Source organism: Abramis brama (assembly GCF_963993115.1).
Source record: "Abramis brama genome assembly, chromosome: 4".
NCBI classification, from domain to species: domain Eukaryota; kingdom Metazoa; phylum Chordata; class Actinopteri; order Cypriniformes; family Leuciscidae; genus Abramis; species Abramis brama.
Window position 1 is genome coordinate 10,700,032 of NC_139966.1, and position 62,709 is coordinate 10,762,740.

The following is a 62,709-nucleotide window of genomic DNA, read 5'->3' on the forward strand; positions in this document are numbered from 1 at the left end:
GAGAGAATCCCACAATTAAGAGGTCCCATGATGCAAACAGATTTCAGCAGGAAATACTCATGACCTCAGGGCTATTTCCAAGCCCATACAATTTACACACCAAGAGAATTGATTCTTACCAATAACTATACATAAAATCATTCAAGAACAATTTTCAATGGACTTATGATCAGACATCACGCCATTACAGAATTCTATGTCATTTTTACGTGTGCTGTTTCACCTGTGTGTGTTTTAATATGCTTTGATCCCATATAATTCATGTAATGGTTATAACTATTAGAGGTGTGAATGAAAGTGTGTACTGTTTCATATCAATGCTATCTTACGAACACAACTAGCAAGATGGTTGGAATTAAATCTATGTAAAATGTTTCATATTCTGATAATTAGAAATCATGCCTAAACTGTTGGATCTGGTCTTTTAGTTTCATTAGAGAAACCCCCCAGGGAAGACATGATTTATGACTTTGCAAACAAAGCAACAGTCAGGACTTCATTGGTAGGGTAACAAACCTTTTTTGTTTTAAAAACCCTTTAAAAACCAGCGCAGAGCGTTGGGGGGGTGAGAAAGTTGGTTCGTTCAAAATGTTCTGATAGAGAAGAGCTTTCCACGAGTGCAGAACAAAGACGGAGACGGCAGACGGAGACGGCAGACGATGGTTTAGTAACCATGTAACGTTAACAGACGAGCAGATCAACCCAAATGAAGATCAGATGGGTTAGATTCAATTCCAGTCATCTAGCTGCTTTCCGTATCTTATTTTCTTTCTTTCTTTTGTGTTATTCTTCTTTTCCGATTGAAAGTCTCGGTTTTAAGTTAAGTTTTGCTGCAAAGTTTCGTTCCACGATTCACGGCTGCAACGCACGCTTTCAACTTCAAAGACGCATCAACCATCAGCAACCGCCAGCCACCACGTGACTGGTTCTCGCCCCATCTATCCAGGCACGAGGAGACCATAACCAACGAACGAACCCCTTTGACGCTGACCAAAGGAATTCCCAAAAGGAACGCAAAAGCAAAGACGCAAGTACCTCCAGACTAAAACTGAACTGGTGTTTTGATAGATGTAATAACCTGTCTAAGAAACGATAGAAGGGTTAAATTAATGATTGATGGTTCGTTCAGGTCATGTCTTACAAGTGCATATAGGAATTCGGAATTTCCTTCCTCTTACCCTTAAACTCATTCTTCCCAAACTCATTCTTCTTTTTTGTATTTCTTTATTTCTTTCTTTCTTTCTTTCTGTAACTTCTTTATGAATGTGTGTGTATGCGTGTGCGTGGGTTTGTGTTAGATATTTTAGATAATTAGCTTTGTGTGTTAGTATATAATCAATAAAGTATTGTTCGCATTTTGAAAAGAGATTGCTTGTGTATGTGCTTATCAAATTTATTGTCTTGAACTTCGATCAAAAGTTACCTATGCTTTTACCCTATTTCTTAATTTACTGTTAGGGGGTTATTCTTTCTTGGCCAGGAAGATATTATATTTCCTAGAGTTAATAATTGTTTATGCTTTCTGTTCATTGGATGAACTGATAAATGATCATATTATTGATTCTGTTACAGTAAATTCTGAAAATAATTAAATTATTAATTATTGATCATAATTCGTTATGAATAATAATTAATGATATTTATACGGGCGTATAAACGCTACATTATATTGGTGGAGAATGCGGGCAGTTTAACCTAAATTGTAAGCATATACGAAGTAATTATCTTTTCATATTATGCGTATGAGAGATCCGAACCTGAGAGTCTGTGTGTGACGTATGGAGAGCGCGCCCTGTTTGAATGAATGTCTGCTGAGTGAATCCACAGAGAGAGCTGTTACTCTAGTCTGGTCTGCCTCCCTAGTTTATTTTAATTTTATTTTCAACTGCAGTAAAATAACCCAAGATATAAGATCTCACACAACAATAAGGTAAGAAATTGGGCGTGTTCCCCGATTTCTGGAATAATTATAGCTTAAGACGTCTGCGTGTTCCAGAGTCTTTCAAATAGAGCTAACGTTATAACATTATGTGTGTTTGTATCAGTCAGAGAGCTGAATAAAATTAAAACTGCAGTAATTAAAATAACCATGTAAAGGACGGACAAGCGTGTCCCTCGTCTAACGTGAACGTTAGTCCTTATTTATCTGATCGTCACTCAGTGCGTGTTCCACTGGGACGAATATTCTCCTCACAGATTAGTCTTTATTTCTCAGGTTGTCTGTGCGTGTCCCACGGCAATCCCCGTGATAAACTATAATCTTATCTGTGACTGTGTCTGTTCAATTAATTATCGTGTAAACACTGCGTATGTCCGAGTGTAGTTGAATAGGAATTATTTAAAGTTGTGTTCAAGTAAAGCTTGACGTTGAAACTTAACCAACAGTGAAGAACCCTGTTGTTTTTGTGTGCTCAGATAACACAGAGACGATCCGCCGAGATCGCTATTGTTCCATCTATTACAGCACAAAGCTGTCCTTTAAAGTTAATCACTCTTAAACAACTGAAGCCCCACGTCGTAAAGCAGCTACCAGTGGTGTCCTTTATTTGTATTTTTGAAATGCGCCGACATTTCACGTAATATGATCGACGTGCATATTCTTTGAACATTGTTGAAATGTGCCGACTGTGGGGGGGGGGCCACAGTGTAAACAAACCCTTTGGTGGCTAGGCTAGCTAAACCCTTAGCTAAGCTAAAGCTAAGCTAGGTAGTTGTTTACAATGAGGCCTAACCCACATGCTAAAGTATTATTTACGGTTGTCATTAGTATTAACGTCAGTGGTTAAATACAGTGTCTGTTTGAACAACGTTAAAGTGATTTAACCATTTAAACACCTTGATTTTTACACCTGTTGGTCTTTTCTTTTTTCCTATTTTATCTGTCTCATCCTTTACCCATATTTTTCTGTGAAAAGGAAATTTCGGTTCACAATTATTAATTTCATTTACCTGCATTTTACTTGAAGAGAAAATACTGGTTTATGATTATTAATTGTCAAATTCTAATTCGATTTAAAAAAAAAAGGAAATACTAAATTAAGATTGAAGTTTTATTTTCCTAAACAGGTAATTTCTAATGATTTCTCGATTTATTTTTAATAAATCTAATTTCATAATTTTTCCCAATTTCTAAATCTCTCTCTTAGATTTAATCACTTCAGGTGAATACATTTTGAACTTTGAAAGCTTGGGAGTAACACACCTGAGCCTCAATAGGAGACATTGGTACCTCACTACAAGTTTCAAATAAATCAGAGATAACCCTCTCTTACAAAGTTTTATTTTTGAATGTTTAGTTGTTGGCAACTATCAATTCTATACTCGTAGTTTGACAAAGGCTCCAGAGCCATTTGTGGATCCAATCTCCTTCCCTCCTTTCCTCCTTACATCCTTCCTGTTCTGTCCTGCTTTCCCATTCTTCACATTTGTAGGTAACGAACCTGGAAGAACCATCAATCGAGTCTAAAGAAAGAGAAAGATAATCTTTCCAAAGAAAACAATCATTAGGCATTTGATTTTGATCAAACCCTCTCTGTTCTCCATACTCTCCCTGCATCTGTAAACGCAATTTACAATTTGACATCTTATCCAAGATCTATTAACAGAGACAAGTGTTGAGCAACCGTCGCCTTCAAAGCATCCCAGCAGTAAGCGGTCCAAACTGAAGGTGTGTCAATCCTGTCAAACTTAGAAAAGAGGTATCAGCATTAGTATTGTATTATTTTTCCTTGTAAACATAAACAATAATATTGTTTACCTTTCTGAAAATAGATTCTCTGTGATAGGAAGCATTTACGAGAAAAATAATATTTCTCCTAGTTAAGAACTTTCTTTCTTGTTTTTTTTATTGAAATTGTTTTTAACCTCTCTCTTTTTCCCTTACTCAGTGAGTGACATAGTCATCACATCACAAGTTGAAACCAGCTTTTCATTGATAGAAAATATTTATAAAAAAAATATTTCTCCCATTGAAAAAAAAATCCTTTCAATTGAGATTTGTTTTAACCTTTTTCTCTCTTTCCCTCACTTAGTTGAGTGACAAAGTTTCCACATCACTAACCTGCCTGTCTACACTGAGACCAACACTTAGACATTACAACACTTCACTATTGTACAGTCACTGAAACGACACTTAGCTGTTCAACCACATATAGGCTTACACCCCACACAGATCTGTGTCAGTCTCTTCACCCCAGCGTGCCAACATGCCGTGGACGACAAACCCCACTGCCCAAAGGGACGACGTGGACGCCATGCTCAGAGGCATCACAGACTGCCTCACACCAAAGACAATTGAACTGTTATTATTTTTAATAATAATCATAATTCTGAGAAGATTCCTGACACATGATTCAAGCCAGAATCAGAACCACAACCAAGTGGAACTAACCAAGATTATCTGTTCCCTAAGCAATGCCTTCACAGCCCAGCTGAAACTAAGCGACAAGCACATCACCCACCTTCAGGAGGAGCTGACACGTGCCCAGAGCCGCATGGACAAGCTGGAAGTGAAAGTCCAGGACGACTTCAAGCGTCAGACCACTGAGTTCCTGACAGAGCTGATGCACACTCAACACTGCACAGACCAGCTCAAAGCGAAAGCTCAAGTGCCTGACAAAGTGGAGCAAGAAACAAAGAACCAAGTTGACAAGCTCCCAGAAGCCCTTGCAGTCACTGAACGTGACAAACGAGAATTAAAGACTGTCCAGAAACACCTGGTAAACCCACTCCAGTCTGCTGAACATCAGCTAGAGAAAGCTAAAGCTGACATTAAAGATAAGAACTCTGAAATTAATGCTCTGAAAGACCACCTGGAAAGGTGCAATGCTGAAATCGACCATCTGACCCAACAGCGAGATGACGTCAACGACGAGCTCTACGCGGTCAGAGATGAACTCCAGCACATTTTCCAACAGAAACCAGAGCCAAGAAGGGAGAGACCTCCCTCAGCATCACCACTGCCGAGCAGGACAGAGTCCTCCATCCAAGAACTGCCATACAGTGAAAGAAGTGAATGGCCGCAACCCAAAACATCACCAGCCTTCACCACAGAACTGTTCACGGCCAACAAACAAAGAGAGCTCATCCAGGCAGACTCCAGAGCTGCACAGGCGATGACCTTTAAAGATCTCAACAAGCTGGTTAAGAATATCACTCAGTTCAACCCGAACTCCACGGAGGGCCAAGACATTGAAGCCTACATCCGAGATATCAACTTCCACCTAGAGGTGAGACCACATGTGACTGACAGAGACAGGTTTTACCTCCTCAGATCGACATCCGGTTCAGAGGTACGAAGCTTCCTGGACCGACAACCTGCTCATGTCAAGTCAAACTACCAGCTGCTATGTGAGACACTGATAAACGAATTCACAGGCCCAGAGTCAGAACATGGTGTGTTAATCGCCTTGGAAACCAAACAAGGTCGACACGAGACTCCCCAAGCATACTACCACCGTTTTCGACAAGCCTTCTTTGGTGCACATAACTCACCTGAACAAGAAGAGGATGTGAACTTCAAAAACCTCTTTCTGAGAAACCTGCACCCCGGATTAAGTCATCATCTTGGTCTCGAGGCCTGCGCAGACACAATGACAATTCAACAGTTACGTGACCTGACCCACAAGGCCCACATCAAACAGAAGATGTCCTCAAAGAAAGGTCTGAAAACATCCACAGTTTCAAACTCCTTCAGCCAAGACACAAGCCTTGCACTGGAAGACAACCAGTGGCACGGCAACACCACAGTTCTTCGTAAGAAGCACAGAGAACGTGACTCCCATGCTGATGACAGATACCACACCAACCACATGGAAAAGTCATGGGACCAGCCACGCTTCTCAAGTAACCCGCCTCGGCACCACTCAGTTAAGCACAGCACTGAGTGTGCCCAAGAACAAAACAGTTTACCCTCAAAAGACATGGAGCAACTAATGAGGCGACTGGAAGTGTTCCTAGAAAACAGGCTGAACACGGAAGACCACCGATTCAACTGATACACCTTCATAATGAAGATGACAACCACTTGTTCTACAACAACACAGAACAAAGTGGTCTCTCACAGTCAACCACTGACAAACACCCAGAGGTACCAGAAAACACCATCCTGGCTACCCATCACTCATAAAGAAACCACCCAACGAGCTCCAAACTCAAGAACCATGTGTGTGCTACAGCAACAACAGAAGGTCAGAAAGTCTGTCACAACCAGAAGGCATCATCTGAGGAATGCAACAACGGAGACCAAGTTTTGCACCACAGCTTCACGCATCCATGCCAAACTACCTCCCCATGTCTGCCAGAGAACTTCCTGCCTTACTGGTTTGACCCCAGCAGATCACAGAAGATCCCTTTTCCAAGGCAAAGAGGCAACAAGCTCATCAAAGCTAAGCCATCAAGCAAAGGGGGGAGCGAAACAGACTGAAACAGATCTGACCATACATACATACATACCTGCATACATGCACTACACAACACCCCTAACATACTCACTAACATACAGAAGTTAACCGCCTCTACTGTGCAAAACATTCAACAAACATGTTTTCCCCCACAGGTAGAAACTAACTTCAGAAACTAGCTTAACAACTTAGCTACACTTACCATAGGAAACATGGCAACTAACTACTCATCCAACAAGTACACCTGAGAACACCTCTCATTACATCATGATCCCTGACACCTTAGCTGTGCAACAGTAGTTACAAGTCATATCAGGAGGAACACTCATCTGCTTTGTTTTGTTTTACCTCTTCCTTCCTTTCCTTCTTTTATTAGGTAAAAGGCCTGTCCACCCCATAAGGGTCAAGGTCACAATAATAGGATTGACACACCACGCCTAATATTTGTAAGTCACCTCAAAACGAATGTGAGCCAGAGAACTCCCGGCATCATTCGTATCACAAATTGAAAGGTAAATTGGTCCAAACCTAGAACAATTTAGAAGAGAATAAAACAAACAAATCAAATTTAGTCACAAAATTAATTAATCACCGTCCCAAAACAAATTAGGATAACGGTCCTAAAATTGAACTAAACTTTATTCAACGTGATTAACTATATTGAGAGAGTGAACCTGTTTATGCCTAGGTAATCTAATGCCCTGCACCAGTAAAGTGACCAGTCATGGAGGTGTTGTCTTGTTGTTTGCCGTGTGTGTTTGCTTCCTCTACCCATTTCTCCAGCGTTCACCGATGTCTTCTACTCAACACATCATTGAACGAGGGGGGATATGTAGCGACAATGAGTAGAAACCAACCACAGACTAATTTTCTTCCAGAAAATTAATTCAAACTCTCTACTCCCTGCCGAACAAAAGAGAAGATTTGTTCAGAACGTCTCATGATCGTCATCATTCTGGCTATTTAAAAGAGCCTCCCCCAACACCAACTAAATAATGAATGGACAATGCGAGATTTGTTGCCGAAACGCCGACTGGTTGAGAGAATCCCACAATTAAGAGGTCCCATGATGCAAACAGATTTCAGCAGGAAATACTCATGACCTCAGGGCTATTTCCAAGCCCATACACTTTACACACCAAGAGAATTGATTCTTACCAATAACTATACATAAAATCATTCAAGAACAATTTTCAATGGACTTATGATCAGACATCACGCCATTACAGAATTCTATGTCATTTTTACGTGTGCTGTTTCACCTGTGTGTGTTTTAATATGCTTTGATCCCATATAATTCATGTAATGGTTATAACTATTAGAGGTGTGAATGAAAGTGTGTACTGTTTCATATCAATGCTATCTTACGAACACAACTAGCAAGATGGTTGGAATTAAATCTATGTAAAATGTTTCATATTCTGATAATTAGAAATCATGCCTAAACTGTTGGATCTGGTCTTTTAGTTTCATTAGAGAAACCCCCCAGGGAAGACATGATTTATGACTTTGCAAACAAAGCAACAGTCAGGACTTCATTGGTAGGGTAACAAACCTTTTTTGTTTTAAAAACCCTTTAAAAACCAGCGCAGAGCGTTGGGGGGGTGAGAAAGTTGGTTCGTTCAAAATGTTCTGATAGAGAAGAGCTCTCCACGAGTGCAGAACAAAGACGGAGACTGCAGACGATGGTTTAGTAACCATGTAACGTTAACAGACGAGCAGATCAACCCAAATTAAGATCAGATGGGTTAGATTCAATTCCAGTCATCTAGCTGCTTTCCGTATCTTATTTTCTTTCTTTCTTTTGTGTTATTCTTCTTTTCCGATTGAAAGTCTCGGTTTTAAGTTAAGTTTTGCTGCAAAGTTTCGTTCCACGATTCACGGCTGCAACGCACGCTTTCAACTTCAAAGACGCATCAACCATCAGCAACCGCCAGCCACCACGTGACTGGTTCTCGCCCCATCTATCCAGGCACGAGGAGACCATAACCAATGAACGAACCCCTTTGACGCTGACCAAAGGAATTCCCAAAAGGAACGCAAAAGCAAAGACGCAAGTACCTCCAGACTAAAACTGAACTGGTGTTTTGATAGATGTAATAACCTGTCTAAGAAACGATAGAAGGGTTAAATTAATGATTGATGGTTCGTTCAGGTCATGTCTTACAAGTGCATATAGGAATTCGGACCCTTAAACTCATTCTTCCCAAACTCATTCTTCTTTTTTGTATTTCTTTAATTCTTTCTTTCTTTCTTTCTGTAACTTCTTTATGAATGTGTGTGTATGCGTGTGCGTGGGTTTGTGTTAGATATTTTAGATAATTAGCTTTGTGTGTTAGTATATAATCAATAAAGTATTGTTCGCATTTTGAAAAGAGATTGCTTGTGTATGTGCTAATCAAATTTATTGTCTTGAACTTCGATCAAAAGTTACCTATGCTTTTACCCTATTTCTTAATTTACTGTTAGGGGGTTATTCTTTCTTGGCCAGGAAGATATTATATTTCCTAGAGTTAATAATTGTTTATGCTTTCTGTTCATTGGATGAACTGATAAATGATCATATTATTGATTCTGTTACAGTAAATTCTGAAAATAATTAAATTATTAATTATTGATCATAATTCGTTATGAATAATAATTAATGATATTTATACGGGCGTATAAACGCTACAACATATCAAACATTTTAGGGGTACTTTTCTCTGAAAAGCTCCATGAATGGTGTGTGTGTGTGTCATGAGGTTGTAAAGTCACAGGGAGTCCATGCTGAAATGGGGGTCTTAGAGGGGATTGTCCAGAACAGGGTTCCTTTTGTGACTCAAATGTCCCTCTGGGGAGCAACAGATTGCAATTTTGACTGTTCATGGTAGACTTAGCGGCACCATGCACAGACTGTTGTTTAAGGAGACAACGAAGGATGTGTTTGGAGACAGGATGATTCACTTAATGTGAAAAGCAGATGTCATTGTTGCTACAATATATATATATATATATATACTGTATGTGTATGTGTGTGTGTGTGTGTGTGTGTGTGTATGCATGCATAAAGAGTACGTATTTTTCTTGTACCTGTCTCTTCTTCACCTGTCACCTGTTCTGGCCTCATGTTACAAACAGAACTGTCTCCACCTTGGTGTAAAACATCCACCTTATTGTAATTTGTTTGCCCAGAATCTACATTTATTTTAGTAAAAAATCAAAGTATTATATTTATGACAGAATGTTGTTGGTTTCATCTTAAAATTACTTAAATATCCAACATTTAGCAACACTAGGCTATATTTCATACAATATGTTAAAAAATAATAATAATCTTATTTTGCTTCTACATGTCATCTCACTCCCTGGCTGATGTGTGATCATTGCACCACAGCTAGTGCTAGGTTGACTGTCTCCACCTTCATTTGATTAAAAAAAAGGAAAAAAGTTTTAAACCTCACAAATGGGCAGACATAATTTTCTAAATTGTCTAATAAAATGTTATTGCATTATTTTTTGTTGATGTCTGCACTATCACTCCTGTCTCCCTGCTCCCAGTACCACATAAATGTTAATATTTGTCTGCTAAATTACTAATGTAACTTTACACTAAATAATATTAATCTCCTTTAGCATACAGTATTTTGAGTGACGATAGTAATAGGGGCGCTATACAGCTTACATTTGCTAGCATTTCAATACTAAGTTAAGGAAGAAAAAAGTACAGTATTACAGATTAAACTGACCTGCACTTGAAGCCCTGAACAGGTCATTCGTTTAGCAACATTATTTTGATGCTTGTTCGGGTGCTTTCTTTTTCGTTGTTCTTTCCCTCTCTGCTCCACCTGGCCGTTTTCTACGGGGGAATCTAAAGATAAATCAATATGGTCAAGTCAAGTCAAGTATATTTGTATAGCGCTTTTCACAATACAAATGGTATCAAAGCAGCTTCACAGTATTAAATTAAAATAATACAACAAGGTTTGTTTCTAGTGGAATTTATTGATTGATAAAAATAAATTAATATTCCCAAAATATCCCCAACTGAGCAAGCCAAAGGCAACAGTGGCAAGGAACCGAAAAACTCCATCAAGTGACCTGACGGTGACCTAAAACTCCATCAGGTGACCTAATGGAGGAAAAAAAACCTTGGGAGAACCCAGGCTCAGTCGGGGGCCAGTTCTCCTCTGGCGTTTATGAACTAGAGACCGGATTTAACTGTAAGCTTAAAAATATTATATGAATGCCTTACTGAAGAGATGCGTCTTTAATCTAGTTTTAAACTGGGAGAGCGAGTCTGAGCAACGAACAGTATCAGGAAGGCTATTCCAGAGTTGTGGAGCTAAATATGAAAACGCCCTCCCTCCTTTGGTGGATCTGGATATCCTAGGTATGACCAGAAGCCTCGAATTTAGTGATCTTAAAGAGCGCGATGGATTGTAGGGCGATAGAAGATCCGTTAAATAGACTGGAGCTAAGCCATTTAGGGCTTTATAAGTCAGTAGCAATACCTTGTAATTAATACGGGACTTTATAGGTAACCAATGTAGTGATGTTAAAATCTGTGTTATATGATCATATTTTCTTGATCTAGTAAGAACTCTAGCGGCTGCATTCTGGACTAACTGTAACTTGTTTATAGAGGATGCAGGACAACCAGCTAATAAAGCATTACAGTAATCTAGTCTCGAGGTCATGAACGCATGAACTAACTTTTCTGCATTAGAAACTGATAGCATATTACGTAGCTTAGCAATGTTTCTAAGGTGAAAAAAGGCTGTTCTTGTAACATATGAAATATGATTTTCAAAAGACAGGTTGCAGTCTAGTATAACACCCAGGTCTTTTACTGTAGAGGATAAAGTAACAGGACATCCTACTATATTAAAGTTGTAGTGAGCGAGGTTTTGTAGGCGTTTTTTTGAACCGATAAGTATTACCTCTGTCTTGTCTGGATTTAATAAAAGAAAATTGCGCGTCATCCAATCTTTTATATCTTTAACGCACTCTGTCAATTTGGATAATTTAGCGTTTTCATCTGGCCGTGATGAAATATATATTTGAGTGCCATCAGCATAACAATGGAAACTAATTCCATGTTTCCTTATAATATTTCCAAGTGGCAGCATATATATTGAGAATACAGAGGGCCTAACACAGATCCCTGCGGCACTCCATAGTTTACTGGAGTTATGATCGATTTTTCTCCATTTAAATAGACAAAATGGTAGCGGTCAGACAGGTGTAACGATCACCAGCTGGAGTGCCTCTGAGAGTCACCAGAGGGCACTCCACTCCAGAATATTAACCATCACAAACTCAACATCCCATCATGCCGCTTACCTGGGACTGATTGCACATACACTGCAGGTCATCAGCACTCATCTCATACACCTGCAGCTCATTCACATACACCCATATAAACCTCTGTCACTCTTCAGTTCACTGCGAAGTATTGCATTGCCCCGGCGTACAATCTCTGAGCGTTTTCCCTGTGTTTGCTGAACTGTTACTGACCTTGGATTGTTTATACTGACTTCTGATTCTTCTGCTGCCTGTCTCGACCCGGATTGTTCATTGGACTGTGATTCCTGCCGCCTGCCTCGACCCTTGCCTGTTATCTGTTTCTGCTTTGAGATTATCTTCATTGTTCTGACTGCCCCTGATTTACCCTGCCTGTTGATTATTCTAATAAAGCTGCAAATGGATCTTACTGCGTCCTCCACTTCGTAACAGAATACTTCGCCACACCCAGATCCAGCAGCTATGACCTCCAGCAATCCAGCAGTACGGATCTCGCCTGATCTTCCCAGCATGAGCCGGGAGTTCGCTGGACAGATCGCGGCCTTGGCCCTGGATAGCCTCGATCTGTTCGAGTACACCTGGGGGTTTGTTCCTCTTGCTGCCTCTTGCTCTCTGGGGGACGAGGCAATTAAGTTGTGTTACCGGCTGGGGGCTAAGGAGGTCGACCCGAGGGAGCTCCCCGATCTCTCCGGTCTGGATTGGAGAGAGGCACTCTCCAGATGTCTGGAGAGCTTCCTTCCGTGGCACGCCATGTCACCGTCTGCACTTCACGCCAGTCCAGCCGAGCCTGCACTTCACGCCAGTCCATCCGAGCCTGCACTTCACGCCAGTCCAGCCGAGCCCGCACTTCACGCCAAATCTGCCGAAGCCAAGGCAGTATGCGTCATGCCCGCCGCCCCTGAGACTGAGAGCGTCATGCCCGCCGCGCCTGAGACAGCAAGCGACATGCCTGCCAAGCTAGAGCTTTCACCGCTGGTCCCGTCCAGCACAGAGCCTTCACTGCTGGTCCCGTCCAGCACAGAGCCCTCTTCATCGCTGGTTCCGTCCAGCTCAGAGCCCTCTTCGCCGCTGGTTCCGTCCAATTCAGAGCCCTCTTCATCGCTGGTCCTGTCCAGCTCAAAGCCCTCTTCATCGCTGGTCCTAACCAGCTCAGAGTCCTCTTCGCCGCTGGTCCTACCCAGCTCAAAGCCCTCGCCGCCGCTGGTTCCGTCAAGCTCAGAGCGCGCTGATCCTGATCCAGAGACTGAGCTTCACGTCACTTCTGCCGATCCAGAGACTGAGCTTCACGTCACTTCTGCCGATCCAGAGACTGAGCTTCACGTCACTTCTGCCGACCCAGAGACTGAGCTTCACGTCACTTCTGCCGATCCAGAGACTGAGCTTCACGTCACTTCTGCCGATCCAGAGACTGAGCTTCACGTCACGTCAGCCAATCCAGAGACTGAGCTTCATGTCACGTCCGCTCGCCAAGAGTCTCGTCCCGCCGAGACTGAATCTGTTCCTGATACTGAGCCTGAATCTGTTCCTCTTCCTCTTTCTGCGCCTGTGTCTTCGGACAAGATGGCCGACTCCACGCCTGTGTCTTCGGACAAGATGGCCGACTCCACGCCTGTGTCTTCGGACAAGATGGCCGACTCCATGCCTGTGTCTCAGGACAAGATGGTCACCGCCGAGCCAGTGTCTCAGGACAAGATGGTCACCACCGAGCCAGTGTCTCAGGACAAGATGGTCTCCGCCGAGCCAGTGTCTTCAGACAAGATGGCCGCCGCTGAGCCGGTGTCTGTTCCTGAGCCGGTGTCTGTTCCTGTGCCATGGTCGCCTCCCTGGCCGCCTGAAGGGTCGTCTCCTCCCTGGTCGCCTGCACAGCCTGCTCTGCCCTGGTCGCCTGCACAGCCTGCTCCGCCCTGGTCGCCTGCACAGCCTGCTCCGCCCTGGTCACCTGCACAGCCTGCTCTGCCCTGGTCGCCTGAACAACCTGATCCTCCCTGGTCGCCTGCACAGCCTGCTCCACTCTGGCCTTCCGCCCTACTGCAGTCTCAAGGTCCTCTTCCGCTCCACGGACCTGGCCCTCCATCCTGCCCCCGGATCCGCCTCCGGGCCACCTCCCACCTGGACAGTTTTGGAGCGTCTGGAAGCCGCTCTTTGGGGAGGGGCTATGTAACGATCACCAGCTGGAGTGCCTCTGAGAGTCACCAGAGGGCACTCCACTCCAGAATATTAACCATCACAAACTCAACATCCCATCATGCCGCTTACCTGGGACTGATTGCACATACACCTGCAGCTCATCAGCACTCATCTCATACACCTGCAGCTCATTCACATACACTGTGATGTCAAGTCACGAGGATCCACCTGAGAGCGGCATTTCATTCACTTCACCCATACCTCAAACTCGCCGACAACGCAGAAAGGGCCATAATAAGAAGCCTGTACCCAATACTGCTGCAGATGCAATTCTTGGTCTTTTAGAACACATGACTGTTCAATGATAATTGTATTGTATGAAAAGTTTTTCTGTCCATCGCTGCTACTCTCAAAGTCACATGAGAGAGCAGTGACAAGGGTCTTTGTCCACACATACAGAGAAGCTATTGTATCTTCTGGGGGATTTCCGTTGACTGGACAGTCACGCGGCCACTGATAGGAGTATCAAGACATTTGCTGGGATCAGCATCTGTACATGTGATTTGCCTTACAGTAAATATGACGAAAGGTATTCGAATCTGGACTATAAAAAGGACCTGGACGAAAAATCAATTGCTCTTCCTTGCAATCTCCAGCCCAGGACGCCAGCAGTTCCTGGGTGCAAGAAGCTGTAAAGCGTAGCTAATATTACTCTGTTAGTCTAAGTACTCTATTATATTCTGTAACAAGTATTCTTTTCATTTTTGATTCTTTTAATAAATATTGTTAAACATTTATTCTAAATCATCTGACTGGAACTTGGAATTTTTGAGTACGTTTTCACCTTCCTTTCCTGGACCAGGACGGTCCCAACCGGGGGAAAACTGCAGAGGGTGAGCATGATTTTCTGATATAAGTAAATCAGTGTGAACTTTGAATTGATTGATAGGCCTGGCTAAAGAAACAACTTATAACAAGGTTATTGTTGTATAGCAAACACGGTTGAAGAGTACCTAAAAAGGTAGATTTATACTACGAAGGGGAGATTTATTATATTTATAATTCCTATTATCTTTATAATAAAATACGAATTTGTAGAGACTATTCACCTAACTCTTAAAAGTACGACTAAAGGATAGGCTCTTTAGTTACCGCGGGATTATTTATATGTCCTGATAGGATGTAAAATAATTTGGAACGGTATTTAATCGTATAAACTTTTACAACACCCATATAAACCTCTGTCACTCTTCAGTTCACTGCGAAGTATTGCATTGCCCCGGCGTACAATCTCTGAGCGTTTTCCCTGTGTTTGCTGAACTGTTACTGACCTTGGATTGTTTATACTGACTTCTGATTCTTCTGCTGCCTGTCTCGACCCGGATTGTTCATTGGACTGTGATTCCTGCCGCCTGCCTCAACCCTTGCCTGTTATCTGTTTCTGCTTTGAGATTATCTTCATTGTTCTAACTGCCCCTGATTTACCCTGCCTGTTGATTATTCTAATAAAGCTGCAAATGGATCTTACTGCGTCCTCCACTTCGTAACAATAGGTATGATCTGAACCAGCTTAATGCTTGTCCTTGAACACCAGTATAATTTTGTAGTCGATCTAAGAGTATTGTGTGATCTATAGTATCGAACGCAGCACTAAGATCAAGTAAAACTAGTATTGAGATACAGCCTTGGTCAGAAGCTAAGAGTAAATCATTTGTGATTTTAACGAGCGCAGTTTCAGTGCTATGATGCGGCCTGAATCCAGACTGAAACTTTTCATAGATATCATTTTCTTGCAGGAAAGAGCCCAGTTGAGCGGACACAAGTTTTTCTAGTATTTTAGACATAAAAGGAAGATTTGAAATGGGTCTATAATTTGCTAGATTATGTGGGTCTAATTGTGGTTTCTTAATGAGAGGTTTTATAACTGCCAGTTTAAATGTTCTTGGAACATGACCTAAAGATAAAGATGAGTTAATAATATTGAGAAGAGGCTCTTCCACTATCGGTAGCACTTCTTTCAATAGTTTAGTGGGTATAGGATCTAATGAACATGTTGTTGTTTTAGATGAAGTGATAAGTTTATTTAACTCTATTTGTTCTATAGTTGTAAAGCATTGTAATTGTTCTTGCGGGGTGATAATTGAGGCTGAATTATAAGGCGCGATCGAAGATTGAACGTTTACAATTGTGGTTCTGATGTTTTCTATTTTCTCAGTGAAAAACTTCATGAAATCATTACTACTAAACTGTGTTAATGGAGATGATGATTTTGCAATTATACTGCCTTGATTAATGCTTGATTTGCTTTGAAGTGATGTAACCTAAATAGTAATAATGCTTTTGCTTAAATAGATGTATGTAACCCTATTATTGATGCTGAACAAAATATGTAATGTGTGATTTCACTGTTATTAAGAAAACTGCTTACTTGCATGAAATATATGCATAGACTGATTTAGAGTAGAAAGCACTAATGTATTAGAAATAGTTTTTATGATAAATGGAGAATGTACTAGTTAAGGGGTATGTGTTAGGAGGAGAAAGCAGAGAAAGAGAAGGCGGAGGCGCCGTGAAGAGATACGCCGTAAACAACTGAGGGCCGTGTCGAAGGAGTTGGCAGAACTCCATGTGATGACATCAGAGGAGAGTCTGGAACCTGCATTTCGAAGCCTGCGTATAAAAGACTGAGAGAGAGACTGAATTGTTGGAGACTGAATAGCGCAGTGTCCCTCGACGCCTGTAACCAGCTAATTGTTGAAACTTATTATTGTAACCTAACTGTAACTTTGATATAACTTTTGTTAACTTTAATAAAACTTATATTATATTATTGGCAAGAGATTGTCTACCTGAGTTATAATTTAAGAGCCTTAAGCAAGAACTGACCACAGGGAAGTCTGCTGAACTAATTGTAAGTATTTTTGAATGCTTATAGTTTTGTCCAGATTCGACTTTCCTTACCTACCTGAGAATAATAAATAAATAGGTAAAAGGTGTAAAGGTTAAAGGACACACCATAAAACATGGCGCCCAACGTGCTTTAATTGTCTAATTACTGGCCAGAATTAGACAATTGAGCGCTTGCCAAATAGAGTAAGCGTGAATATGCTTAAGGTTAAATAGTTGATGTAATATAGAAATTACTACACATAAGTCGACTAAGCAGAGAAAAAGCCCTGACAGGGCAGAAATAGAGTATTTTAAGAAAATCCCAGAAAGGGTCAAAATACTGTAGTTAGAGAGGAAAAGTATTTGCAAATACAACCTAGAGAGAGAAAAATTCCGAGAGAGTGGAAAAATTAATGCTATAGGCATACCCAGAATGGGTAAAGATTTATATAAAAATAAAATTCCGAGAGAGTGGAAAAATTTATAATAATAAAACCCAGAGAGGGTTGAATGTGCACATAAGAAAAAAAATTAAAGAGTGAAGACAAGAATAATAGGCTTATATAAAAAGTGAAGAAATCACTAAATAGCTCTATTATACAGAGGCTAAGCTATGGCAGCAAAAGCTAAAGAAAAATCCAGCAATATTTTTATTCAGGCATATACATGGGGCGATTCTCGTGTATTAGGATGGCAAAAAATAGCTTTACAGGCAGAGACATCAATCCAGGAGACGGACCCAGGAGAAATACTCCTTTGGCTTCCCTCCAAGGAGGGACTGCGATCAGGAAACTTCACAGAAAGTGAAGTGGGTCTGGCAGTATTGCGATGGATGCAAGAAATAGTAAAAAATGAAAACTGTACAATACAATTACAGTGCAAAACTCCAGAGGCGGAAAATATAATCAAAACTATTAGCAAAAAAGATGAAGGTAAAATAGAGATTTACGACATGTTAAAATATGTATGTAAAAAATTTAACATAAAGCGTTAAAAAGAGAAAAAGGACAAATACCAGACATGGAAAGAGTTAAAAAATACCAGATGGGTATCAACGACTTTGAACAAGCGGAAGAAATCCGTTTGACAATACCGATAATTGAAGATGAGGACAGGGCCAGTGTTATTACAATGGCCCATCAACACACCCCTACACCAGAATCATACGAGCTGCAAATAGGCAGAATAAGACTGCTTATTAGAGACAGTTTAATCGAAAGAACAGAAGGAGGTGTTGTAATACTAAATGGAAATAAACAAATGATAACTGGCTCTGGAACAGCTGGGGCAATAAACTAGGTAAACAGGCATTACAGGAGATAGAAAATATGAGAGCCCAGCTCGGACCGCAACATGCAGCGACAGTGAGAATAACCTCTGGCCTTCCACAGTGGAATTATGTGGCACATACAGTAATGACTGATTGCAGAGATGAATTTTGTGATGCAGACCGCTCCTGGTTAGAGGCCAGGACAATAACAACAGCAGTGATAAAAGAAACACTAAGCAGACAGGAAAATCAAATACATATGACTTTAATGGGAACAGGTCAATTTACACACCTAGTAAATTCTGTAATAGAAGGCATATTATCGGGAATTACAGATATGTCCCAGGAAGGTCATTTGACCATAAATCTATTAATGTCTAACATAAATCAGGATGAACTTGAAAAAATTCTTGACAAAAGGGAGGAAAGAGACCAGCCGGGACCCTCTCAGCCATCTGCTCCTCTGTGGAATGTTCCTGCAGGGGAGAGAAACATGAAACGGGGTGAGACAGAGTTTGAGGACGAATCTGAGCTGTCAGAGTTTGGATATGACTCGGACAGTTCAGATTCTTCAATATTTTCTATAGACAGTGACAGCAGTGAAACACAAAATATTTACAAAGAGTCTAGACTGCGGAATAAAAGAGGAGGCCAGATGGACAGACCAAATAGAAAACGATTGGCCGGAAAAAGGAATTTTCGGGTAAAAGGAATTTCATTCAAAAATCCTACCAGTGAGAAAAGAGGTAGAACATTAACAAGCCATTGGAACAAGAAGATTGTTAATGATAGAAGTTTGACGTACGGACAAATGAGATCGGCAAGCAGATCACCATCTGCCCAGAGAGTCGCTCGCACAGAAAGATGGTCGAAAACTGGAAAAAATGCGTTGTATCAGGAAGGATACGCGTATAATAGACAAATAGTTAAAGAGCTGGAAAAAGTAGTTTGCTCATTAAAATCAGAAATTAAAAGTCTGAAAAAAGAAATAGAAACATTAAAATGTACGGAAACAATAGGACTGAAGGACAGAATTAAGGAGGACCAGGATAGACAGGTCACAAATCAAAGAAAAACAGTCAGGATTCGGCCGGCGACTCCTGGATTTACAACTTCTCATAGACAATAAGAGGTTGCGACTCCACAAGAAACTGAAGAAAACCAAGATAGCGTACATGCAAAACTGCTGGAATTACAATGAACAGAAGCGGTTAGGAAGCAGGTAGGAAAGAAGAAACAGCATGAAGACCAGAGTGCATATGCAGAACGGATAATGAAAGCGGCTGAAAATGCACAGCTGGGTTGTGATGCTGCTACCAGATTAGTTCAAACATGTACGGGCCACCCAATATCGTCTGAGGCATTGGGAAAGATGAGGAATTTGACAGGCATAGAAGATAAAATTAAAGAATGGACCAAAACCCTTGTTAATGCCCAAAAAGAGCAGATTCCCTTATTAGGAATTTGGCTATCTATTGTACAGGAAATCCCTGAGGCTGACAAAGTTCCGTTGTTGAGGCATGTGGGAAGGAGAATCCCAGGATGGACGTAATTTAATTACATTACTTATTAATGCGACCAGACAAAAAATTGAAGAAAAACTAGCTGAGTATGATCTTGCTACAAGACATATGAAAACAAAGAGAAACATTACACTGCAAAATAAACAACCTCAAGGGCCAAAGTTCAAAGAGAGATTTAACAATAATAAATTCCAGAAGCCAGGAGGATTTAAAAAATATGGAGCAAGTTTTCAGAGCGACAATAGAAAAACTAACAAGTTCGCTGGGAACAGACAGACAACTCAGACAACAGTGAAAAAAGGCATGCAGTATGTACAGGGAGGGAGAAATCTCCCACAGAAGTCAGGCTTCATTCCAGCAGAAAAATGGGAAGGTATGACCCCTGCAGAACGAACTAAAATAATTGAAGACCGTAAGAACAGAAATCAAAACATAAAAAAGATTGGGAGGACTAAGGTAATTAAAAAGGCAGAAAATCAACCTCAGAAAAACAACGAGGAAACATGCAAAACCAAGAAGAAAGAGCGAGTCAACTCTGATACGGAATGAAGGTTAGCTGGCCAGTTGAAACAGAGACTTTGTGACCCAAGGGTTAAAGAAGAAAATGAAAATCTATACATTGACATTCAGGGAACGACGTATGTCGTTGATACCGGTGCTGACGTTTCAGTTTCAACTGAGCCTTTACATACAAATGGTACGATAAATGTACAGACATACGACGGACAGATTAAAACAGAAAAAACAGGTGAACGATATGGAATTACTATGATTGAAGGTTCTGAAAATGTATTAGCAGCAAAAGATTTGAAAAAGGTTTTAAGATTAAAGCCGGTTAATTATGAGCAGGAATTACAAAGAATTGAGAATGACATAAAAGGCTCACAGTGGGCTAAGGAGCAGTTAATGACAGAGCTGCGTAAAACTCCGTACGGACGGAGCAAGAATGACTGCGGCAAAGTAAGTGATAAATTTGCACGTTATTGAGGGTGGAATTCATAAACCCCAACGGCAATACCCAATTAATAAAAAAGGACTGGCAGAATTAAACATAACCATACAAGAGCTCGAAGAGTTATAAAGCGAGTCAAAGGTGCTATAACTAACTCACCGATCCAGTTGGCTGCCAAACCGGACGGAACTTTTCGATTTATTACCAACTTCAAAGCTTTAAATCGTTTAACACGACCGGATAAACGTTATACGATTAACGCGCGAGATACAGTTGAGAAAATACGTGATGGACGATTTTATTCGAAAATTGATTTAGCCAATGGATTCTATGCGATTCCACTGGCTGAAGAAAGCCAGGAAAAAAACGCTTTTACGGCGAAACCAAAACCACTACGTTTACCGACGTCTCCCACAAGGTTATTTAAACAGTCCGGTAATATTTCAATCAACTTTGGCCGAAATTTTGACAGGCTTAGACGTTGAACTTTATATTGATGATATTTTACTCGTTTCAAATGGAGAACGAGAACACGTACAACTTGTAACAGACGTGTTGAAACGACTTGCGGAGGCAGGTTTGAAAATAAATATAAAAAAGACACAATTAATGACTGACATGGTCGAATTTTTAGGATTTTGGATTTCAGCGGGAAACAGAGGTGTTACTCAGTCCATGAAAGACAGAGTAAACCAGATTGAAACCCCAAAAACAGTTCGACAAGTCCAGCAAACAATGGGGCTATTGGGTTATGTTAGAGACTTAATCCCTCGCTTTAGCCAGATGTCTAAACCTATATATGCGACTATAAAAGGTGGACGGTTGAAATGGACCGAAAAAGCTGAAGAAGCGTTGACAGAATTAAAAACAGCTATATTAAACTCAGGACAGCTGGAAGGAAGAAACGATGAGAAAAATTTAGAAGCTGACTTGGAAACAGATGAAATAGGGTACCAACTGATAGTACGAAATGAAAAAAGAAACATACCTGTTAGAATTCTGAGTGGAAACTGGGAAAATCCAGAACTGAAGTTCACTTGTGAAGAAAAGCAGCTTGCAGCACTGAGCAAATGTTATTCCGAGCTGAAAGGCCTGGCGCGGGGCCAGAAAATATTTGTTAACACAAAAACAGCAGTATTGGCTCATCTCTCCAAAAACAAAGTTAAAGATGCCCGTGCGCTCAACAGCCGATGGCAAAGATGGGAAAATATGTTACTGGATCCAGATTTATTAATTAGACAAAAGGAACTTAAAAAATGCCAGAAAAAGACATTAGATCTCTATAAAAATACAGTTGCCTTTACAGATGGTTCAAAAACGGCTGCAGATGAGGAAGCTCACTGGGCTTTCATTCTAAAACAAAGCAACAAGGTCATAGATACAGGAAAAGGAGTGGTGCAAGGCACAGCCCAGTACGCGGAGCTCATGGCAGTGTTCCAGGCGCTGAAAGCACTTCATAAACTGGGAATTTTACAGGCCATAATAGTTTCAGATAGCTCTTATGTTGCGACAGGAATTAATGACAATTTGCATATCTGGAAAGAGAATGGTTATAGCAAGTCAAACGGTAAGCAAATTGAACACGCAACTTTATGGCAAGATATTCAAAAGATAATAGGTGATTTTGACCTTACAGTGATACATCAACCAGGACATTCCAAGGCAGACAGTGCATTAGCTATTGGAAATAACGAGGTTGACAAGCTAGCGCGCATGCGGCGCATAGTGATAATTAAAGATACAGAGCAAAATGTAATACAGAAAATACATGACCAACTTAAACACCCAAGTGTAAATTTAGTTGGCAAGGTTCTGACAGATAATAAAATACATATTTCTAACTGGAGACAGAAATATAGAAATATAAGGTTAAATTGTGAACAATGCATGCGTAAAGGCTATAATAGAACAATACGAAGTGACTTTGGATCCATTACACCAGACAGTGTCAACCAGGAATGGTCTTTGGACATCGCAGGACCGTTAATTCCGAGGTCAAAGGGCGGCAATAAATACATATTAGTGGCAGTAGATGGTTTCACGGGCCGAATTTGGGGAAAGCCGTTAAAAGAGACAAAAGCAAATGCAATTATTACAGCTGTCAATGACTTACTGATTGCGTGGGGCCGTCCACAAAGAATTCGGGTTGACAATGGCACATTTTGTAGGAAAGCAGTTTGAAGATTTTGTAACTGAAAAACATATCAGTTTAATAAAATCAGTAAGGTACTGCCCACAGTCAAATGGAATAGCGGAGCGAGCTGTGGGGATTTTAAAGAGCTGGATCCGTGCCAATTGCAACCACGAAAGATGGGACGAAAATATGGAAGAACTAATGTTTTATGTTAATCTTACAGAGATCAAACGACCGACTACGTCAAAAGACCAGCCAGAAGATTCTTGCCACGTGGGGGATCACGTCTGGATAAGGTTAGACAATAAAAATAAAAATAAAAATAGACCATTTAAAGATTTAATTACGAAGAAGGATAAAATAATTAAAATAATTGATAAACATACAGTGGAAGTAGCTGAGAATGGTGTGATGCCAATTGTTGGTTCTTCACAATTGATGAATATAATATTATCGCTGTATGTGAAAATACATTGAGTGGATGGTGGTTCTGCCAGACCAGTGGAGGGCGCTATGTGAGTGCAGTGTGTTGCGACGGGTCTGCTGCGTTGCTCGTCATAATCCAGCAAGACCGGAGCTGATCACACGCACATTGTTGTCCTGTGTTTCTTCCACCATTCCACAGGTTAGTCGATTGTTTTATATGTCAATTTCCATGGATGTTAAAAGAATACACGTTAGTGCATATTAAGGGTTGCAAATTGATTAGTTTTGATAAAGTTTAACATGGTTAATCTCAAAATGAAATCGCGATGTTCTCCCGCGATTGTATGGGATGTATGCTGCATTACAGAGTTGATTGAAGGTGAACATGTTTAAATGTGTTAATATATTAGTTAATAATGTGTATTTTACTTAAATGCCTATATAAGTGGTCCAAAATGGGTAGAACACACAGGAATGTCTCGTTTGAATATGTGTTTTCATTGAACACTGAACAGCATTTTGAATATGCAGATGAGAAACACTGTGATTGGCTGATGGACATATCTTCATGAAAACATTGTGTAATTGTAAGAAAAAGACTGAAACAGTGAAGTTTTACATAAAAGACAAATTATTGTGACATAATGTATTTTTTTGACACTTGTGTTTGTTCTAATGTGAACCTTTTGGAATAAATAGTGATAATACAGCAAGACCGGAGCTGATCACACGCACATTGTTGTCCTGTGTTTCTTCCACCATTCCACAGATTGCTGGGAACGCTTAACTGTCAGCTGATACGGAGATCCTGTACCCGCTACAATGGCATCTGGAGTAAAAGGAATTTGGTCCTGGTTCAAAACCAAGGACGCGAAAATTGAGTTTAAACAGGAAGATTATCAACGAGATAAGGACGAGCTCATTAAGTTGGTTGAAATTAATACCCAGAGGGGTGTGATTAGAATTGAAACTACTCTAATGACACAATGTGAAGCTAATTATATAGCAATGAATATTGAGCATGAAAAAGCCAGGCAGACAGGCAGATTAAATGAACCTGTTAACATAAAATGTGATAAAGCATATTCCGGAGGAATGTGTGCTATTTGTGGTAGTTTTGGAGAATACCTGTGGTGGGAAGGCCCTGCTAAGAGCAAGCCCAAATCCAGGGAGGAATTAAAGAATGGTAAACCTCAAACTATGCCAAAAATACCGAAAGATCAATATTACAAAAATCCTGGAGGAATAAAAGCAGCTTTGTGTGTTCTCTGCCAAGAATGTAGAATTAGTTTCCCTAAAATTGAAGTGATAATGACACAGCGGCTTGGAGCGAGGCAAACCGTTTGTGATTGTCTGTGGACAGGGAATAAGTGGATTAAATGCCAGATATGTCTTGATGATATTACAAACAGAAGATTACTGGTATATGGCAGACACAGAATTTGGTCTTGGAATAAGACATTTTGCGATTTAACTAGTAAAGGCAAAATCGAAGGCTCAGGATTGAGCATCGATAATACGAATTACCAACAACAGCTGGGAAATTCAGGCGTCGATTATTTATGGTCATATCGTATTAAGAAAAATTTGGATGACATTCAAAGCAAGTGGCTTCTAGTTGATCCCAGAGCCCTGGGACCGGAGCTAGGGAGTTTGAAAACTTGCTTTGACGATAAGGGCAGAACATTCCAGCCAGATAACGGGACTGGAATTATCTGGTCTCTAGGCACCATTGCTAAAACACTATTAGAAAGTAATATAGGAGAGCAAATAATGGCACCAAGAATTGATTTTCCGAGACGTGGAGAATGCAGGGGGGCAGGGTTTTCTATTATTTTGAAGGTACCCCCGGGCGCCGCCATTGGCTAGGGGACCCCCACCTGCTGTTAGCATCCCATTGACTCCCATTCATTTTGGCGTCACTTTGACAGCGAATAACTTCACATCTGAGGCGTTTAAAGACTCCATTTGTCCATTTTTTTTTCTAAAGAAACACGAAAATGTATAAAAGGCTTCATTACCTTGTAGCTTCTGTTATGGCCCCGTAGAAGCAATTTTTGTAAAAAATAGGCTAACGATTGCGTCATACCCACGCGACTCTCTGTCGCACAGTAGAGAATTACCGTATGGACAGGAGGAGAAGCTCGCGGGCAATCGGGGGGATGTGGAGGCAAAGTGACAAAATAATTAATCAGAATACATAGCAAACTTTTCTCTTGCTCATAGCTCGTGGACATCTCCTATTCACATTCTCTGTCTCTGCAAGTTTCGGAAGGGAATGATTCAGATTTCTCTTGGCACAGCTACTAGAAGACAGACGGGTTGCTCACGTCACATCTACGTCGTCAAGCTCAGTTTGAGTCTGCGCAGTACGCTCGACCCCCAGGAATTAAGAGTTTCTAGTTGGCTTCACTTTGTCTCCGTTGAATCCAATGGGGTCGCTGTGTCCATTTCTTTTACTGTCTATGGGAGAATGTGACGATAAAAATAACTATATGCGTTGCCAATTTGGACAATTGGATGAAGAAAGATGTCCAAATAAGACAATCTTGAAAATAAGCAAAGTTCTGTGTGTCCCGATTGCATTCTGGAGACAGAACAGCCAGCAGGCAGCTGCCTTATCTCCTGGCAAGAGGCCAATAATGGAGGGAGAAACAGCAGACTTGCCTGCTTACAGACTGACACTAATGTTTAAAGTTGTATTAAATATGACCACTACATCCGAACCACAAATTCTCGCCTGTGCCGTTGATCTCGATCTGGCACAAGATTAAATATTTAATTGATTAACATGGGGTTCGAAAGGAGGGTGGTTTAAATTATTTGTTTTTGCCATTATTATGTTTTTGTTTTTATTTTTCCCTCAGGAATAATGCAATTACAAGACGGAGATGAGAGAGAGAAATGGGCCAGGACCATACAACGCTGGCGGAAACCCTGTTTACCAAGACCCTGTCTGACGGTATTGTTGGTGACAGGGGTGGTAATTTTAACAGGGATTTGGCCTATAATTGATTTCACTACAAAATTGATTGTGGTTGACGAGATTACGGTTAAAGAAGTTTCGAACTGTACTATAGTGACTAAATTCTTTTCAGGCCCATGTGAGCGTAAAACATTGGAGGAATGTAGCCAATGTGAGGAAATAGTTAAAAATTATACAGTGGGGAAGGACACCTTAGTGAAATGTAGAATAAGGTCCAGCCCATTTAACATTACACAAACAAAGAAAGTTTGGGTTTGGCACTGCCTGCAGGACATAATTTATATTGGACCTGGAGAGAAATTTGGCTGTTACATGGATAAACAGGAGGACATTATAATGCCAAATAAAGAAACCCAGATTATTCCAACACCGCTAGCCCCAACGGATACAGGAACACAACGTATAAAGCGTGGGATGTATGATCCCAAACGTGCATTCCAGAGAAACTGTGAAAAATACTATACTATAAATAAGTATACAATGTATGAAACGCCGAAACAATTGTGGGATCCATTTTCATGGATTAATTGGTTTAATATTTCAACTCTGTACCAAGCTAGCATAATAACAGATAAATTCTGGGAGGACTGCCTAGAAAAGGACTTAAATAAGTGTGATGGAACTCAGTATAATTGGCAGTTACACACAGTTTGGAGATTAAGAGCATTACACGCTTATAAAACAATGATTAAGGACCAAGATTGTGTTGAACGGTCAAAAGAATATCTTACCAGTATCTGTCCTTGCGACTATAGATCTAAGAAATGGCAATGTGGGGACAACTACATGGCCCGAGCTGGAATGTCATGGCAACAAGAAGACAAAAATAAACACTGGTTAGCTTTTTGGAGAAACGCAAGAGGTCAAACATGGCAAGGTTTACGAATAGCAATGATGATGAAACATAGTGACTTGTGGAAAAACGTAATTACTGAAAACGGTACTGAGACTGATCAAATGATAATACAATTCCGATTGTGGGATTTATTTGGAGATACGGGGACGAATATTATGGAGAGCATCGAGGTGACAAACATTAAAGCTCAAAAGATTAAGATTAACAACAGAGAATCCCATGACGGAATGGGTATTAAATATAAAAATACCTGGCTTGGTGCCTACTATCCACTTCCTATAGTAAGGATGAGATTTCAAGCAAACGATACTAAGATAATTTGGGCTATTCCTAAGGAAATTCCAGAATACCACAATATTAAGACTGTACCAAAACCTAATTATAAAATGTCAGTTAATATTAGTGGCATTCTGGATGATAAAGAGGTTCTGACCATTGACAGAAGCTTATGGACCGTTTACTACTTTGCGGGAAGGAAAACCTTTCTTTACCCAGGATGGGGTTATTTAAATATGTCTTTAGACAGTAATCTTAGAAGATTGGATATTAACCAAGGAATTAACAGGATGTTGGCTTATGAAGTCACGTCTCATAAGCCCATATATATGGATAATAAAGATAATTATGCCGGAGAAGACAGGGGAAAATGCATGCCGCCATATCCATTGTACTGGACCGTTGCCAGACTACAATATACTAACTTACATGCAGGATACAGACAATGGACGACACAAGATTGGAAACATTTCGGTGGTAAGGTTCTCCAAGGATGGAAAATAGTAGGGAAAAAAGCCAAAGAAACAATTGAAACCATGGTTAAAATGGGACAAAATATTATTGGCAACACTTTTGGGGCCATACAATGGATAATTGACAACTGGTATGTTATTTTAATTGTAGGAGCTTTCATAGGGATTTTGATTTTGTTGGAACTAACGGGACTGGGAGGCCTTCTCAGAGGTTTATTAAAAGGCCTTTGTAGTACAACTGTTAACGGTATCATGCAGGTGGTTGGGACTGATAAAGAAGACAAACAAGTACTCATTGAGAAAAAGATGCACCGAACAACCTTGACCGAAAATAGCACTCCTCTGGTAAGGGGGGTCACTCAGGTTTAAGACTTTACATTTGATGTACATGGCTCATTTGACTCATTGCCACTAAGCAGGGGCGGACTGGCCATCGGGAGCACCGGGACATTTCCCGGTGGCCTGACGGTCGTTCTGGCCTGCCGGCTGCCGCTGTGCAGACCATCAGCCTGGCATGTGATAGGCTGGTGTGCAACTACGAATGCAGACGCAGCAAGCTGCTGCAAAATCCCAGCCATGTTCGCCAGTAAGAGAACAGGTCGGTCAAGATTACATTTACATTATATTTATAATAATTTGGCATTGGGGTGTGCGATATGACGATTTTTGATCGTGGACGATTAAAATGTCTCCATGATCTGCTTTTGAAGAAATATCGTAGAATCGTGGTGCATTCTATCAGTTGCTGTTCTGGCGCCTCTGTCCCAACATCCTGAACAACGCGACGTACACGCTGCGGAACGGGACACTGCAGTTTACAAAAGTTCATAATTTGCATGTGCTTTAATGCCTTGTCGGTTAAACATTTAATTCGCGTGCTGATGCGCTGTTCTAACGTGTGCATTTCTCAGCGCGTACATGTGAAGTTCACATGCACTAAAAGCCTGTCTACCAGCGCCTGGATACTGGACAAAGTTATCCTTTGAGTCTTATTGTGCTAATACTGTCAAATACACACAAGGTTTACATAAACAAAGTCGGTTATGTCTAAAGTGAACGCAAACTTGAGAAAATTTAGAGAAAATCTGCTTGTCAAATGCGTGTATAATAGACGCGTCGCGCGCAACTCTTAAAGAGACAGTAGTAATAGTAAACACGATGCCGCTTCTCCTTAAAGGGATAGTTCACCCCAAAATAAAAATTCTCTCATTATTTACGCACTCTAATGTTATTCCAAACCTGTATTAATTTCCTTTTAATATTTTCTAATATTTTTCTAATATTAATATTTTGAAGAATGTGGCTATCCAAACAGTAGCTGGTCCCCATTGACTTCCATAGGAGAAAAATATACTATGGAAGTCACTGGGGTACATCAACTGTTTGGTTACCCACATTCTTCCAAATAACTTTTATTTTCAACAAAAGAAAGAAACTTATTCGAGTTTAAAACAACTTGAGAGAGTAACTTATGACAAATAGCATTTTTAGGAGAACTATCCCTTTAATGTTAAAAAACAACAAAATGCAAAGAGAAAATCACTCACTGCTCCTGACTGATAATTTTTAATAGTAGCTTTAATAAGTATCAATGTATAATTTATACAGTGAAGTCTATGTTTTGTTTTATTTTCATATTTGTTATTTTTGTTATTTTAATTACTTTCTTCAATGCTACTGTTAAATACACCTACTGTAGCTGAAAACATAAAGCAAATGTTTATTTAATTTGTATATTAAGTTGTGTATGAGTAATGTGTATCTTTGATCTTAATATTTAATAACAAAGAAAATGACAAAAAAATATCTTCGCCCCTGTCTGCTATTCTTTTTTATTTTATATTTTGTTACCTAAGGCTTTGTTTTTAAAATATGGACATTAGTTTGGCTGTAATGCTCAGTCACAAAATAGTAAAACCAACATTAAAAAAAGAATCGTGATAAAATCGTGAATCGTGATTTTTCTGAAAAAAATTGTGATATTATATTTTTGCCATATCGCCCACCCCTTTTGAGCACTGAAAATACATAAAATGTAAATATTTCAACATGTGAATGTGTCTCTTATTATCTCTTTTAAAAAGCCAATTTTCTATTTGTCATTGGTTTGGTAGTATAAATGGTGTATTCCTAGTGAGTTTTTAAGGGTTATTTTTTTATTCATTTATATTGCATCTGGTAGTCTACCTGTTACATTAATAGGGTTAGCCTACAAGTTTATCAGTCCAGTAGATTACATGAATAGGGTGGTGGTGACTGCAGCAGCAGAGGTGGCCTGGCAGTGGAGTCAAATTCCCGGCCTGAATTATTGTCCCAGTCCGCCACTGCCACTAAGCGTGCACAATTGAGTGACTCGACCATGGCTTGCAGCAAGACTGCTTCTACCAGCACTGATGATGTGCCAAAGCCGAATGATAATCTTTGGGAAATTCTGGTAAAACATTGTTTTCCTTATTAAAGCGAATATATAATAAGAGATAATTAAGAGAAGAAAAAAAAAGTAAAATAAAAAGGAGGGTTATATACTTATGTATGTTTAAAGTTTTATTTTCTATTTTTTATTTTTTGAACTTTATGTATGTGGGTCATTAATTCTAATAATGTATACATAATTTATTATGTAAACTGAATATGATATGCAACTTTGAGTAATTTAAGAATGGATAAGAAGAAACATAATTTGGTTAAAAACTTTTTAATGCTTCTATAGGAACTCAGAAGAGCCCCAGGTGGAGAATTATTGACAAGACAATTGTATGAGATGTCGTCAATTACTGACTGACTGTAGAGTGAACTTTGTAATGGGGGATTTATGCCAGGAATGTTTCTTCAAGAATGCATTTATTATGTGGGTAAATTACTATGATGAGAAAAATTCTGGTTATGGCATGAATACATGTTTCATGCACAGCCAATGTGAGTGATTCCTTCGGAGTGAACGCGAGTCAATCTGACTGCAGTAGATGTGAAAGATATGAATAAAAATGATGTTATTTAAGCCAGCGCAAATACCTGTATTTACATCCTGTTTTCGGTCGAAGTCTATAGTAATCGATTGTCGAGTTCACGCGCATTGGTTTAGTACCTATGATCACGCGCGTGAACTCGACAATCGATTACTATGGACTTCGACCGAAAACAGGATGTAAATACAGGTATTTGCGCTGGCTGAATAAACATCATTTTTATTCATATCTTTCACATCTACTGCAGTCAGATTGACTCGCGTTCACTCTGAAGGAATCACTCACATTGGCTGTGCACTTGTAATGACACATCAAGGATGTTAAGAGGCTAAAAGCAGGTTTAAATATTGCCCCATTGAAGTCAACAGGGTGCAAATTTTAAAATGAGTATAACACAGTGTAGGCAACACCGATTTTTGTTGTTGTTCTCTGTATTGACAGCACTCCAAATGTACAAAAATATGAGCTCAATGTTAAAATTGACCGGAGTTCTCCTTTAAAGAGGTGTGTGAACTCGCAAGTACGATGTCAGGCACTGTAATTTGCTCTGGCCCCCTTCCTGTTCGCAGGAGTGATGAGATAGTTAGTAGATTGTGTTCACTGAATCGCTGGCTGTCTAAGTGGTGTCCGCATAATAATATAGAATTCATAGACAATTGGAAAAGTTTTTGGGCCAAACCTGACCTGTTGAAAAGAGATGGTATTCATCCCTCCTGGGATGGTGCTGCTCTTCTCTCTAGTAATATGGCTCATAGTCTTAGAGCTCAAACATGACAAATTGGGCACCAGATCAGGAAGCAGACAGACTGGCTAAACCGACCGTCTGCTAGCGGCCTCGCGTCATCCAGGTCAGATAAATCCCATCACATAGAGCCTCTTTCACCTAGCTATCATCATATAGAGACTGTGTCTGTTCCCCGAATTTGGAAATCCAAAAAACGTTTAAACCCATCTAAGGTTAAAAATTTAATTGATGTTCAACAAATAAAAAACAGCTATAATACAGATGAGCAAATGCTAAAGCTTGGGTTGCTGAATATTCGATCGCTTACTTCAAAAGCACTCATTGTTAATGATATGATTTCAGATAATAACCTAGATGTGCTGTGTTTGACAGAAACCTGGCTAAAACCAAACGATTACATTACTTTAAATGAGTCCACCCCGCAAGATTACTGTTATAAACATGAGCCTCGTCTGAAATGCAAAGGGGGAGGTGTTGCTGTAATTTATAGTAATATTTTCAAAACCACTAAGAAATCAAGTTTTAAATATAATTCTTTTGAAGTGTTAGTGCTTAATGTAAAAATATATAGTATGAATGATAAGTCACGTTTGAGATTTGTGCTGGCTACTGTATACAGGCCACCAGGGCACCATACAGACTTTATCAAAGAATTTGCGGACTTTCTATCAGAGTTCTATTGGCTGCAGATAAAGTACTAATTGTTGGTGATTTTAATATACACATCGATAATGAAAAAGATGCATTGGGTTTGGCATTTAAAGACATTGTAAACTCAATTGGAGTTAGACAACACGTGTCAGGACCTACTCATCGTCGTAATCATACTCTAGATCTAATATTATCACATGGAATAGATGTTGATGCCGTTGAAATTCTGCAGCAGAGCGATGACATCTCAGATCATTATCTAGTCTCTGGTAAATTACATTTCGCCAAGGCTGCAAAGCCGACTCCGTGTTACAAATATGTTAGAACTATCACTTCTGCCACTAAAGATTGCTTTATTAATAATCTTCCTGATCAGTTTCATCATCTTAGCATCCCGGATAGCTTAGAAGAACTTGATATTGCAACAGAAACTTTTAACTCTCTCTTTTCCAGCACTTTAGACACAGTTGCTCCTTTGCGCTTAAAGAAGATTAAAGAAAATAATCCAACGCTGTAGTACAACGAGCACACTCGGGCCCTTAAGAGAGCAGCCAGAAAAATGGAACGCAACTGGAAGAAAACAAAACTAGAGGTATTTCGCATTTCATGGAAAGAGAGCTCGATTGCATACAGAGAGGCTTTAAAAGCTGCTAGATCTGCTTATTTTTCAACCCTATTAGAAGAAAATAAACATAATCCTAGGTTTTTATTTGAAACAGTGGCTAAACTAACGAAAAAGAAAGCTTCAAACACAGAAGTTTCCAAGCAGCACAGCAGTAATGATTTCAGGGTTTTTCCTGGGTCAAAATTGGTCTTCGGTGGTGGCTGACCGACATGGTCATCCACACACAGCAAAGAGTACTCTAGTACCCACATGATCCGCAAGCCCAATATTGACAATAAATGTTACATTTAAAATAAATACAAAGAAACAGTTTGTGATTTTTTTCTTAAAGAAAAGAAAGTAATTAAATGAACAAATATGAAAATAAAACAAAACATAGACTTCACTGTATAAATTATACATTGATACTTATTAAAGCTAAAGTTATCAGTGAAGAGCAGTGAGTGATTTTCTCTTTGCATTTTGTTGTCTTATTAGGGATAGTTCTCCTAAAAATTCAAATTATCATAATTTACTCTCTCAAGTTGTTTTAAACTTGAATAAGTTCTTCTGCTGAAAATAAAAGTTATTTGGAAGATTGTGGGTAACCAAACAGTTGATGTACCCCAGTGACTTCCATAGTATATTCTCCTATGAAAGTCAATGGGGATCAGCTACTGTTTGGATAGCCACATTCTTCAAAATATTAATATTAGAAAAATATTAGAAAATATTAGAAGGAAATTAATAGAGGATTGGAACAACATTAGAGTGCATTAATGATGAGATAATTTTTATTTTGGGGTGAACTATCCCTTTAAGGACAAGCGGCAGCGTGTTTACTATAACTACTGTCTCTTTAAGAGTTGCGCGCGACGCGTCTAATATACACGCATTTGACAAGCAGATTTTCTCTCAATTTTCTCAAGTTTGCTTTCACTTTAGACATAACCGACTTTGTTTATATAAACCTTGTGTGTATTTAACAGTATAAGCACAATAAGACTCGAAAGATAACTTAGTCCAGTATCCAGGCGCTGGTAGACAGGCTTTTAGTGCATGTGAGCTTCACAGCACACGTCAGAACAGCGCATCAGCACGCGAATTAAATGTTTAACCGACAAGGCATTAAAGCACATGCAAATTATGAACTGCAGTGTCCCGTTCCGCTGCGTTAACATTTATGTGAACATACGTCGCGTTGTTTAGTATGTTGGGAGGCGCCAGAACAGATATAATGCACGATTCTACGATATTTCTTCAAAAGCAGATCGTGGAGACATTTTAATAGTCCACGATCAAAAATCGTCATATCGCACACCCCTAAAAAACAACTTCAAATTGGATAGGTTTTTTTTTTTTTTTTTGCGTTTATTTAAAGTTATGTCAGCTGCATGTGCGGAATGCTTGTCACAAGCTGTAAGAGAAGATAAGGCAACTTTTTTTGACTGCAATTCACACCAGCGCTAATTCAGCAAAAATATTCTCCGAATGCACCACGTGAAACATGGATTCGGTCTTCCGACCTTTATGATCAGTTGATTTTGATGCGAGGGAGAGAGCAAAGACAGAACTGAAGACGGAGAGTGCCCGCGCAGGGGTGGGGCGCTGTGATCGTTCTCTCCGTCACTCCGTCAGTAGCCTGCTTAAGGCTTTGGCGGGACAAAAAATTCGTTTTTTTCCTAAATCGAAAAAAATTTTCAATGTAGGAAAAACCCTGGATTTTATGAACTTCTTCACTTATAAGATTGATAATATCAGGGACAAAATTATAACTATGCAACGGTCTACTACAGTATCGCATCAGGCAGTGCATTGTAGTCTCCCTGAGGAAAAATTTGATTCATTCGTTGCTATAGGAGAGGAAGAATTTACTAAACTCGTTAAATCATCTAAATCGACAACATGTATGTTAGACCCTATACCAACTAAGCTACTGAAAGAGATGCTTCCAGAGGTCATAGATCATCTTCTTAATATCATTAATTCGTCTTTGTCTTTAGGATACGTACCAAAAAACTTTAAGCTGGCTATGATTAAACCGCTTGTTAAAAAAACGCAACTTGATCCTACAGAATTAGTCAATTACAGGCCGATCTCGAATCTACCTTTTCTGTCAAAGATACTAGAAAAGGCAGTATCCTCACAACTGTGTTCCTTTTTAGAAAGAAATGATATCTGCGAGGATTTTCAGTCAGGATTTAGACCGTACCATAGTACCGAGACTGCTCTCGTTAGAGTTACAAATGATTTGCTCTTATCATCCGATCGTGGTTGTATCTCTCTATTAGTGTTACTCGATCTTAGTGCTGCATTTGACACCATTGACCACAACATTCTTTTAAATAGACTAGAAAACTATGTTGGCATTAGTGGAATTGTACTAGCATGGTTTAAATCATACTTATCTGACCGTTATCAATTTGTAGCAGTAAATGAAGAGATGTCTCATCGATCACAAGTTCAGTATGGTGTACCACAAGGCTCAGTACTAGGACCGCTGCTGTTCACTCTGTACATGCTACCGTTAGGAGATATCATTAGGAAACATGGAATTAGCTTCCACTGTTATGCCGACGATACTCAGCTCTATATTTCTTCAAAACCTAACAAAACTTACCAATTCACTAAATTAACAGAATGCATAGCTGATATAAAAAATTGGATGACTCGTAATTTCCTACTTCTAAATTCTGAAAAAACAGAGATTCTAATTATTGGACAAAAAACTTCCTCACGTAATAACCTAGAATACTGTCTAACACTTGATGGCTGCTCTGTTAAGTCTTCATCGTCGGTTAGGAACCTGGATGTGCTCTTTGATACCAATCTTTCATTTGAAAGTCACGTGTCTAGTATCTGTAAAACCGCATTTTTCCATCTTAAAAATATATCTAAATTACGTCATATGCTCTCATTGACAAATGCGGAACAATTAGTTCATGCTTTCATGACATCAAGGCTAGATTATTGTAATGCTCTACTGGGTGGTTGCCCTGCACGCTTAATAAACAAACTACAGCTAGTTCAAAACGCAGCAGCTCGAGTTCTTACCAGAACCAGGAAGTATGACCATATTAGCCCAGTTCTGTCAAAACTGCACTGGCTCCCTATTAAACATCGTATCAATTTTAAAATATTGCTGATTACTTACAAAGCACTAAATGGTTTAGCTCCGCAGTACTTGAGCGAGCTCTTAACGCATTATAGTCCTTCACGTCTATTGCGATCTCAAAATTCCGGCCAGTTGATAATACCTAGAATATCAAAATCGACTGCTGGTGGTAGATCCTTTTCCTATTTAGCACCAAAACTTTGGAACAATCTTCCTAACATTGTCCGGGAAGCAGACACACTCTGTCAGTTCAAAGCTAGATTAAAGACACATCTCTTTGACATAGCATTCACATAATACATTATAGACTTCTATAATTCAATGTTAGGCTGCATAGATTAGGTCAGCTGGAACCGGGAACACTTCCCATAAATCCTGATGTACTTGTTACATCATGAGAAGAATGGCATCTACTCTAATTTTATTGTCTTTGTTTATCCCGAGGTTTTCCCGCAGCCTGTCGGATCCAGGCCGTATCCAGATGTGACGAAGGCCCTTGGCCTGGACCCGATGACAACGCAGTGCTGAAGTGCCAACTAGTCTCTCCCTATGGAGGATCCCTTTCCCACTCTACAGATAAAGCGTCGTCGGGAAAACTCAATTTGCGTATCTACCCCGAATTGATAAAATAAAATTCTGAATCAAAACTATAAGGAAACACCAGTAATTTGTTTAGGCTTGGTTTGTAGAGAATTACAAACCGGCACACATGTATTCAAACGCACATAACTATAGAACCAATTCTTAATGCGCATGTGAACTCCATCAGCGTTTCTCACAGGATCGCGTTTAAAGTTTGTGTAGAGAGAATGGTGTCTTGGCGGCCCCTAATTTAATAACATATGATCGTTGCGACGGAAGCGAATCAATCAAAACTAACTTTAGCTGTAAAATAACTTTATTAAAGAACCGCTATAAAGCCAAAACATTCTCTGTTACCTTAAATTATACGTTTATCTCTGTAAAGCTGCTTTGAAACAATCTACATTGTTAAAAGCGCTATATAAATGAAGATGACTTGACTTGACTTGACTATTAAAATCTCCAACAATTAATGCTTTATCGACATTGACTAATAGGTCTGAGAGAAAATCTGCAAACTCTTTTAGGAATTCAGCATAAGGCCCAGGCGGTCTATATACGGTAGCCAAGGCTAGAGATAATAGGGATGTTTTTCTAACATCTAAGAGCGTAACATTTAGTACAAGTACTTCAAACGAAATAAACTTATAACCCGTTTTCTGAGTAACATTGAGAATATCTCTATAGATATTCTCAATGTTGCGGCGTGGCAACACCGCCGCCACGACCAATCAGACGGGGCTCATGCTTATAGGAGTATCCTGATGGAGTAAACTCATTTAGACCGAAATAATCATTTGGTTTAAGCCAGGTTTCAGTAAGGCAAAGTACATCGAAGCTATTATCTGTGACTATTTCATTTACAACTAGATTAAAAAGTTCGTCGAGACAAACTTTAAGTTGGCTTGAGAAAGCTGGACCAGAAAGTTTGAAGAAGTTAAAAGTAGTTTGGAGTTTAAAGTAGTTTCAAGTTTAAATTAGTTTAAAGTTTAAATTAGTTAGAAGTTTAAAATAGTTTAAAGTTAAAATTAGTTTAAAGTTTAAATTAGTCTAAAGTTTAAATTAGTTTGAAGTTTAAATTAGTTTAAAGTTTAAATAAGTTTAATGTTTAAATTAGTTTAAAGTTTAAAGTATTTTAAAGTTAAAAAGTTGTTGGGGGTTTTCTAGTGGGTTGCTAAGGTGTTCTGGGTGGTTGCTAGGCAGTTGCTAGGGTGTTCTGGGTGGTTGCTAGGCGGTTGCTAGGGTGTTTTTGGTGGTTGCTAGGGTGTTCTGGGTGGTTGCTATGGTGTTGCTAGGTTGTTGCTAGGGTATTCTGTTTGGTTGCTAGGGTGTTCTGGGTGGTTGCTAGGTGGTTGCTAGGGTGTTCTGGGTGGTTGCTAGGGTGTTGCTAAGCGGTTGCTAGGGTATTTTGGGTGGTTGCTAGGGTGTTGCTAGGCGGTTGCTAAGGTATTTTGGGTGGTTGCTAGGCGGTTACTAGGGTGTTCTGGGTGGTTGCTAGGCGGTTGCTAGGGTGTTTTAGCGGTTGCTATGGTGTTGCTAGGCGGTTGCTAGGGTGTTCTGGGTGGTTGCTAGGGTGTTGCTAGGCGGTTGCTAGGGTATTCTGGGTGGTTGCTAGGCGGTTACTAGGGTGTTTTGGTGGTTGCTATGGTGTTGCTAGGCGGTTGCTAGGGTATTATGGGTGGTTGCTATGGTGTTGCTAGGGTATTCCAGGTGGTTGCTAGGATGTTGCTAGGTGGTTGCTAGGGTGTTTTGGTGGTTGCTATGGTGTTGCTAGGTGGTTGCTAGGGTGTTCTGGGTGGTTGCTATGATGTTGCTAGGTGGTTGCTAGGGTGTTTTGGTAGTTGCTATGGTGTTGCTAGGGTATTCTGGGTGGTTGCTAGGGTGTTGCTAGGGTGTTCTGGGTGGTTGCTATGGTGTTACTTGGTGGTTGGTAGTTGTCACAGATGGTTACTATGGAGTTTGTATAGTTCTTAGCATGATCTTGGTATGATTTAGCACTTAACTAATCGCTATTAGCATGTAGCTATTCACTGCTAGCATGTGTAGCATGTTGGAAGTGCTGTTTGCTAGCATGAGTCAAAAGAGCCAAACCTCATCTCTATACAATGTTCTGATACAGAGATATAGGTCTTGCAAAATGGTTGCTAGGGTACTCAAGTTTGGTTGCTATGGAGTTGCTTGGGAGCTGGGAGCTTTATACGTACGAAGTTTAAAGTGGTTTGAAGTTTAAATTAGTTTACGAGTTTTTGAGTTTATAAGTTTAAATGAGTTTAGAGTTTAAGTTTAAATGAGTTTAAAGAGTGTGTGTGTGTATGTGGGTTCACACACACACACACACACACTCAGAGTTTATGAGTTTAGAGTTTATAAGTGTATAAATGGATGAGTTTATAAGTGTACACGTTTTTGAATTTGGTTTGTAAGTTTAAATGAGTTTTGAGTTTATAAGTTTAAATGAGTTTACAGTTTATAAGTTTAAATGAGTTAAAGCTTAAGTTTGAAGTTTAAAGAAGTTTAAAGTTTATATTAGTTTGAAGTTTAATTTAGTTTGAAGTTTAAAGTAGTTTAAAGTTTAAAATAGTTTGAAGTAGATAGATAGATGAGTTGATTAGTTTAATTGAGTCTCAATGGCTTATATATTATATAGAATGGCAGTTTGAATTAGTCTTCAAGGTATTTTGATTTGAATTTTCGTCGGTTGGCCAGTTTGAATCTAGATTTGAATTTTTTAGAACTCCCCAATGTAAGTCAATGGGAGTTTTTCCGAGTTTTGATCGGCAATATTAGGAAAACCGTAAGTCCGATCAGTCTGAAAAGATATAGCAACTCAAGTCAGAATAGTCTGAAGGTCTGAGCCGAGTTTGGAGTATGTAGAGTTAAAGCTCTAGGAGGAGATAGGCGATAAATTTTTAGTAAGAATAATAATAATAACTAGATGCGAAAGTTCGTCGAGACAAACTTTAAGTTGGCTTGAGAAAGTTTGGACCAGAACGTTTGAAGAAGTTTGAAGTTTAAATTAGTTTGAAGTTTAAATTAGTTTAAAGTTTAAAGTAGTTTGAAGTTTAAAGTAGTATAAAGTTTACATTAGTTTAAAGTTTAAAGTAGTTTAAAGTAGTATGAAGTCTAAAGTAGTTTAAAGTTTATATTAGTTTAAAGTTTAAAGTAGTTTAAAGTTTAAAGTAGTTTAAAGTTTAAAGTAGTTTGAAGTTTAAAGTAGTATAAAGTTTACATTAGTTTAAAGTTTAAAGTAGTTTAAAGTAGTATGAAGTCTAAAGTAGTTTAAAGTTTATATTAGTTTGAAGTTTAAAGTAGTTTAAAGTTTAAAGTAGTTTAAAGTTTAAAGTAGTTTTAAGATTAAAGTAGTTTGAAGTTTAATTTAGTTTAAAGTTGTAAGTAGTTTAAAGTTGTTTGAAGATTAAAGTAGTTTGAAGTTTAATTTAGTTTAAAGTTTTAAGTAGTTTGAAGTTTAAAGTAGTTTAAAGTTTGATGGAGGGATAGATAGATAGCTAGATAGATAGCTAGATAGAGCCTCAATGGTTAAATTTTATCAGTGAGCATATTGTAAAATCTTCATCATAACTTTTATATCAACAACTCGTAATAATAGGAAAATTATATTGCAAGAACAGCTAATGTGGTGATGGACGCATGTTGTCACAGTAACCAGGTGAAGGAAATGAGGAAATTAAATTGCTACATTATGAGACACAATTGCCCTGCTTCTTAAACTTAAAAGGTTAAAAATTTCCACCTATATAGTCAACTTTGTATTTAATGAAAAAATGCATTTCTGATAAATGTGACAGTTGTAATGTAACAGAAAATGTTGAGCATGTTATTTTGTGGTGTAATAAATATAGTGCTGAGAGGATCAGTTTACATGAAAAGATATACGGATTAGAACGTGGATGGATAACGACATTCACATTTGAAGTGAAAAATGAAAATAAAGTAAAGTGTTGAGGCATTAAAGGTAAAGATGCTCACATGCAAGATTACTTTTCTTTTCAGCGTTGAGCATTACCACCAATCACACAAGTCTCTGTTGAGCTCATTATGCAATAACCAATCAGATAAGTTACCGATGAAGAAACAATCTGCGGGTTCGCGGGAGCTTTTTGCCTCGTTCATGTCACGTGCTTTTCACCTCAGTCACAATTTTTTTGTATTTTTCTCCCTTCTTCTGACATTCTGGCTGGATTCTGCCTTTTCGCTCGAGGAAAAGTGTAGATGCGATGTAAGTAAGATATTAATTTATAATCCTTTTGATTTTTCATGCTACTAAAATAACAATGTCTTGTTTTTCTAATGCGTAAAAAGCAATTAACTGATTCCTAAATGGTTCTTGTCATACAAGAAGATTATATCTTAAGAACAGCTAATGTGGGGATGGACGCGCGTTGTCACGGTAACCATGTGAAGGTAATGAGTAAATCAAATTGCTACATTTTGAGACACAATTACTCTGTTCCCTCTAAAATGGACAAAACTGCATATTCGACAAGGGTTAAAAAATATCTCCTACACAATCAATATTAATCTATTACGACTGTCGATAGATAGACAGAGAAGATTACGTTTTATACTTTTTTTCAGCGTTGAGCATCACAACCAATCACACAAATCTCTGTTGAGCTCATAATGCAATAACCAATCAGATTAGTTACTGGTGAAGGGAAAAAAATGCGCATTCGCGGGAGTTTTTGCTGTGTTCAACACTATGTGCTGCTCACCTCAGTCAGACAGACAGACAGACAGACAGATTGTGAATTCTGTCGTGGGAAAGTGCAGACACGATGCAAGTAAGATATTAATTTAAAATCCTTTTGTTTTTCATGCTACTAAAATAACAATGTCTTGATTTTCTAAAAAGCAATTAACTAATTCATAAACGGTTCTTGACTGTGCGACACACAAGAATGACCCCACACAGAAAGTTTTCTGTATTCGTGTAATGACATTAATCATTATATCACGAACAATGATCGACAATAATGATGTTTTTAACTTACAAGGTAAAAATTGTTTTGATAAAAGCTACAACCTTTCGGGGAATGCTTTCTGCTAGATGTGTGCATCATCTTTTGTGTCAAATCCTTAATTAATTAAATTAATTAAAACAAATATATTCTGACAGGATTTTGGTCTCAGAGAAGGGGTTCTGACAGAAAAATGTATTTTCTGGAGTAATTTCCCCACTTATTTCAAATTAAATTTATGATTTTTATGACGTTATGAAGAAATGACAATAAATTAAATGACAATAAATTAAATGACAGTAAAAAGACAATCTTTGCAATGCTGAGGAAAAACAGAAGCAGCTTCTGAAATAGCATTGTTTAATGCAGCTCACAGGAAATCAGTAATGACTTAATTAGTAATGGACATTATTAATCATTAACTTTTGAAATAATAAAAAAAATAAACTAAAATTTAAATGTTAAATTAAAACCGCCACTAGGTGGCAGCAATTCACTTAGTGAGTCATTGAGATTCAACCGTTGTTTTTAAAATTTCGTGTTTTTTCGGTAAGGGTATGTCTAATTTATGTAATTTTATTAAAAATGTATGTAATTTTACTCCTAAATTGAAAAACCCCATTCTAAAACAACATAGAAAAATCTTGATGGAACCAAAGGGGCGGGGTTTTAATGTCATACCTGCACCACGCTGTCACGAGTCACGGGAAACACCGGATCACGATGTGATTAAAGTGCACAAGTTTTAAACAATCAGGATAGGATTAACGTCAAGGTTTAGTTAATGGGAAACACAGGGACTACATCCTGTTAAATGCATGACAAATGTATGAGTTTGTTGATATATCTCAATTAATGGGTTTTGCATTATTTTTGTGTAATTTCACACTTGTGTAACTTGAAGATTGTAACTTTCTGTTTCTGTTCTCCCAAGTGTTGCATTCAAATGGGTGACTAAAGTTCACGAGTGGCTGGTCACACCTCAGATCCAAGATGAGAACCTTGCATCACAACACAACAGGTAAGTAAAACAGTGTACCTTTTCTGCAGGTAATTAGAGGGTATGCATTGCTGTCAAAAATATATGGATGATAGAGAAGACAACACTTTGAAACATGTAAAATTATATTTTATTATCTTTAATAAGGTGTTGTTGTTTGGAACAAACTATAGAAACTAAACAAGAACACACTAAACAAGAACAATTTAAAGTAGAAGTCTTAGAACAAAAAAAAGTGGGAAAAGGGATGAGGGTGCTGGCTAATCGGATGAGGTCTCGTTCACGGCACGGATCTGAAGCACCCGTCTGTTTATGTGCCTGAGGACAACTTTCATCGGCAGCTTGGCGAGGAGGTCGTCAGGATTCCCAGAGAACATGGTGACTGGAATTATGTACACCACTGACTCACTGCTGAGGATGTGGCAGTTGTCGTTGACCTCCGAGATGCCGATGATGTCGGCCTCTGTCTCCTGGACTTGCCCCTCAGGAATCTGTGGAAACAAACCATTATGGTAAGTTTCATTGTATTAGTACTGAAACACCTCACTGTAAGTATTTCTTTTTGTACAATTTTGCTTTTCTGTATATTAAATGTATATTAAATTCTTGTTTATTGACCTGTTGCATTAAAAAAACACACTTGCAACTCTAGTCTATTATCGGATTACAGTATAGCTGATAATCTGAACAGTTATGATTTTGTTCATGTGATATTTATTAATTGAAAGGTAGGTTTACAACTCCAAAATGCATGTTTTACTCTGTTTCAGTGTATACTATGGCAGCAGTAGTGTTGTCCATTATGTACCTTCACAGTCGTGTAGGGTGAGGAGTGGAATTTTCCTCGCCCGTTGTGGATGATGCAGGGGCGAAGGTGAGTAATCACCACCTCATCACCCACGTAGACGTCAGACAGTGCCTCATCCCTCCACAGCGACACTTCAAACAACTTTCCTCCACACTGCAGTTGAATGTCCAGAACGGGGACATTAGTGCGTGTCATCTTCACGCCACGCAACTGGAAAAATTCAATTCATGGGTGAGTATAATACAGTTCTGTTTCTTATTTTTGTTCCTGGATTTCCTCAACATTGCACATTTAGATTATTTTTATTCAATTTGTTAATTACATGATTTGTTTTACAAATAAGTGAAAAATCCAAAATATGGGGTGTGGAGATTTCCTGAAAGTGTGTTTAAATCACAGTGCCATAGTGACAGACAGATGAAGACGGACAGATGAAAAAGTGGACGGTCAGGGTGAAAAAGTGTATATGGTGTCAACAGTCTTACTCAACTGTTATGTCCTGTGAATTTTCTTATAACTTTGAATCACCCATTAGATACACAAACTATTTCAAAATAAATATAATACAATGTTGTAATGTAGTTAGTATATTTTTGAGACTATTCAGCTCAAATATACAAAATTAGCAATATAATTGAATTTGCCACAGGTATTGCAGAACACGGTCATTATCACTGTTCATTTTTATAAAATTTCTGTTTTAGGCAACTTGGAACTGGATGATGAGGATGTAATGCTGTCAGTTTAGTAAATTATATTAGGTTAAAAGCTTAAAGAATTAGTTTAACACTGCAAAATGTATTAGACGGATAGAAAATTTACTCACTTCCGTGATCTTCCCCTGGAGGCTGAGGTATCCACCCTTTGAGAAGATGTCCTCCTCTTCGCCACTCTTCACTGGAGAAGACGGACACAGGGCATGTTTGGCCTGATTCTCCGCCTCCTCTGTAATCTCCAGTGGAACAGTTTTAAATTTCAGGGTTCCAGGGCCAACAAACAAATGCATCTGTCCAAATGCATTGGACAGGGTGTATGTTTGTAAAATATAGCTAACCCCCTCCTCAAATTCCGGGGTAAACCCATCTTTTTTATTTAAATATGTTTTTAAGCCATCGCTTAAAGCACTTATAGACTGTGTTTTAAGCCTATTAATGGTAATCTTTTCTCCCTTTCGGAAGTTGAGGGCTCGCTGGTTCATGCTCGTTGCAACACACTTGCAACGCAGAAATGCTGCCGGAGATGTTGGAGTTGCCATGCTGACGAGAAGAAAAGGCAGAGAAAGGTACATGTGAATACTCTGGCAAATATTATTTACTTTTTGTTCATAAAATTAAAGTCAAAGCAATATTTTGAAGGAAATTGTGTTGAGTTTTGAAAGAATGGTTCACCCAAAAATAAAACGCTACTGTTTATTTATTTGAAGTGGAAAAAATTACTTTAAAGGTTCCATATTGTACATCTTTCTGAAGTTTTATTTTAGGTTTTTTATTTCCTGGATAATATATATTTGCTGTATAAGCACCAAAAACCATCTCAATATATATTTTACAGCTCCTTTCTCAGGAGCTCTGCCAAGAACAGGTCGAGTTTGCCCTGTCTACTTAATATTCATGAGCCTCTCTTCTGATTGGCCTGTTGTTCTCTGAGTGTATTGGTAGGGGTGGTGACTGAGTAGTTCTGACATCACATTTATACGGAAGTCACAATGGCTTGTGAAAAGGCACAGCTACTTTATGCAGACTGTGTGAATTTGTCTGTGGTTCGATTGTTTTGAAACTGATATGGTAGTTACATAGCCCCTAGAGCTCTGTTATCATGAAAAAAAGCCAGGAAATTTCAATTTTGACAATATGGGACCTTTAAAAAATAACTTGTTCAGTCAGAACCCCTTCTCTGAGGAGGTTGTGACTGAACTTTATAAAAATCATGAATTTAATGTGAAAAATTTATTTTCTGAAGTAATTTATCCACTTATTTCAGTCAGAACCCCTCCTCTGAGACCAAATCCTGTCAGAATATATTTTATTATGCTGTCATTTCATTGTAGCTTCATTAAAATCATGAATTTAATTAGAAAAAGTGGAAAAATTTCTTCAGAAAAAACATTTTTCAGTCAGAACCCCTTCTCTGAGACCAAATCCTGTCAGAATATATCTTATTATACTGTCATTTCATTGTAGCTTCATAAAAATCATGAATTTAATTAGAAAAAGTGGAAAAATTTCTTCTGAAAAAAACATTTTTCAATCAGAACCCCTTCTCTGAGACCAAATCCTGTCAGAATTTATCTTATTATACTGTCATTTCATTGTAGCTTCTTAAAAATCATGAATTTAATTAGAAAAAGTGGAAAAATTTCTTATGAAAAAAACATTTTTCAATCAGAACCCCTTCTCTGAGACCAAATCCTGTCAGAATATATCTTATTATACTGTCATTTCATTGTAGCTTCATAAAAATCATGAATTTAATTAGAAAAAGTGGAAAGATTTCTTCTCTGAGATCAAATCTTGTTTTGTCACTGTCATATAGGCCTTAATATTTACATTTTATTGTAAGAGTTCATTTAGTTTGTTGAAAAGTAAAAAGGGTCTCACCTGATGTGTAGTTGTAGTTGAGTGGTCAAGTAAGGAGGAGGACAGTGGTCTTGAACTTGGCACCAGTCCAATCAGCGAATCAAAAGACATCACAAAGGCACATGATGACAAGACAGATAACATTTGACCAATGGTTTTCTTTTTTCTCTTTTTTTTCTCCCTCCCCCTTCTTTCTCCCTCTCTCTCTTTCTCTCTCTCTCTATCTCCCCCTCCCCCAGGAGAGAGAGGGACAGACAGCAGCCAGAGTGTGTGTAGAAGAGACACCAGGTTAATGTGTGTGTCTTACCTCAGTGTGTCCACCACAGTGACCCTCAGTAATGTGTGTGTGTGTGTGTGTTAAAACACTGGTATCAAATGTTCACACATGTTCGTATTTGTTACACTGTTCATTTAAATTAAACTTATGTTAAAATGTTTTATTATATTGATGTCTTTATTATTATTTGTCCAAAACACAGAAACGAGTTGCATTTTAGCACTTCTGGTTCCATTGTCCCATGGGTTTTGTTAAATGACTGAAATAAGGTTATATCCACAGCTTTTTTAATGTGTGTGCATCTTGGATGGGTTAAACGCAGAACTTTCACTTAATTGTATAACAGGAAAAATTGTATTTGCCAGAAAGCCTGAAAGAATGGCCAGCTACATCTCCAGTCTGCCCTGCTTGATCACTGATCTGAGGATCACGTTGGCAAATCAACAGCAAAAGTAATTTATTTGATAACAAACTGTAGGCTTTACATTACAATATAAATCAATTCACCTTATTGTATAATTTATTTTATTAAACAAAATATAATTTGGTCCCTCCTAATATAAAATAAGTTAAATATTGTGGGTTTAAAAAGGGAATTGTGCACAAGTAATTAGCTGCCATATTTTTTTAATATATATACAATTTATTTTTATTTTTTTGCTGGTGTTTTAATAAATTAATTGTGATTAATAACTCCATTATGATGTTAATTATTTGATTACAAGGGTTGTGTTATTTAAACGAATGTAACGGCTGGCCAATGAAATTGTTGAATGTTGGATAACAAATGAGATCGCTGAATGTTGCATAACTAATGAGTTGTACGTCATTCTGGATTCTTCCGCTCCTGCTGCTTGCTTCGGTTCGGGTGAGTGAGAAAGTTTGTCTGAGGTAATTAAAATGTGTGTGGGTTAACGATTTGAATGCAGTTAAACGTATTTAAGTGTTTATAACTGCTGAAACACGAATAATAGTTAATTTTCCAAAAAGCATTACGATAATAATGTGTAACGTTATCGTGAGGATGATGTGTAACGTTAACGGTTTCTGTCTTCTGTCTAATTTGTTCGTTTTGTTAAAAACCTTAATTTATATCCCCAGTATTTGTATTTTTTATGTGAAATTGGGCTTTTTTGCTCCTGTTTATATGAAATACGGACCGCCGTCAGATAAGCTTTTGGTAAAAAAAAAAAAAAAAAAACTATTTCATTTATACTCGACGGCGCCGCCATTTTAGGGGATTAGACATTCTCTGATAACGCTTACCGTTGCCATGGTTATTTCGACAGTAAGACCAGAGAAAATATGGAACGCTGCGTGAAAAACATCGTAACTCCTCATTCTCTATAATGCTGACGTTACTCTTTTATAATAGAAACACGTCCATACTTCCGTTCCTGTGTATTATCTGACTTGTTTCTCTATTTTGCTTAAGTGTAAATAGGTCGTTGTTGCTGCTATGTAAGTATTTGATTGACAGCTTGAGATACATTTTCAGTCATACATTTTATAACAGCAAAATTATTTGCAGATTACAGAGATGAAGAACATATATAAAGTGAAAAGTTTTTCTTACATTCACCTTACTTTGTGACCATCTAACTTTTGTGGTAAATACATATATTTGTACATCAATTTCAGATTAGCATATTAATATGATTCAGATTAGTCAAATCATATTATTTTAAGACTTTACAGTTCTTCTGTACATGTCCATGCATGCAGGCCTGTGCAATATTTGATTCATATAATAGTGAATCATATGTGATTTCTTATTTTTCTCCTCCTTTCTTTTATGTGAACCTGTGTCTGTAAAAATCTTGCCAGTTCATTGCATCCATTGCGGTAAGTAATCTTTTAAACTGTCTGTCACATTCAGTATTTGCATTTACAATAAATATGGAATAGCAATCTACAGGGTGGGCCATTTATATGGATACACCGTAATAACATGGGAATGGTTGGTGATATTAAAGTCCTGTTTGTGGCACATTAGTATATATTAGTACATACCACCCATCTTGAGGAGTTTGCCCCCTCACATATACTAATGTGCCACAAACAGGACTTTAATATCACCAACCATTCCCATGTTATTACGGTGTATCCATATAAATGGCCCACCCTGTATATCGGCATATTTCAGAACATATTTCAATATAATTTTTTGGAATCAAGATTATTTATTCTTTACCTATTAGGTTTCGTATCTCCTCCACTGCCGTGTACCCACTGCTAACTGCCTTTAGCATCTTCATTCCAAGGTAATTTACTTATTCACATTAACCTCAGGGCTCGAATTTCGGCGCGGGATTGTGGGTATTGCGCATAATTTTAATCATTCCCGCAGGTCTCCCACTTATAATGCGGGAAATTCCTGCAAACACTGATTCACTTTAGCATGTAGTTTGTATTAGTAAATTGGTTGTCCAATGCAATTAACACACACAACATGTTAAAGGACAATTACAGCGCAAAATTAACCTAGGGGTTAATAACACTTGGGTACGAGTCGACTGTTCTCTGGGATGCGTTTTCATGATAATCGAATGTAAAGAGTTTTATCTCTAAAAACTGATTCGCTTATAACGCTAGTATATGGGGCATGGAATAAGTAAAAAGAAAACGCTAGTTAATACCACTAACAAGGCAAAAAATATATTATACATATATATATATTTTACAGCATGTGGTATTCTCTTTTGTTAAGCACTTAATATTTGCATAACATTTGTGAGTGGATCATTTATTTATTTTACTTATTAGATTTTGTCGTGTTCCACTGTCGTCTCCCTGCTGTTAAGGGTGGCCAACAGCACCTTCATTTCAAGGTAATTTATATTCATATTCACCATATTAACAGTCAACAAATGTACACAATACTAGACATTTATTTTTCTTTTTTTAGGTGACATTGCTGCTTTGAGTGTCTAGGTAAATATCCCTTTAAACTTACTATATAATGTTCATCAGAGTCATTAGTCATTTGTTTCCCTGCTGTTAAGGGTGGCCAACAGCACCCTCATTTCAAGGTAATTTATATTCATAGTCATCATATTAACAGTCAACAAATGTGTACACAATACTATACATTTATTTTTCTTTTTTTAGGTGACATTGCTGCTTTGAGTGTCTAGGTAAATATCCCTTTAAACTTACTATATAATGTTCATCAGAGTCATTAGTCATTTGTTTCCCTGCTGTTAAGGGTGGCCAACAGCACCTTCATTGCAAGGTAATTTATATTCATATTCACCATATTAACAGTCAACGAATGTGTACAAAATACTAGACTTTTCTTTTTTTAGGTGACATTGCTGCTTTGAGTGACTATGTAAGTATCCCTTTAAACTTTCTGATTAATGGTAATCAGAGTCATTAGTCATTTCTTTATAATATTCTGTCTGCATGTATTTTGTCTTTATTAACAAGGTTTCGTTAGTAAACACATTACACTGGCACTACAGCATAATGTAGTATTGTGGGATAGCAGACACATCACAGCTTGAAGGAATAGCTAGAATTGTTTATCCTCACTAGTAGATTGGCTTTCTCATTTTGTTAATGTGAGACAAACTGTCACATTTATCAGTTTGTAAGGGCTATTCCACAGCTAGAAACAATGATTTAACCATTTATGAAAAAATGTGTGAAAACTCTTTCCATCCTCAATTGTGTAAGTAACCCCCTTACATATAATTTTATTTGTAACTATATTTCTAGTGCATTTTTGTATTGTCTGTTGTTATTTATGTAAATGATACTTGCCATTTTGCATTTAACAATGTAACTGACTTTATTTATTTCTGTGTTTGTCTGTCCTGACCTGTCCTATACTTTCCTCTCCATAACTGTATATTATTCACTCAAACCTTTATCTTGCTTACTAATTTAAAAAAATGCCTCTTCCATTCTTTCTCTTCCAAAACTCATAAATGGCCTGCCACCTCTTGCCACCTGCTTACTTGCTTGCACTATAAACTGCAAAATGCAAACTCACATCTGCTTCTAACCATTATGCACCTACGCTTAGCTTGCCAACGCATCTTTAAAAAAAAGGCCAGTACCCATGAATTGATCTATGATCATGTAGAAGTCTTGTTGCATCTTGATACATCTAAGTACATACTCAATACCACAAATATTTGCACCCATACTCACGTCCTGTAAGATCACCGTCTCAGGTAACAAAACTGTGCTGCATCTTCAGAAATAGTAAGAGAGAGTTTTTAAAAGTTTTTAACTCTTTTAAAGTACAATTTTTTTTTGATTAACCTAACTTCAAATCAATTAATTAACTGTTGTATTACTGTTACTAATATATATATATATACTCTTGTTATATATTAAATATTTAACTTTTCTATATATCTGATTGCATAAAAGGTGCTACGGTATCTTTATCTACGTTAAACACATTATCTTTTGTGTTTGTTTTCTCAAACATATTTGCTTGATTGCCAGTGCTGAAACATCACCATGCCAAGAAAAGGAAAGAGGAGTCAATCTCAGAAACAGCGCAGAAACCTAGAAGCTTCATGTGGCACCAGTACCAGTACTTCTGGAGCAGGTATTATTGGTGAAAAACAGTATGTTCTGTCTGTTACAGCATCTCACTGCCAAAGCGATTCTAGGTACAAAATTTACTCCAGAGGCCGTCAGTGTACGTGCAATGCCTTAATGTTCCTAGCTGTCCATAATGAATGTAATGAGTTGCGCAGTTTCGATTTAGACCGCATTTTACAGAAAGGTGATGCAGTTTACACTAGTGTCAAAAGAACACTGTGGAGCAAACGACAATTTGTGGCTAATTTTTTAAACTTTGATGAGCTGCCAAGCACAGTTAAGACCAACTCTGCCTGCTACAACATCCTGAAACATCCTCAGAGAGTTGGATTCCTAAAAGATTCACCTGTCCTAGGCGAGTATGAAAACCTTGAGAATACTCTGCAATGTCTCCGAGCTGATGTGAGTGACGCGTTGCTGATGTGTGGATGCACGTGTATCGCTGTATTCAGAGATCGCTCAGGGAGGTTTGGTTATTTTGATTCTCACTGCAGATCAGCATATGGAATGCCTGAAGATGAAAGCACTGGTACGGCCGTGATGTTGACCTTCTTCCGTTTAGAAGACCTGATCGAGAGGCTGATGCTATTGTTTCAAGGGTGTTTCGATTTGATAGACCAGCAACAATTTGATCTGTTGCCTGTATCGTTCCATAACCGGATAACTGAAAGAAGTGTACGTCCTGAAGTCTCCCTGAACTGCTGTGAGCTTGAACGTGATGTGCAACCATCCACCTCTTTTGAGAACGAAGCTCTGTCAAACAAAGAACAATGCAGGTCTGCTGATGTCTCACAACAGTGTGTCCAAGATCCGGTTGAACAACCATCTGAGACTACCGTTAATGGAGCCACATCAACTAATGATCAAGCCCACTTGACTTTGCAAGATAAAATGGACGTTATAACTTCTGTCACTCAGAATCAAGACAGTATTAAAAATGTACCATTCAGTGAACTTTCTCATGGCATGCTGTCACAGGATCAATTGCCATTGTCAGCTCCAAATCACCAATATTCACAATCGACAATCAAGCAGACAGAAAAACTGAACAAGAAGCAAAGGCGAAAGGCTTATTATAAAAAACGGCAGAAAGAAATGGTTCAGAGGCAAGGTGTTTATGACAAAAAACAGGCTGTACGTAAAGTCTATGATTCTAAAACAAGTAGTGAATCCAGTGAAAGACGTAAACAAGTCATGAAGAACAAGTATTGGAATAGTATGACTTACAGAGAAGAACACAAACAAGCAATGAAAAATAATTATAAACATATTAATGAATACAGAGAAAGAAAAAAGGCTTATGTAATTAGCAAGTATAGAAATAATGAACAATTCAGGGATAAACAAAAGAATTATATAGTTAAAAATTACAGGAATGATGAACAATTCAGGGAGAAACAAAAGAAGTATATAGTTAAAAATTACAGGAATGATGCACAATTCAGGGAGAAACAAAAGAATTATATAGTTCAAAATTACAGGAATGATGCACAATTCAGGGAGAAACAAAAGAAGTATATAGTTAAAAATTACAGGAATGATGCACAATTCAGGGAGAAACAAAAGAAGTATATAGTTAAAAATTACAGGAATGATGAACAATTCAGGGAGAAACAAAAGGATTATATAATTAAAAATTACAGGAATGATGCACAATTCAGGGAGAAACAGAAGAATTATATATTAAGAAATTATAGGAACAATGCTAAATATAAGAAACAGCATAGGCAATATCTTGTTGATCGATATTCAAAGGATCCAATTTTTAGGCAAAGGCAAATAGACCATTATACAAACCGATGCAAAAATGATCCTAACTTCTTTGAAAAAAGGAAGAACATTTTTAAACAACGTTATCACTGTGATGTACATTTTAGGGCTCGTCAGAAAGAATATAATTTATTCAAATCTAAAAACAAAATATCTGCACTCAAGGTACTTCATACAGTATGCTGTGCACAAGACATACAGCGCAAATACAAAAACATGAATCTGATGCGCCAGCAGAGAGACACGTTACAAAATAACCAACCTGACGCAGTACAAGATCCGATTGTGTTAAGAGCCTTAAATGTTTTCAGAGATGTTATAAAACAGGGGCCAACTTATGTCTGCACATGCTGTGCCAGAGCGCTCTTCTCAAATCAAGTGAAATCATGTGATCGTGAGCGCTATCAGAAGAATCCGACAGTTGCTTCAGTTTGCTTGACTGGAAACTATGTTCACGTCTGCTCCGACTGCCCTGATCAATGTGCCTTGGAGAACAGGAAAACAGAGTGGATCTGTCACTGCTGCCATAATACACTATCGAGAGGTCTGATGCCAGACATTGCTTTAGCCAATAATCTTCAGTTCGCTCCCATTCCTCCAGAACTCTGCGATTTGAATGTTCTTGAAAGACATGTTATTGCAAAGTACATTCCTTTTGCTAAGATTGTTACACTACCGAAAGGCCAGCAAAGAGCTATAAAAGGCGCTGTGATTTCTGTTGCATCTGAAGTAGAAACAACAGTGAATTCTTTACCCAGACCAAGTAGTGAATCACAACTGCTTACAGTGAAACTCAAAAGACGTCTGTGTTACCAAGGCCACTATCAGTTTCAGACTTTGAACATGCAAAAGGTTTTGTCTGCTTTAAGAAAGTTAAAAGATATCCATTCAGAATATAAAGATATCTTCATTAATGCAGAACTCTCTGAAGAAGAAATGTTTAATGAGCATGAAGAGTGTGCAAATGAAATCACAACTCCTGATGAGGAAATGGATATTGAGAACACTGAAGAACAGAGCAATGAGAATGAACACAATGATTCTAACGATGACACTACTGCAGAAGAGCAATCGAGAGGCCTTGCCTTGGACACATGTCTTCAGCCCCCAGATCTCGGCCAGCAGCTGTTGTCTTATGATGATGGAATATTTTGCATTGCCCCAGCAGAGAGAAACACTCCTGTAAACACTTTCAAAATTCCTAAACTTGAGTCTATGGCGTTTCCAGTGCAGTTTCCAGATGGCAAGAACACCTTTGATGAGCCTGGTAGAGCAAAACATGTTTCCCCCAGCAGATACTTTAACTCTAGACTATTCTCTATTGACAATCGTTGTGCGAAGGATACCAACTATATCTTCTTTGCGCAGTTTGTAACTGAAATGAACATGGCCACATCTAGTATGTCTATCCAACTACGGAAAGGAAAACCCATGACCCGTGATGGACGCAGAATAAACTGCTCACTGCTGCAGGACAAACAGGAGTTAGAAAAGCTTATAATAAATAAGGAAGCTACACGATTCATGCAACCATTAAGAGGGACTCCAGCATACTGGGAGAAATCTCTCCGTGATTTGTTTGCTATGCTGAGACAGCTGGGCACTCCTACATTTTTCTGTACGTTTAGTGCTGCTGAGATGAGATGGCCTGATGTGATTACTGCTATTAAAGCACAACAAGGTGAAACTGTGAACTTTGCTGAATTAGACTGGTCCGAAAAATGTGAAATCCTCAGAAGTAACCCTGTGACAGCTATGAGAATTTTTGAAAAGCGAGTTGAAGCCTTGATGAGAGATTTGATAAATTCCCCTGCTCGACCTATCGGTGAAGTAATTGACTTTTTTTACAGAGTAGAGTTCCAGCTACGTGGCTCTCCGCACATTCACTGCTTATTTTGGGTTAAAGATGCTCCAGAGTTTGAAAAAGATCAAGATCAGGATGTGTGTGATTTCATTGATAAATACATCTCATGCAAATTACCAGACCCAGACAAAGACCCAGAACTACATAAAATTGTAAGTGAAGTGCAGATGCACAGTCGTAACCACTCCAAATCCTGTAGAAAGAACAAGAAGCACTGCCGGTTTGGATTTCCTAAACCACCCATTAACAGAACAATGATATCACGCCCCAGGCCTCCTCCTGCAGAGAATGATGATGAAGGGAATGAATCAGAGGAAAGAAATTATGCCAGTTTCGCAAAAGAGCAGCTACAGAATGTGTGGGATCTACTGAATGACTCAACTCAGAGTTTTGATAGCGTTACACAGCTACTTCATAAAGTAAACATGACTTATGAAGAGTATGAGAAACATATCGATACTATTTCTACATCAAGTTCAATATTCATGGAGAGACGACCACAGGACTGCTGGGTTAACGGCTATAATCCAATGTTGTTAAGAGCCTGGGATGCAAACATGGACATACAGTTCATTCTGAACCCCTACAGCTGTATCATGTATATTGTCTCGTACATTTCAAAAGCTGAGCATGAGATGAGTGATTACCTAAAGAGAGTGATAAAAGACTCAAGCCATGATAACCTGTCTGAACGTGAGTGCATGAAGCAGGTCATGAATGCCTATTCAAAGAACAGAGAAGTCAGTGCTCAGGAGGCAGTCGCTCGCACATGCAGTCTGAAATTAAAATCATCATCACGTGCTGTCATATTCATACCTACTGATGACAACGCTGTAAAGATGAGTTTACCAATGAGGTGTTTGGAGAGCATGGATGATGACATAGAGAACGTGTGGATGACAGGATTGCCAGAAAAGTACAAAGCCAGACCAAACAGACCTGAATTTGAGAACATGTGCATGGCTGAATTTGCAAGTGAATACCGCATTGTTTATGCAGGAAAGACAAAAGGTAAAAATGTTTTGCCACTTCAAAAAAACTTGGGACACATACAGAAAAGAACGAGGGGAAAACCTGCTGTCATCAGATTTGCCCGTTTTTCACAGCAGAAAAACCCAGAAAAATTCTATGGAACTTTTCTAAAGCTTTACTTGCCATATCGCTCAGATGAGCAGCTGAAGTCCACAAGATTTCCATCATATGAATCATTTTTTGCATTTGCTTCAGTAAAACTACCAGGAACTGATGAACTGCAGCGTGTGCACAATATTGTGAACGAAAACCGTGAGAAATATGAAAAACATAATGAGGCTATAGAAAAGGCAATTGAGGATTTTGAACAGAATGGTCCAGTTGAAGATGCGTGGACTACATTGGCTCCAGCAAATGAACTGATCCGTTTGGAGAGCATATCGGAACGTGAACCCACTGATCCTAATGACGTGAACGAGCAGGAGGATATTCCTGAATACACAGCATCTACCTCTGTCAGTAACACAGCCATGCCACTCGTGGAAGCTGCCCAACAAAATCATGCACAGATTCGCAAAATGTACCAGAGTTTGAATCAAACACAAGCTTCCATATTTTATGCAGTCCGAGACTGGTGCAAAAGATGTGTCTCTGGTGAAAACCCACAACAGTTTCTGTATTTCTTGAATGGAGGAGCAGGAGTTGGTAAATCACACGTTATCAAATCTATTTATGCAGAAGCAACTAAGATTCTGCGCAGGCTTCCATGCATACGAGAGCATACTGACATTTCCAAGCCAACCGTTCTTTTAACAGCATTCACAGGAACTGCAGCCTTTAACATCTCAGGTAAAACACTGCACTGTCTTCTGAAACTCCCGAGAAGCTTGAAGCCTCCATACCAAGGCCTGGGAAACAGCTTGGATGAAATCAGGGCAGACCTTTCTAATGCACACATTTTAATTATCGACGAAATATCAATGGTGTCAAAACAGTTGTTTTCCTATGTGAACTGGAGACTGCAACAGATTAAAGGAAACCAGAAACCTTTTGGTGGCTTATCTGTATTAGCTGTGGGAGATTATTATCAATTACCACCTGTGGGAAGAGCAAAACCACTCTGTGTGTATGAGGACCATGTGCTGGACTTCTGGACAGATCATTTTCAAATGATAACTATGACACAGATCATGAGACAGAGAGATGATCTTGCATACGCTGAGCTGCTCAACAGACTGAGAGTAAAAAAGAAGCACGAGAAGCTAACTGATGCAGACAGGTGCATGTTAGAAACCGTCATAAGATCCTCCCCTGAAGAGTGTCCCACTGATGCATTGCACATCTATGCAACCAATAAAGAGGTAGACAATCACAACAGTGAAGCCATATCCTCCCGCTTTTCAAATGTCATTACCATAAATGCACATGATTACAAAAAAGATCCCCGGACAGGAGAAATGAAAAGACAAGCGGCACCATTTAAAGGAGACAATCGTGACCTTATTGACACACTACAGATTGCTATTGGTGCACGAGTGATGCTAACCAGAAATATTGATGTGGAAGATGGACTGGTAAATGGCACTTTTGGCAAGGTGGCAAAAATAACAGCTCAGACCCGAGATGGATTGGTTCAATTAATTGGTCTTCATTTAGATAATGTGACTGCTGGACGAAAATATCGTAACAAAGCACCTGATGGAGATGACAACATTGTCTATATTGAGAGGTCAGAGGAACCACTGAAAAGAAAAGGAACAATTCGAAGACAATTTCCCATGAAGCTTGCTTTCGCATGCACCATCCATAAAGTGCAAGGAATGACAACTGATCGCGCTGTTGTATCTCTGAAGCACATATTTGAATCAGGCATGGCATACGTTGCACTCAGCAGAACAACATCACTCAGTGGACTGCACATTACTGACTTCGATGAAAAGAAAGTCTTCTGTAATCCAGAAATAAGTGCTTCCTTGGAGAACATGCCAAAAGCAGATTTTCACAGTATCCAGCCCATCCTACATATTGTACAGGATTCCAACCTGAATTCATCTCTAAAAATCATTCATCATAACACAGAGGGACTGGAGTGTCATATGGAGGATTTAAAATGCCACCATGAGCTTCTCTTGGCTGATGTTCTGTGCCTCACTGAAACACACCTGTCAGGCTCAGCTGTTCCTGCACATCTACATCTGGATGGATACACCATGTACAAACGCAACAGGCATGCATCCTACACAAACTATGCACATTTGGCAAACAAGAATGGTGGTGGAGTGGCCATTTATGTTAAAAACAGCTTTCAAGTTTCTCCTCTGATGTATATACAGAATGTTACTGACTTGGAATATTTGGTTTTGAAGATAGAAGCCCCCAAACAAGCACTTCTCGCTGTAATCTACAGACCACCAAGTTATATTTTGGCAGAGTTTTTGGCACACCTGAACGCCCTCTTGACATCTCTGGAGATAATCGATTTGAGGCCTCTAATCGTCTGTGGCGACTTCAATGAAGATCAGCTTTCTCGTTGCAACAAACCTATTCTGAATTTGTTTGAAGATAAAGGATACACACAGCTAATCAGCACCGGGACAACAGAAAAAAACACTCTTCTAGATCCTGTGTTCATAAGCGGCGCACACTCAAACGTCAGAGCAGGAGTTCTACAGACGTATTACAGCTATCATGATCCGGTGTTTTGTGTTTTAGAGTAGAAACATCAAATATATCATCACTAATCTGCATCACACATTCAACCCTGCTGTAAGATAACATCTTTATTTCAAGAAAAAAATGCTAATACAAATAAATTTATACTACAAAACTGTTCACATTGTCTACTTCTTGTGTGCATGTGTGTGTGAATGTGTTACATATAGACTGTGTGTGTGTTTGTTTGTTTGTTTGTTTGTTTGTTAGATAAGGAATGGATGGAGAGTGAATGTCCTTTCCAAGGATCGCTACCTTGACGTGGTGGAAAGGCTTGAGTGTTCCAGTGATCCCAAGAGTAAGTAATTATGGAGCTTTTTACTCCAGTTTGACTTACTTAAGGGTGAGGTTCCAGACTAAGTGCGATCCAAATGGGCATTAACTAAATAAAATAATTTTTGAAGCATAATTACTTGATTTTGTCTTTCTTGATCCACACACACATTCAGACACACTCACTTACACACACACTTACACATGCACACACAGAACACACACATACACTTGCATCTCACACACACTCACTCAGACACACACTCGCTTACACATAGATCACTCACTCACACTCACTTAGATAGATTTAGAGTTTAGGGTTAAGGTTAGCTAACCCTAACCTAAATGAAGTAAAGTTAGTAGTTTGAAGTTTAAATTAGTTTGAGATAGATAGATGAGTTTAACACACTCACGCACATACACTCACACATGCACACACGGAAGTGTTGGAAGTGCTGTTTGCTAGCATGAGTCAGAAGAACCAAACATCATCTCTATACTATGTTCTGATACAGAGATATAGGTCTTGCAAAACGGTTGCTAGGGTACTCAAGTTTGGTTGCTATGGAGTTGCTTGGGAGCTGGGAGCTTTAAACGTAAGAAGTTTAAAGTGGTTTGAAGTTTAAAGTAGTTTACAGTAGTTTGAAGTTTATGACAGATAGATAGATAAATAAGTTAGATACACACACACAGACACACACTAACTCGCTCACACACTCACTCAGACACACACGCACACTCGAGTTTGAGTTTAGAGTTTATAAGTGTATAAATTGATGAGTTTATGAGTGTTTGAGTTTTTGAGTTTAGAGTTTATAAGTTTAAATGTGTTTAGAGTTTATAAGTTTAAATGAGTTTAAGAGTTCAGAGTTTATTAATTTATGAGTTTTAGAGTTCATAAGTCTATGAATTCATGAGTTTATAAGTTAATTAGTTTATAAGTGTATGAGTTTAGAGTTTATAAGTTTAAATGAGTTTAAGAGTTAATAAGTCTATGAATTCATGAGTTTATAAGTTAATTAGTTTATAAGTGTATGAGTTTAGAGTTCATTAGTTTAAATGAGTCTCAATGGCTCATATAGTATATAGAACGGCAGTTTGGTTTAGTCTTCAAGGTGTTTAGATTTAAATTTTCGACATACACACACACACAAGCACGCACGCACAGACTCTCACTCTCTCTCACACACACACACACACTATCTCTCTCACACACACACTCACTAACTCACTCACACACACACAGACAAGCTCATTAACACACACACACACTCACGTACATAGACACACACTCTCTCTCACACACACACACACACTCAGAGTTTATATGAGTTTAGAGTTTATAAGTGTACAAGTTTTTGAGTTAAGAGTTTATACACACACACACACACGTTTTGAGTTTAGAGTTCATTAGTTTAAATGAGTCTCAATGGCTCATATAGTATATAGAACGGCAGTTTGGTTTAGTCTTCAAGGTGTTTAGATTTAAATTTTCGACATACACACACACAAGCACGCACACACAGACTCTCACTCTCTCTCACACACACACTATCTCTCTCACACACACACTCACTAACTCACACACACACTCACTCACACACACACACACACACACACACACACTCTCTCTCTCACACACAGACACACTCACGCACATACACTCACATGCACACACTCACACTAACTCGCTCTCACACATACACAGACACGCTCACACAGACACACACACACACACTCTCTCTCTCACACACACACATAGACACACACACACTCTCACACACACAGACACACACACTCACACATAGACACACACACACACACACTAACTAACTCAGACACACACACTCACGCACATACACTCACACACACTCTCACTAACTCACACACACACACCCTCACTAACTCACACACACACACACAGACGTGCTCACTGTCTCACACACACACACACACACACACACACACACTAACTCGCTCTCACACATACACAGACACGCTCACACACATAGACACACCCTCGCTAACTCTCTCACACACACACACACACACATAGACACACACACTCTCTCTCACACACACACTCTCACACACACACACACACACACTCACTTACGCACATATACTCACTCACTCACACACAGACACACACTCACACACACACACCCTCACTAACACACTCACACACAGACATGCTCACTGTCTCACACACACACAGTTTGTGAGTTTTTGAGTTTATAAGTTTAAATGAGTTTAGAGTTTAAGTTTAAATGAGTTTAGTGTGTGTGTGTGTGTGTGTGTGTGTTCACACACACACACACACACACACTCAGAGTTTATGAGTTTACAGTTTATAAGTGTATAAATTGATGAGTTTATAAGTGTCAGAGTTTTTGAGTTTAGAGTTTATAAGTTTTAAATGAGTTTAGAGTTTATAAGTTTTAATGAGTTTAGAGTTTATAAGTTTAAATGAGTTTAAGAGTTCAGAGTTTATTTATGAGTTTAAGAGTTCATAAGTCTATGAATTCATGAGTTTATAAGTTAATTAGTTTATAAGTGTATGAGTTTAGAGTGCATTAGTTTAAATGAGTCTCAATGGCTCATATAGTATATAGAACGGCAGTTTGGTTTAGTCTTCAAGGTGTTTAGATTTAAATTTTCGTCGGTTTGAATTTTTTAGAACTCCCCAATGTAAGTCAATGGGAGTTTTTGAATGAGTTTTTTCGAGTTTTGATCGTCATTTTTAGGAAAACCGTAAGTCCGATCAGTCTGAAAAGATATAGCAACTCGAGTCAGATCAGTTTGAGTGTCTGAGCCGAGTTTGGAGTATGTAGAGTTAAAGCTCTAGGAGGAGTTTGATATAGAAATTTTTAGGGTCAGAAGAATAATAATAATAATAATAATAATAATAAGTTTAAATAGGATTTCAATATGTTGGCTCTCTCAAGCCAACTTAATAATAATAACTAGATGCGAAAGTTCGTCGAGACAAACTTTAAGTTGGCTTGAGAAAGTTTGGACCATAAAGTTTGAAAAAGTTTAAAGTAGTTTAAAGTTTAAAGTAGTTTAAAGTTTAAAGTAGTTTAAAGTTTAATTTAGTTTAAAGTGTAAATTAGTTGAAAGTTTAAAATAGTTTGAAGTTTAATTTAGTTTAAAGTTTAAATTAGTTGAAAGTTTAAAATAGTTTGAAGTTTAATTTAGTTTAAAGTTTAAAATAGTTGAAAGTTTAAAGTAGTTTGAAGTTTAATTTAGTTTAAAGTTTAAATTAGTTGAAAGTTTAAAATAGTTTGAAGTTTAATTTAGTTTAGGGTGTTCTGGGTGGTTGCTATGGTGTTGCTAGGCGGTTGCTAGGGTATTCTGGGTGGTTGCTAGGGTGTTGCTAAGCGGTTGATAGGGTATTTTGGGTGGTTGCTAGGGTGTTGCTAGGCGGTTGCTAAGGTATTTTAGGTGGTTGCTAGGGTGTTCTGGGTGGTTGCTAGGCGGTTGCTATGGTATTTTGGGTGGTTGCTAGGGTGTTGCTAGGCGGTTGCTAGGGTGTTCTGGGTGGTTGCTATGGTGTTGCTAGACGTTGCTAAGGTATTTTGGGTGGTTGCTAGGCGGTTGCTAGGGTGTTATGGGTGGTTGCTAGGGTATTCTGGTTGGTTGCTAGGGTGTTCTGGGTGGTTGCTAGGCGGTTGCTATGGTGTTTTGGGTGGTTGCTAGGGTGTTGCTAGGCGGTTGCTAAGGTATTTTGGGTGGTTGCTAGGCGGTTACTAGGGTGTTCTGGGTGGTTGCTAGGGTGTTCTGGGTGGTTGCTAGGCGGTTGCTAGGGTTTTTTAGTGGTTGCTATGGTGTTGCTAGGCGGTTGCTAGGGTGTTCTGGGTGGTTGCTAGGGTGTTGCTAGGCGGTTGCTAGGGTATTCTGGGTGGTTACTAGGCGGTTGCTAGGGTGTTCTGGGTGGTTGCTATGCTGTTGCTAGACGGTTGCTAGGGTATTCTGGGTGGTTGCTAGGTGGTTGCTAGGGTGTTTTGGGTGGTTGCTAGGCGGTTGCTAGGGTGTTCTGGGTGGTTGCTATGGTGTTGCTAGGCGGTTGCTAAGGTATTCTGGGTGGTTGCTAGGCAGTTGCTAGGGTGTTCTGAGTGGTTGCTATGCTGTTGCTAAGGTGTTCTGGGTGGTTGCTAGGCGGTTGCTAGGGTGTTCTGGGTGGTTGCTATGGTGTTGCTAGGCGGTTGCTAGGGTATTCTGGGTGGTTGCTAGGCGGTTGCTAGGGTGTTCTGGGTGGTTGCTATGGTGTTGCTAGGCGGTTGCTAGGGTGTTCTGGGTGGTTGCTATGATGTTGCTAGGCGGTTGCTAAGGTATTCTGGGCGGTTGCTAGTCAGTTGCTAGGGTGTTCTGGGCGGTTGCTATGGTGTTGCTAGGTGGTTGGTAGTTGTCATAGATGGTTACTATGGAGTTTTTATAGAGTCCTTAGCATGATCTTGGTATGATTTAGTACTTAACTAATTGATATTAGCATGTAGCTATTCACTGCTAGCATGTGTAGCATGTTGGAAGTGCTGTTTGCTAGCATGAGTCAAAAGAGCCAAACCTCATCTCTATACGATGTTCTGATACAGAGATATAGGTCTTGCAAAACGGTTGCTAGGGTACTCAAGTTTGGTTGCTATGGAG

The 62,709-nt window shown here is 38.8% G+C and overlaps 1 protein-coding gene and 2 long non-coding RNA genes across 9 annotated transcripts; 2 read left to right on the forward strand and 1 right to left on the reverse strand.

Annotated features, from left to right (window-relative positions):
- Window positions 1–39,923: 39,923 nt before the first annotated feature.
- LOC311080636 lies at window positions 39,924–47,496 on the forward strand. Of its 7 annotated transcripts, none has more exons than XR_014605659.1 (8): window positions 39,924–40,499; window positions 40,620–40,684; window positions 42,176–42,262; window positions 42,541–42,753; window positions 43,012–43,280; window positions 43,897–44,122; window positions 44,228–44,331; window positions 45,865–47,496. It is a non-coding gene; the product is annotated as an uncharacterized lncRNA (long non-coding RNA). The 7 variants fall into 7 exon arrangements; XR_014605660.1 differs by having other exon boundaries at window positions 39,925–40,499; window positions 40,623–40,684; XR_014605661.1 differs by having other exon boundaries at window positions 39,925–40,499; window positions 40,623–40,684; window positions 42,565–42,753.
- LOC311080635 (uncharacterized protein) lies at window positions 42,502–43,244 on the reverse strand (the record flags this gene model as incomplete). The annotated part of the gene is made up of 2 exons (XM_084110691.1): window positions 42,502–42,732; window positions 43,050–43,244. 2 exons carry the CDS (start codon window positions 43,242–43,244, stop codon window positions 42,502–42,504), a joined length of 426 nt encoding a protein of 141 aa, XP_083966817.1.
- Window positions 47,497–47,506: 10 nt separating the features above from the next.
- On the forward strand, window positions 47,507–48,934 carry LOC311081363. The gene is made up of 4 exons (XR_014605879.1): window positions 47,507–47,747; window positions 48,104–48,166; window positions 48,669–48,733; window positions 48,811–48,934. It is a non-coding gene; the product is annotated as an uncharacterized lncRNA (long non-coding RNA).
- The last annotated feature ends 13,775 nt before the right edge of the window (window positions 48,935–62,709 follow it).